Below are 72,089 nucleotides of genomic sequence, written 5' to 3'. Positions count from 1 at the left end.
ACGCATATATGGTCACCTTATATTTGATAAAGGAGGCAGGAATGTACAGTGGAGAAAGAACAGCCTCTTCAATAAGTGGTGCTGGGAAAACTGGATAGGTACATGTAAAAGTATGAGATTAGAATACTCCCTAACACCATACACAAAAATAAGCTCAAAATGGATTAAAGACCTAAATGTAAGGCCAGAAACTATCAGACCCTTAGAGGAAAACATAGGCAGAACACTCTATGACATAAATCTCAGCAAGATCCTTTTTGACCCACCTCCTAGAGAAATGGAAATAAAAACAAAAATAAACAAATGGGACCTAATGAAACTTAAAAGCTTTTGCACAGCAAAGGAAACCATAAACAAGACAAAAAGACAACCCTCAGAATGGGAGAAAATATTTGCAAATGAAGCAACTGACAAAGGATTAATCTCCAAAATTTACAAGCAGGTCATGCAGCTCAATAACAAAAAAACAAACAACCCAATCCAAAATGGGCACAAGACCTAAATAGACATTTCTCCAAAGAAGATATACAGACTGCCAACAAACACATGAAAGAATGCTCAACATCATTAATCATTAGAGAAATACAAATCAAAACTACAATGAGATATCATCTCACACCAGTCAGAATGGCCATCATCAAAAAATCTAGAAACAATAAATGCTGGAGAGGGTGTGGAGAAAAGGGAACACTCTTGCACTGCTGGTGGGAATGTGAATTGGTACAGCCACTATAGAGAACAGTATGGAGGTTCCTCAAAAAACTACAAATAGAACTACCATATGACCCAGTAATCGCACTACTGGGCATATACCCTGAGAAAACCGTAATTCAAAAAGAGTCATGTACCACAATGTTCATTGCAGCTCTATTTACAATAGCCCGGAGATGGAAGCAACCTAAGTGTCCATCATCGATGAATGGATAAAGAAGATGTGGCACATATATACAATGGAATATTACTCAGCCATAAAAAGAAACGAAATTGAGTTATTTGTAGTGAGGTGGATGAACCTAGAGTCTGTCATACAGAGTGAAGTAAGTCAGAAAGAGAAAGACAAATACCATATGCTAACACATATATATGGAATCTAAGAAAAAAAATGTCATGAAGAACTTAGGGGTAAGACGGGAATAAAGACACAGACTTACTAGAGAATGGACTTGAGGATATGGGGAGGGGGAAGTGTAAGCTGTGACAAAGTAAGAGAGTGGCATGGACATATATACACTACCAAATGTAAAATAGATTGCTAGTGGGAAGCAGCCGCATAGCACAGGGAGATCAGCTCGGTGCTTTGTGATCACCTGGATGGGTGGGATAGGGAGGGTGGGAGGGAGATGCAAGAGGGAGGAGATATGGGAACATATGTATATGTATAACTGATTCACTTTGTTATAAAGCAGAAACTAACACACCATTGTAAAGCAATTATACTCCAATAAAGATGTTAAAAAGAGTTGCTGATTTTGGAGAAGATCAAAAGAATTTACATAAAGATGGCATTTAAACAAAGATAGAAATTGAAAAAAAAATTTGATTGTGTATTCAGTAAAAACTGTAATAAACAAGAGGAAATGACAAACATTTCCAACAGACAGGTCAAGAAAACAAAACAAAACAAAAAAACAAAACGCCCAGAGTTATCAATATACTCCATAGTGGAATAGCGAAAGCCTTTCCTTTGCAATCAATCAAGTCAAGAATGTACACTTAGGGCTTCCCTGGTGGCGCAGTGGTTGAGAGTCCGCCTGCCGATGCAGGGGACATGGGTTCATGCCCCGGTCCGGGAAGATCCCACATGCCACGGAGCGGCTGGGCGCGTGAGCCATGGCCGCTGAGCCTGCGCGTCCGGAGCCTGTGCTCCGCAACAGGAGAGGCCACAGCAGTGAGAGGCCCGCGTACTGCAAAAAAAAAGAATGTACACTTTCATGACTTTAATTCAACATAGTACTGTATTGCCTAGATAAAACTATCAGACCAGTAAAAAAAAAAAGGGGGGCTTCCAATTCAGAAAGGAGGAAGTAAACTGATCTCTGTTCACAGATGATAAAATCTTACAATGAAAACCCTAAAGAATCCTCATGAATAAACAAATACAGAACTCATAAACAAATTTAGTAGAATTCAAAATATAAAATCAAACATAAAAATTAGTTGTTTCTAGAAACAGAAAAAAATCAAGAAAGATATTAAGAATATACGTACAGGGCCTCCCTGGTGGCGCAGTGGTTGAGAGTCCGCCTGCCGATGCAGGGGATACGGGTTCGTGCCCCGGTCTGGGAGGATCCCATATGCCGCGGAGCAGCTGGGCCCGTGAGCCATGGCCGCTGGGCCTGTGCATCTGGGGCCTGTGCTCCGCAACGGGAGAGGCCACAACAGTGAGAGGCCCGCATACCGCAAAAAGAAAAAAAAAAAAAAAAAAAAAAAGAATATACGTACAGTGAGAGAGTAGCATGGATTTATATATACTACCAAATGTAAAATAGATAGCTAGTGGGAAACAGCCACATGGCACAGGGAGATCAGCTCAGTGCTTTGTGACCACCTAGAGGGGTGGGCTAGGGAGGGTGGGAGGGAGACGCAAGAGGGAGGAGATATGGGGATATATGTATATGTATAGCTGATTAATTTTGTTATAAAGCAGAAACTAACACACATTGTAATAAAATTATACTCCAATAAAGATGTTAAAAAGAAAGAATATATGTACATTTATATTCTGTAGCATCAAAGAGAATAAAATACTTAGGAGTTAACTTAATGAAGGAGGTGAAAGACTTGTATGATAAAAATTATAAAAGATTGCTGGAGGCAAATAGAGAATATATAAATAAACAAAAACACATTCCATGTTCCTGAACTGGAATACTTAATATCATTAAGCTGTCAGTAGTACCCAAGGTGATCTATAGTTGCAAAGCAATCTCTATCAAAATCCCAATCAAAACTTCGACAGAAATAGAAAAGTTCATTCTAAAATGTATGTGGAATATCACAAAACACTAAACGTCCAAAACATTCTAGTAGAGAAAGTGTGAAGTTGGAGGCATGACACTTCCTGATTTTTAAAACATAAAACTATAGCATCTTACAATGCTATAGTTATCAAAAAGGGTAGTACAAACATGTAGACAGAAAAAGAATAATGGAACAATAAAGAGAGCACAAATATAAGGTCTCAAGGTCATGGTCAAATAATCCTCAACAAGAGTGCCTATACCACCCAATGGGAAAAGGATAATCTCTTAAACAAATGGCACTGGGAAAATTGGATGTTTGAATGAAGAAGAATGAAATTGAAATCTTACCTAACACCACTTACAAATACTATCTCAAAAGGGACTGAAGATTTAAACATAAACCTGTATCTATGTATCTCTTAGAAGAAAACAGGAGGGAAATCTCCTAAGACATTTGCTTTGGCAAAGATTTCTTGTATATGAAACCAAAAACTCAGGCAACAAAAGCAAATACAGTCAGGGAATTCCCTGGTGGTCCAGTGGTTACAAATCTGTCTTCCAATGCAGGGAACACGGTTTCAATCCCTGGTTGGGGAACTAAGGTCCCACACGCCGCAGGGTGACTAAGCCTGCACACTGCAACTACTGAGCATGTAGGCCACAACTAGATAGCACGTATGCTGCAACTACACAGCTCACTTGCCACAACTACAGAGCCCATGTGCTCTGGAGCCTGTGCACCACAACTAGAGAGAAGCCCATGAGCTGCAGGGGAGGATCTTGCATGCCCCAACAAAGATCCCATGTGCCGCAACTAAGACCCGACAAAGCCAAAAATTAAATAAATAAATAAATAAATAAATAAATTTAAAGAAAAGCAAATGGCATTACATTACATGTAAAAACTCATGCACATTAGAGGAAACAGTCAATGGGGTGAAAAGGCATCATGTGGAATAAAGGAAAAAATTTGCAAAGCATGTAACTCATATGGAATTACAATCCAGAATACATAAAAAACTCCTACAACATAAAACATTATGTTTATGTTGCAACTCCTAGCAACATTAAAAAACAAATAACACAATGTATGGGCAAAGGATTAAATAGACATTAATCCAAATAAGATACACTTATGGACAACAGAAATGTGAAAGATACTAAAAATCAGTAATCATTTGAGAAATAAAAAAGAAAACCAATGAGGTGTCACCTTACACCCAACTTGCACATATATATATATATATACAGATATCTGTATATATATATGTATAGATATCTGTATATATATGTGTATATATATATGCAAGGATGTGGAGAAAGTGGAATCCTTGTGCACTGTTAAAGGAAATATAAAATGTCACAATCACTATAAAACACAATATGGAGGTTTCTCAAAAAATTAAATAGAATTTCCCTCACACAACAATAATATAAATTCATCAATAAATAGATGTGAAATTAAGACTACTTCTATAACTACTCACCAAGACAGAATAAAACAAACATTGATCATTAACTAAGAGAAATAAAGTAGGTAAGCCATAAACACAGTAGGGGTAATAATTAAAACACAAAGACATGCATAATTTTATTGGCAGTAGACATATGGGACATTCAAATTTGAACGCAACACCACACTGTCTTAAGTGTACTGAGTTGAAAATTGCCATGTACATTCATGAAATATAGGTAAAGACAAAAATACAGTTAACTAATTTGGGAGAACCTATCATTAAAAAAAAAGCAAGTAGTTATGGAATTGCTAAACAAGAATAAGAGAAAATTTTACTCTCTCCCAATTTCTGAAAAAACGTGTATATACTATTAAAATATAATCCTTCTAAATACTATAATTTTGAAATGGTTTATGCACGCATAAAGCAACCATTTTGAGTCACTGGCATGTGTTGCAAGGCAGGAGAATTTCACAGAAAATGCATTACAATGAATCATTTAAAAATCTCTAATGGAAAATTTGAATGATTTAAATAACAGTAGAGAATTTTGTCATGTTATTAATATATTACTGCTATATATACACAAATTATCAAGGCTGTAACCCATACTTTAGAAGAAAAGTAAAACCTTATTTATAAATAAAAAAACATGAAAGTTGTAAAATCTGCAGAGAATCATTGATACATAAAATAATAGTTGTGATTACATTATACCATGATTCAGATACACACTGAGGAAAGTAAATGAATAAAATGACTACTTTTTGGTTGAAGAAATGAACCAAACATTTTCACAAATACAGGGTGCCTTCTAATTATCTAAGGCACTTCTTACCAAAGATGTTTTCATCTGTGCATGTTATACTAGATCTTCTGAATCTAAAATCATGTATGATTTTGACACAGAACTAATGAGAAAGTGAAAAAAAATACAGGACACAGCAACCATAAGCGCCATATTAAATAAGGCAAACTTATAAAATTACAGTTATTAGGAAATTAAACAACAATTGGGACTTTAAAATATGGTAGTCAATGTTCCAAGCGCTGCTATGGAATGAACATATTCAAGACTTCTATGAGATAAATAAACATATTAAGTTATTCTACCACTGATGGATTGGGCAAGTACACTTAAAATGCCTCACATTAGTTCATAGAAAGTAAAAATGTCTCATGTTTGTTCATTGGAAGTAAAATGGAGGATTCCATTTTATAATTCTGGGGAGATGCTTGATGCTCTGATGAAATTACTGAGTCTGAACTTTGTAGGGTCATGTGTGAAGTTTCCATTGGATTGGGTATTCCAAGAATTTTGTCACCTAATCCCAATATCTCCATGACTCTCCTCACACATTTCTGACTTGAGGCAGAAACAGAACTTTAAAAAGGGCTTAACATAGAGTTACTCAGAAATGTAGACAGTTTTCCCTAGAACCTCCAAAGCAACAGAAGAGCAGTCAGATCATGAGGGTCATCACAGGCCAAGAAGAGGATTTTGGATCTCACTGTGAATGTGAGGGATAATCACTGGGGCTGAAGAAGAATACATGGAGGATTTAAGAGCCTAAGATTGGGGCAGGAGATGTTCCTCTATGACAGCAACAGAAATAAATCTAGGCTTCGCAAAAATCCTTTCAATTGAAGCATGTCTTCCCAAGCCATATTATAAGATATGACTTCCTCTGTGATCTTTGGACCTCTCACCTGTGTCATCTGCTTCATCCATTCGCACGTACCTGGTTATACAGCTACTGTCTCCATTTCCTTCACATCTCAGCGATTCTTCTTTTACTCCAAAAAGGGGACCTGTTAATTAGAAAAATGAATGTAAGTTTTCCTGGAGATCCTACAGTTTCCAATCCAGTATTGAGCTTAGATGAGAAGGTATTGTAGAAAGTTAAAATATTCTAGAAATTGACTTCCCCAGTTACCGGTCTTTTGAATGCTCCTTTATTGTAGTAGACAACAGTTAAAAAATCAGATCCTGAGATTCTGACCAAAAGCTATTAAGTAAAAAATAAAGGGTAAAAGTCTGATTTTAAGATGCGGGCAGCACTATCTTATAGCACTGAACTTATAGAATTACCACTAATCTAGTGAAGGATGCAGATTACCTCAAGAAAGAGGAAGGTTAGAATCACGATGAATCACCCTGCAGCCTTTCTGTCTATACCCACAAACTCCCATTTTTTCCTTGAAAGCAGGGATCTGAAACTCTATTGTAGGACACAGAAGATTCCAGGAGACTTTCTACAAATGAAGCAACCAAAACTCTGTGGATGGATAAGGAATTCTGGAAGGAAGTTATCCACACCCAAGGAGACCAGGTTCCTATAGTTCTCTAACATCACATTCCTGTGAACAAGATCAGGCATTCCCACTCATCCTGAGAAAATTCTATGGCCATATTTGTGAATGTCAGCAGTCCCTGAGATTAAAAAGTACACTTGCCAAGTGGCAATGGGAAGAGTTCATTATTTGACCCAAGATGAAAACAGCAAGTTAAGAGAACTGGTTTGATTTAGGAGAGTGTCTTGAATTATGCAGTAATAATTTTTTGTGTGTGTGTGGTACGCGGGCCTCTCACTGTTGTGGGCTCTCCCGTTGTGGAGCACAGGCTCCGGACACGCAGGCTCAGCGGCCACGGCTCACGGGCCTAGCCGCTCCGCGGCATGTGGGATCTTCCCGGACCAGGGCATGAACCTGCGTCCCCTGCATCGACAGGCGGACTCTCAACCACTGCGCCACCAGGGAAGCCCAATAATAATTTTTTTTACACAGAAATATTCTGTATCATATTTCTAACTCCAAGAAAGGATGACATATGATTCATGACACCACTGTAGAGACTATTATTATCTTGAAGAGAAATTACAAAATGATGGCATCAACACAGGCATATGCATTTTTGAATGTGGTACTTTCATTACACAGGATAAATTGTATATATTTCTCAAGTGGAAAAGTCATAATGAGTTAGAAGTAAAACTGTCCTATTTTAATATGTAAGAAAGCAAACTGGGGATAATGTAAAAATGCAGATTTTTGACTCAAGAGCTCTGGAGTGGAGCCTGAGTTCCACATTTTTAACAAACTCACTTTTAACTAGTAATGCCCATGTCTCTGGTCCATGTACCACATATTTTGATACCGTAACAGTAGAACAGCATGGTAACAATCTATGGTTAACTTTGAACTTAAAGTGTTTAATGGATTTTGCAGGTCTAATAGAATAGTAAGCATACCAGCAACAATTCTTTTTCAATATTTATGATATATAATATAGCTTTCTACCTTTTTAAACATTTTATTGAATGCACCACATAAATAATTGAAGAAACATAATGTTACTCTTCCTTTTTTTGAGAATATTTTGTCAAACATTCCTAAAATGGTAGAGCTTGGGTTTCACTCCAGTTTACTTGAACTAGAATTCATCTAGAAAGAACACAGACAAATACACAGACAACCCTACTCAAAGTTTATAGTAGTTTCCATAACTGGGAAGAGCAACAGAAACAATAAAAAAGGATCAGGTAATGTTAACATATCGTGCACACAGTTATACATAAAAAGAGCAACTCTGTACATATTTAAAGTGATAGAGGATGTGGAGTCCAAACTACAACACAAATGAATATGTCTACACAACAGAAACAGACTCACAGACACAGAGAACAGACTTGTGGTTGCCAAGGGGGAAGGGATTTGGGGGAGGGAGTTTGGGATTAGCAGATGCAAACTAGTATATATAGGATGGATAAACAACAAGGTCCTACTGTATAGCACAGGGAACTGTATTCAATATCCTGTGATAAATCATAATGGAAAAGAATATGAACAAGAATATATATATTTATAACTGAGTCACTTTGCTATACTGCAGAAATTAACACAATATTGTAAATCAACTATACTTCAATAAAATTAAAAAAAATAAAAGTCATAGAGAAGCAAATATACATGTCAACGAAATCAAAATTTTTACTTAGATAAATCTTATAAATCTGTGGAGGATAATCTTTGTATTTTTAAAATACACTAGGGTGCAAACATACACAGTGATATAAAATAAATTAGAGCTACTGGTTTAAATCTTTTCGTTCCTTTAAGATCTTTATAGTTTGTGCTGAGCTATATATTAGAAATTTGACACCATTAATGTAATATGATTCTTGGAAACTTTCTGGAGAATGCAAAGGAGTGATTAAAAAAAAGAGTATGTCGGCGACATGAGTGTGGAGTATAATGGAAACTGTCAAAACCTTCACTGATGAAAAGCCTTGACGAAAACCTTCATGTACAAAACCCAGTATCTCTAATAAGCAAAGTTTAATTTTTATATTTCAAAGCCAACTGCAAACAAAGAGAAACTAAAAAGAAATGGAGTTTCTACATTAACTGGAATGGTTTATACATTTCCCTCATTAAATCTTTCCAAGACCGTTATTAAGGATAAAAAAGTTTCGAACTTCATAGTGCAGGAAACTGGCAGAAAGTACCTGAATCAGTGAACCTCAGGTGTAATGGGATAAATTGGTATCAGGTGACTGAAGCACGCAGCAGGACACACTATCACTGCTTAGGTATTTTTGGCAAAAATAAGGAAATCGGAATCTACCAGGGAAAAATATGAGTTTTATGCAAATTCCAATCCATATATACCTCCCTTGATCTGTATCCCTAACAGTGCATTGAAATAGTAAGTTTTTCTTACAAATAGGATAGCCTCTAATGTTTTCTTCAGAACGTTCTGAGGAATTCTGGACCATTAAAGTCAACCTGTCAATACGTGCATTTTCTTAATCCTGTTCTGAAGAGCTGATGTTGCATCCATATATCAACTAAACACTTCACTCTTCCCTTCTTCACTGAGATCCCCAGACCCAGCCCCACCCCAGTGGGAATCTTGGCTATCAATGCCTGCCCGTGTTGATCTCTCACAAAGAGTTCTCAGCAGTTGAAAGTCATTAATTCTTGATGAGAATTCTTCATGCTCTGCAGGGAGCCTTGATGCAGAAACCTGAGAAAAGGCTCTGGGACATGAGGGAGAACTATTCTAAAGCACTGATTTTGACTATAATAAAAGGAAAAAAAAATTACGTAGTTGAAAATAACCACACTAGGAAACATCAGAAGTACAGAATTAAAGGTTTGTAAGTTCTTTTTTTTTTTTCTTTCTTTCTTTTCTTTTTTTTTTTTTTTTGCGGTACGCGGGCCCCTCACTGTTGTGGCCTCTCCCGTTGCGGAGCACAGGCTCTGGACACGCAGGCTCAGCGGCCATGGCTCACGGGCCCAGCCGCTCCGCGGCATGTGGGATCTTCCCGGACCGGGGCACGAACCCGTGTGCCCTGCAGCGGCACGCGGACTCTCAACCACTGCGCCACCAGGGAACCCTGGTTTCTAAGTTCCTACCCCATGATAATTCAGGACGAAAAGCAGACACAGCCTCTAATATAGGACTGGATATTTACCTGAGAAACGGCCGTTTCCTCCTCTTTCTCCTCCTGTGCTGGGTCCTTTTCTCATCAATATTATGTTGAGGAATCACATCAGCATCTTGAGAATATGCCTTCAACGGTGTCAGCACAGCTCCTTCACCTGCTCCCAGCACAGCCACAGGCAGAAGGACCTTGAAATGCTGAAAAAGCCAACCTCTCCTGTCCTTCGTCTCAGGAGAGACTGGGGAAAAATCAGCTCCTACAAGGAAAGCAAACTGAGGTTTTTCTTTGTTGTCTACACCTGTTCTCTCCTCATACAGAAAACCAAAACTTCTTCTAACACAGAATACGTGGGCTGCACTGACATTCGCCTTCCAACGCCACGGACAGCCGACCCTGCTGCATCTCCTAGGACTGAAGCTTGGTCTGAACTCTCACAGATGTAGCCGGGAGCCCACCTATTTCACCCAGGCCTCTCCTTAGCATCACCTGGAGCACTTAATACAAACAACACTGACCCTCCCACAGCACCAATAGCCAGACTCCGTGGGGAGGGCACAGGTGATGTGATTTGTTAATATTGGTCATGTGATCCCACTGGGAAACCAGATGAGAATCACTTAGCTAAACGTTTTCTCTGAAGCTTTAAAGTGAATACAAATCCTTTTGGGCTCAGCTCCCCAATCGAAGAAGTTATGAATCAGCAGGTTTGAGGTGAACCCATGAAATGACATGTCTCACAAGTTCTCTGTTGGTACTGATGTTACTCCCCACAAGACCTGTTTTCCATAGCACTGAGCTAGAGACATCACACACAGCACACCTGAGACCTCTGAGTAGGGTGAGCAATTTGGGGCTGTAACTTCTAGAAGCACTGGCTCTGTCAGCCTGATAGCCTGGGGATGGGGCTCTTTGTGTTATGGGCATGGCCCTGTCATAGCCTAGTTCATATGCCCTTGGGGAAGGGGAGGGGAGTGACTGGCAGGAGTCACATGATGGCATTGGGACTGTGTGAGACTTTGCTCTCAGAATTCACTCAAAAGTTACCCTGAGTCCTTAGGTCCTTTCACCCGCTCCTCTCCCTGGGGCCACATGCATTCACAAAATGATTTGCAGCTGACCTCTTATCTGTAGGTGAGGGAGCCTCCATCTTCAGAGAGGAGGTGTATGAAGGTGTTTACATACAGCTTTCTTTGAAAATAAACCAAAGGCAGCAATGGAGGATGGATTAAAATGTATGTTGGAAAGGGACAAAAGCCTTTGGAAATGATGAAATAAATGTGTATTTGGTGATACACAAAGAAGTCATGATCAATATTAAGTAACAATGCACATTATAACTGAATTAACAGATGATTTTTTTGGTGTTGTTGCCCTATTGTATGTGTGTTTCTATGTTTTAAGAATTGTATGGCTATAGTTTGTTCTCTCCCCACTCCTTACGTAATACTTATATTTTATCGCATCTATAAAGTGCATTAATTGAGATAAAAATAAAACAAGGGAAACATGTCCGTTTTCTATATATTATTTGAGAGCATTAAATATTTTGAAATATCCTATTAAGTGTGCATGCACCCATACCAATTTTTTTGTTGTTTTTTAAGTTTAAAGAGGGTTTTTTTTTGGTTTTGTTTTTTTTTTTTTGCGGTATACAGGCCTCTCACTGTTGTGGCCTCTCCCGTTGCGGAGCACAGGCTCCGGACACACAGGCTCAGCGGCCATGGCTCACGGGCCCAGCCGCTCTGCGGCATGTGGGATCTTCCCGGACCGGGGCACGAACCCATGTCCCCTGCAGCGGCAGGCGGACTCTCAACCACTGGGCCACCAGGGAACCCTGGTTTGTAAGTTCTTAACCCATGATAATTCAGGAGGAAGAGCAGACACAGCCTCTGATATAGGACTGGATATTTACCTGAGAAACGGACGTTTCCTCCTCTTTCTCCTCCTGTGCTGGGTCCTTTTCTCATCAATATTATGTTGAGAAATCACATCAGCAACTTGAGAATATGCCTTCAACGGTGTCAGCACAGCTCCTTCACCTGCTCCCAGCACAGCCACAGGCAGAAGGACCTTGAAATGCTGAAAAAGCCAACCTCTCCTGTCCTTCGTCTCAAGAGAGACTGGGGAAAAATCAGCTCCTACAAGGAAAGCAAACTGAGGTTTTTCTTTGTTGTCTACACCTGTTCTCTCCTCATACAGAAAACCAAAACTTCTTCTAACACAGAATACGTGGGCTGCACTGACATTCGCCTTCCAACGCCACGGACAGCCGACCCTGCTGCATCTCCTAGGACTGAAGCTTGGTCTGAACTCTCACAGATGTAGCCGGGAGCCCACCTATTTCACCCAGGCCTCTCCTTAGCATCACCTGGAGCACTTAATACAAACAACACTGACCCTCCCACAGCACCAATAGCCAGACTCCGTGGGGAGGGCACAGGTGATGTGATTTGTTAATATTGCTCATGTGATCCCGCTGGGAATCCAGATGAGAATCACTTAGCTAAACGTTTTCTCTGAAGCTTTAAAGTGAATACAAATCCTTTTGGGCTCAGCTCCCCAATCGAAGAAGTTATGAATCAGCAGGTTTGAGGTGAACCCATGAAATGACATGTCTCACAAGTTCTCTGTTGGTACTGATGTTACTCCCCACAAGACCTGTTTTCCATAGCACTGAGCTAGAGACATCACACACAGCACACCTGAGACCTCTGAGTAGGGTGAGCAATTTGGGGCTGTAACTTCTAGAAGCACTGGCTCTGTCAGCCTGATAGCCTGGGGATGGGGCTCTTTGTGTTATGGGCATGGCCCTGTCATAGCCTAGTTCATATGCCCTTGGGGAAGGGGAGGGGAGTGACTGGCAGGAGTCACATGATGGCATTGGGACTGTGTGAGACTGCTCTCAGAATTCACTCAAAAGTTACCCTGAGTCCTTAGGTCCTTTCATCCCCTCCTCTCCCTGGGGCCACATGCATTCACAAAATGATTTGCAGCTGACCTCCTATCTGTAGGTGAGGGAGCCTCCATCTTCAGAGAGGAGGTGCGTGAAGGTGTTTACATCACAGCTTTCTTTGAAAATAAACCAAAGGCAGCAATGGAGGATGGATTAAAATGTATGTTGGAAAGGGACAAAAGCCTTTGGAAATGATGTCATAAATGTGTATTTGGTGATACACAAAGGAAGTCATGATCAATATTAAGTAATAATGCACATTATAACTGAATTAACAGATGATTTTTTTTGGTGTTTTTGCCCTATTGTATGTGTTTCTATGTTTTAAGGATTGTATGGCTATAGTTTGTTCTCTCCCCACTCCTTATATAATACTTATATTTTATCACATCTATAAAGTGCATTAATTGAGATAAAAATAAAACAAGGGAAACATGTCCATTTTCTAAATATTGAGAGCATTAAATATTTTGAAATATCCTATTAAGTGTGCATGCACCCATACCAATTTTTTTGTTGTTTTTTAAGTTTAAAGAGGGGTTTTTTTTGGTTTTTTTTTTTTTTTTTTTTTTTTTTGCGGTATACAGGCCTCTCACTGTTGTGGCCTCTCCCGTTGCGGAGCACAGGCTCCGGACACACAGGCTCAGCGGCCATGGTTCACGGGCCCAGCCGCTCCGCGGCATGTGGGATCTTCCCGGACCGGGGCACGAACCCGTGTGCCCTGCAGCGGCACGCGGACTCTCAACCACTGCGCCACCAGGGAACCCTGGTTTCTAAGTTCCTACCCCATGATAATTCAGGACGAAAAGCAGACACAGCCTCTAATATAGGACTGGATATTTACCTGAGAAACGGCCGTTTCCTCCTCTTTCTCCTCCTGTGCTGGGTCCTTTTCTCATCAATATTATGTTGAGGAATCACATCAGCATCTTGAGAATATGCCTTCAACGGTGTCAGCACAGCTCCTTCACCTGCTCCCAGCACAGCCACAGGCAGAAGGACCTTGAAATGCTGAAAAAGCCAACCTCTCCTGTCCTTCGTCTCAGGAGAGACTGGGGAAAAATCAGCTCCTACAAGGAAAGCAAACTGAGGTTTTTCTTTGTTGTCTACACCTGTTCTCTCCTCATACAGAAAACCAAAACTTCTTCTAACACAGAATACGTGGGCTGCACTGACATTCGCCTTCCAACGCCACGGACAGCCGACCCTGCTGCATCTCCTAGGACTGAAGCTTGGTCTGAACTCTCACAGATGTAGCCGGGAGCCCACCTATTTCACCCAGGCCTCTCCTTAGCATCACCTGGAGCACTTAATACAAACAACACTGACCCTCCCACAGCACCAATAGCCAGACTCCGTGGGGAGGGCACAGGTGATGTGATTTGTTAATATTGGTCATGTGATCCCACTGGGAAACCAGATGAGAATCACTTAGCTAAACGTTTTCTCTGAAGCTTTAAAGTGAATACAAATCCTTTTGGGCTCAGCTCCCCAATCGAAGAAGTTATGAATCAGCAGGTTTGAGGTGAACCCATGAAATGACATGTCTCACAAGTTCTCTGTTGGTACTGATGTTACTCCCCACAAGACCTGTTTTCCATAGCACTGAGCTAGAGACATCACACACAGCACACCTGAGACCTCTGAGTAGGGTGAGCAATTTGGGGCTGTAACTTCTAGAAGCACTGGCTCTGTCAGCCTGATAGCCTGGGGATGGGGCTCTTTGTGTTATGGGCATGGCCCTGTCATAGCCTAGTTCATATGCCCTTGGGGAAGGGGAGGGGAGTGACTGGCAGGAGTCACATGATGGCATTGGGACTGTGTGAGACTTTGCTCTCAGAATTCACTCAAAAGTTACCCTGAGTCCTTAGGTCCTTTCACCCGCTCCTCTCCCTGGGGCCACATGCATTCACAAAATGATTTGCAGCTGACCTCTTATCTGTAGGTGAGGGAGCCTCCATCTTCAGAGAGGAGGTGTATGAAGGTGTTTACATCACAGCTTTCTTTGAAAATAAACCAAAGGCAGCAATGGAGGATGGATTAAAATGTATGTTGGAAAGGGACAAAAGCCTTTGGAAATGATGAAATAAATGTGTATTTGGTGATACACAAAGAAGTCATGATCAATATTAAGTAACAATGCACATTATAACTGAATTAACAGATGATTTTTTTGGTGTTGTTGCCCTATTGTATGTGTGTTTCTATGTTTTAAGAATTGTATGGCTATAGTTTGTTCTCTCCCCACTCCTTACGTAATACTTATATTTTATCGCATCTATAAAGTGCATTAATTGAGATAAAAATAAAACAAGGGAAACATGTCCGTTTTCTATATATTATTTGAGAGCATTAAATATTTTGAAATATCCTATTAAGTGTGCATGCACCCATACCAATTTTTTCTTTTTTTTAAGTTTAAAGGGGGTTTTTTTTTTCTTTTTTTTCTTTTTTTTGCGGTACACAGGCCTCTCACTGTTGTGGCCTCTCCCGTTGCGGAGCACAGGCTCCGGACACACAGGCTCAGCGGCCATGGCTCACGGGCCCAGCCGCTCTGCGGCATGTGGGATCTTCCCGGACCGGGGCACGAACCCATGTCCCCTGCAGCGGCAGGCGGACTCTCAACCACTGGGCCACCAGGGAACCCTGGTTTGTAAGTTCTTAACCCATGATAATTCAGGAGGAAGAGCAGACACAGCCTCTGATATAGGACTGGATATTTACCTGAGAAACGGCCGTTTCCTCCTCTTTCTCCTCCTGTGCTGGGTCCTTTTCTCATCAATATTATGTTGAGAAATCACATCAGCAACTTGAGAATATGCCTTCAACGGTGTCAGTACAGCTCCTTCACCTGCTCCCAGCACAGCCACAGGCAGAAGGACCTTGAAATGCTGAAAAAGCCAACCTCTCCTGTCCTTCGTCTCAGGAGAGACTGGGGAAAAATCAGCTCCTACAAGGAAAGCAAACTGAGGTTTTTCTTTGTTGTCTACACCTGTTCTCTCCTCATACAGAAAACCAAAACTTCTAACACAGAATACGTGGGCTGCACTGACATTCGCCTTCCAACGCCACGGACAGCCGAGCCTGCTTCCTCTCCTAGGACTGTAGCGTTGTCTGAACTCTCACAGATGTAGCCGGGAGCCCACCTATTTCACCCAGGCCTCTCCTTAGCATCACCTGGAGCACTTAATACAAACAACACTGACCCTCCCACAGCACCAATAGCCAGACTCCGTGGGGAGGGCACAGGTGATGTGATTTGTTAATATTGGTCATGTGATCCCACTGGGAAACCAGATGAGAATCACTTAGCTAAACGTTTTCTCTGAAGCTTTAAAGTGAATACAAATCCTTTTGGGCTCAGCTCCCCAATCGAAGAAGTTATGAATCAGCAGGTTTGAGGTGAACCCATGAAATGACATGTCTCACAAGTTCTCTGTTGGTACTGATGTTACTCCCCACAAGACCTGTTTTCCATAGCACTGAGCTAGAGACATCACACACAGCACACCTGAGACCTCTGAGTAGGGTGAGCAATTTGGGGCTGTAACTTCTAGAAGCACTGGCTCTGTCAGCCTGATAGCCTGGGGATGGGGCTCTTTGTGTTATGGGCATGGCCCTGTCATAGCCTAGTTCATATGCCCTTGGGGAAGGAGAGGGGAGTGACTGGCAGGAGTCACATGATGGCATTGGGACTGTGTGAGACTTTGCTCTCAGAATTCGCTCAAAAGTCACCCTGAGTCCTTAGGTCCTTTCACCCGCTCCTCTCCCTGGGGCCACATGCATTCACAAAATGATTTGCAGCTGACCTCCTATCTGTAGGTGAGGGAGCCTCCATCTTCAGAGAGGAGGTGCGTGAAGGTGTTTACATCACAGCTTTCTTTGAAAATTAACCAAAGGCAGCAATGGAGAATGGATTAAAATGTATGTTGGAAAGGGACAAAAGCCTTTGGAAATGATGTCATAAATGTGTATTTGGTGATACACAAAGGAAGTCATGATCAATATTAAGTAATAATGCACATTATAACTGAATTAACAGATGATTTTTTTTGGTGTTTTTGCCCTATTGTATATGTGTTTCTATGTTTTAAGAATTGTATGGCTACAGTTCGTTCTCTCCCCACTCCTTACATAATACTTACATTTTATCACATGTATAAAGTGCATTAATTGAGATAAAAATAAAACAAGGGAAACATGTCCGTTTTCTATATATTATTTGAGAGCATTAAATATTTTGAAATATCCTATTAAGTGTGCATGCACCCATACCAGTTTTTTTTTTTTAAGTTTAAAGAGTTTTTGTTCGTTTGGTTTTTTTTTGCGGTACATGGGCCTCTCACTGTTGTGGCTTCTCCCGTTGCGGAGCACAGGCTCCGGACGCGCAGGCTCAGCGGCCATGGCTCACGGGCTCAGCTGCCCCATGGTATGCGGGATCCTCCCGGACTGGAGCACGAACCCGTGTCCCCTGCATCGGCAGGTGGACCCTCAAGCACCGCGCCACCAGGGAAGCCCTAAAGAGTTTTTTTAGAGAAGGTTTAGTTTCACAGCAAAATTGGGAGGAAGGTACAGAAACCTCCATATACTTCTTATTCCCACACATGCGTAACCTCCCTCATTACCATCATCCTCCACCAGAGTGGTACATTTGTTACCATTGATGAATCTATATTGACATCATAAGTAATTAAAGTCCATAGATTACCTTATAGTTCACTTCTAGGGTTGTGCAATTTGTGACATTGGAGAAATATATAATGACATGTATCCATCATTATAGTTTTCCACTTTTTTAAAGTTTTTTAAGGAACGTCCATACTGTTCATAGTGGCTATACAAATTTATATTCCCACCAACAGTGTAGGAGGATTCCCTTTTCTCCACACCCTCTTCAGCATTTATTGCTTGTAGATTTTTTGATGATGGGCATTCTCACTGGTGTGAGGTGATACGTCATTGTAGTTTTGATTTGCATTTCTCTAATAATTAGTGATGTTGAGCATCTTTTCATGTGCTTCTTGGCCGTCTGTATGTCTTCTTTGGAGAAACGTCTATTTAGGACTTCTGCCCATTTTTGGATTGGGTTGTTTGTTTCTTTTTGATATTGAGCTGCATGAGCTGCTTGTATATTTTGGAGATTAATCCTTTGTCAGTTGCTTTATTTGCAAACATTTTCTCCCATTCTGAGGGTTGTCTTTTCGTCTTGTTTGTGGTTTCCTTTGCTGTGCAAAAGCTTTTAAGTTTAATTAGGTCCCAGTTGTTTATTTTTGTTTTTACTTCCATTACTCTGGGAGGCGGGTCAAAAAAAATCTTGCTGCGATTTATGTCAAAGAGTGTTCTGCCTATGTTTTCCTCTAAGAGTTTTATAGTGTCTGGCCTTACATTCAGGTCTTTAATCCATTTTGTGTTTACAAACAGTGAAACTTTTAATGTCTTACACCTGTGTCTTTAGCAAATATCATATTGTTAAAATCATATATTATATAGTCTTTTCAGATTGGCTTCTCTCACTTAGTAATATGTGTTTAAGGATCTTCCATATATTTTCATGCCTTGATGCTTACTCATTTTAGCACTACATAGTATTACATTCCCAGTATATACCAGAGTATATCTATCAATTCACTCACTGAAGGACACCTTGGTTGCTTTCAAGTTTTGAATAAAGGTGCTATAAATATCCATGTACAGGTTTCTGTGGAAGTAAATATTCTATTCCTTTCAGTAAATACCAATGAGCAAGACTGCTGGACTGCATGGTACGGGGATGTTTATTATTGTAGAAACTGGCAATCTGTCTTCCAAAGTAGCTGTACAATTTTGCATTTCCACTCACAATGAATGAGATTTCCTATTGCTCCACATCCACCACAGCATTTGATATTGTCTCTGTTCAAATTTTGGTCATTCTAAGGGGTATTTAGTGTTATATCATTGAATTTTTAATTTGTATTTCACTGATGACATGTGATGTGGTCATCTTTCCATATGCTTATATGCCAAGTGTCTATCTTCTTTGGTGAGGTATCTGTTAAGCTTGTTGGCCCATTTTTAATCCAGTTGCTAGTTTTCTTATTTTTTTTCTTTCAATCTATCTTGTATCCAATCTGTATTCATTTTACTTCCTATTCTTGTCTAATTGCATTAACATGGACTTCTTATACAATATTGAAAAGAAATAGTGAAAGGAGACAATGTTGCTTCATACCTGAACTTAGTGAGAAAGCTTCTTGTTTCTTATCAAGTGTGATGTAAGCTGTAAGGTTTTCTGTAGATTTTCCTTATTAACATGAGGAAGCTTCTTTCTATCCCTAGTTTACACAGAGTTTTTAATCAAGAATGGTGTTGAAGTTTGTCAAAATTTTCTTCTGCATATTGATATTATCATACATATTTTCATCATTAGGGTGTTGATGACATGGATACAAGTACGTAATTTTGCAGTATTGAAGCAGCCTTGCTTGACTGGGATAAATCCCTTTTGGTCGATTGCACAATTCTTTTAAAACATTGTTGGATTCAACTTGCTAATACTTAATTGAGGATTTTTGCATCTTTGTTCCTGAGACATATTGGAATATTATTAATGTTTTTGTCTGGATTTGGATATTCTGGTTTAAGACATTCATTTGGGGAAATTTTCAGTCATTACCATTTCAAATACTTTGTATTCCTTTCTCTCTTTATTCTCCTTCTCATATACCCATTGTACATATGACACACTGTTTTAATTGTTGCACAATCTTTTCATATTCTGTTCTGTTTTTCTTTTCCAGCCCATTTTCTCTTTTGCTTCAGTTTTGGAGGTTTTTACTATGTCTTCAAGCACAGAGATATTTTTCCTCAGTTGTGTCCAGTCTGCTAATAAGCCTCTCAAACACATTCTTTATTTCTGTTAGTTTTTTTCCTAATGTATAGCATTTCTTTTTGATTTTTATTAATTTTTTAATCTTTCTGCTTATATTGCCATCTAATCATTCATGCTGTTTATTTTATCCATCACAGCTCTTAGCATATCAACTGTAGTTGTTTAAAATTCCTGGCTATTTTCCCAATTTTTAATTCTACTTCTCTTTTTTTTTTTTTGTTTTTTTGGTTTTTGCAGTACGTGGGCTTCTCACGGTTGTGGCCTCTTCCGTTGCAGAGCACAGGCTCCGGACGCACAGGCCCAGCAGCCATGGCTCACGGGCCCAGCCACTCCACGGCATGTGGGATCTTCCTGGACCAGGGCACGAACCCGTGTCCCCTGCATTGGCAGGCAGACTCTCAACCACTGTGCCACCAGGGAAGCCCTCTACTTCTGTTTTGATTAAGAATTCCATATTTACATTGTTTCCCTCTTCTCCCAGTTTACTATAAGCATTTAAGAGAAAGACGACTCCTTCAACATTTTGCTTAGACACTTCCTCAGTCAAAGTTCCAGTTTCATTACTCACAAAATCTACCTTCCAAAGAACTCTAGGAGAGGACTACAATTCAGCCAATCTATTGCCACATTAAAACAGCAATCACTTTCCTCTAGTTTCCAATAAAATGTCCACATTTCTGCCTCATCCAATTGTTCTTCAAAGTACAGATTTCTCCCCAAATTTTGTTTATGGACACTGAAGTGTTCCTTAAGAAGCTTGAGGTTCTCTGTGGCTCTCCTCTTTTCCTTCTAAGCTCCCATCAGAGCTGTCCTTAATAGTTCTTTCGTGGTGATGCAGGTTTTTTTTTCAGCAGGCACTTCCAAACTCTTCTGTACTCTACCAAATATGCAGTTCTAATGGCACTTTCACACTATTAAGTATTCTTTATCAGATGTACTCTTACTTCTCAGTACCAATTTTTGCCTTATTCTCTTTGGGTTGCTAACAAAGAAATACCAGAGCCTGGGTAGTTTATAAACAACTGATGATTTTTTCCTCAGTGTGGCAAAGACTGGGAAGTCCAAGATCAAGGCACCAGCAAATTCACCGTCTACTAAAGGCACCATTTCTCATTCATGGAGATGGTCCTCTAGCTATGTAGTCAAATGTGACTCGGGGCAAATGAGCTTTTCTGCGGTACTATTATGAGGGCACAAATCCCATTTATGAGGTCACTTCCCTCATGACCTTATCATTTCCAATATCACCACCTCCTAATACCATCACCATTGGAATTGGGTTTCAAATACAAAAATTAGATGGACAAAAATGTGCACACCATCAGAGGAACCAATGAGAAAATTGATTATTTCTTTACTGCTGGAAGGTATGAACGTTGTAAATTTGCTTACTTATTCCCAATAAACCTTAAATTGGTAATAGGAATCTCACCTTTGTTATGTTTTATGAGCTACTCTTACTGGCAGCCTTGGGATTTGCATCCTGAATTCCTTTACTTGCAAAAATGCCCAATTAGCTTCTGTATATTATAGGAAAAAATGCTTTTTTACAGATCTCAAATTACATGCAATTTTACCCCCGAAATCATGTATTTTAAAATTTTCAACACTCACCTGATGTCTTTTAAAAATTAGCAAAAACATGTTTTGTGCTCTCTTTCAGCCATTCTAGATCTTACTGGCCACTTCCAAATGAAAATGTTTAAATGTGCTAATGTGCATTCATAACATCACATTTCAAATGAGTGCAATCTCTTCAAAGATGAAATATAAGAAGTTCATATTTAGGCCCCCCCAAATCTTTACTCTCTGAATCTGAAATACCCTTCAGCTTAACACCACACTGTCCACTATTTTCTGGGATTTTTTTTCTTGAATGACCATCTTGGATGCTGTTTATGTCGTGTAGCTTTTCCTACAGTTCCATGCATACTTTATTTCTGAGAAAATTATTATTCCAGATTGATAGTCACACACAGAAACACTTCTCCATAAGTCTCAACTCCTGCTTAATACTGCCTAGACTCTGAAGCTCTCTTACAAGCATTAATAAAATTTCATTTACATAAGTATTTATATGATAATTGCACAATAATGTATTTAAAATTGTATTTTGATGTATTGCTTCTTCAGGAGCACAAACTTAACTGTTTTGTTTACCACCCTTGTAAGTGACTGTTTAATAATTGTGCTTAGAACTCAAAGAGGGATGAATAAACAGCTGAACAAAGTGCATATACAAGCAATTTACATATGTCTCATAAGACTAGGTGATTATTTAATCTTTATACAAGAAAAGAAGAGCCTGGATACTCTGAGGTCATGACTTGTGAGAATATAGGGGCTTACGGTTGGGAAACATGCAGTAATCAGTGCAGCAGAGTTCACCAGCCACCTGCTGGGATTGTTAAAAAGAGCCAAACAAATGTGAAAGATTGAAGAGAGAGTGTACAAAGACACAAACGTGCTCACCAGGACAAGGGTGCTTTGGGTGGCTCTAGATTCAGGGGAGGATCTTGGAGAGATATTGGTTGTATGAATGTATAGCACCCTTTGCTTGTGCCTAGGCAAGATGAAAACCATGGAGCCACTAGACCAGATCATGAGCACCAAACATGAAACATCAAGAAATAACAATAATCCTACATTCAGTAAGACTGTGATTCTGTTATGAATTAAAGCATAACAGAATCCCAATCTTTCTTCTTTGTGATGTTTTTGTTACTCCAATTATCTGTCACATACCTAGTAAATATATTATTTATCAACATGTGCAGAATCCAGCAGAGGAAAATAGAGGATTCAATGTATTGGGGAAATTTCATTTTAAGCTGTGCCCACCTGGAGTTCCTGGGACTGATGTTGATGATCTGGCAGACACTCAAGAGGCAGATGTTGCCAATGGACACACCCCTGGCCTCTCTGTGAATATAGTAAACAATTTTGCATTCAATATCATTGAGAAAATGTTTCCACCCAAACACTTCCATTGTCCTTGGGATTCCTGTAGAGAGCATGACCAAGGAGTTGGTTATAAGCAGACGCTCAACAATCAGATCTGTGAATCTTGGGCTGTATACAGTGAAGTGAGAGAAGAGATAATGGTAAAGAAGAGAGAAATTTCCCAGGATTCCAAATATATTCTGGGATAGGAAGATCATTTTATTGCAAAATCTCTGGTAGCCATCCTGTCAGTTCTCTGTGAATGATATTTCCCTTCTGAGCTAGAGTTTCCTGAACAGAAAGATGAGGCATGTGTTACATGTGTCATATCAACTGAAATCCAATCTTCTCAACTTATTATTAGTTTCCACTGAGATAGATTACCTTAATGTTTTTCTTTTAATAAGAGGTTTCCAAGATTTTTTTTTTTTCCCGGTATGCGGGCCTCTCACTGTTGTGGCCTCTCCCGTTGCGGAGCACAGGCTCCAGACGTGCAGGCTCAGCGGCTATGGCTCACGGGCCCAGCCGCTCTGCGGCATGTGGGATCTTCCCGGACCGGGGCACAAACCCACGTCCCCTGCATCGGCAGACGGACTCCCAACCACTGCGCCACCAGGGAAGCCCCAAGATTTTAATATATAAATTTTAAAGAGCTTTTATATGTCATATGATATCACTTATATGTGAAATCTAAAAAAAAAAAAAGTTACAAATGAACCTATTTACAAAACTGAAATTGAGTCACAGATGTAGAAAACAAACTTATGGTTACCAAGGGGGAAAGGGGGGAAGGATAAATTGGGTGATTGGGATTGACATATACATATTACTATATATAAAATAGATAACTAATAAAACTTACTGTATAGCTCAGGGAACTATACTCAATACTCTGTAATGACCTATATGGGCAAAGAATCTTAAAAAGTGTGGATATATGTATATGTATAACTGATTCACTTTGCTGTACAGCAGGAACTAACACAACATTGTAAATCAACTATACTCAAATAAAAAATATTAATTTAAAATGAAAATAAAATAAAAGCAGAGAAAAATCTGAAAAAAAGAGCTCTAATAATGAATGAATCACTGCTATGAAGGTCATACATGTACTTGGTAACTTCTTTATTTTTCCCAAACCTGTGAGAAGGAACTACTATTACTTTTATTCTCAAGAAGAGGAGAACTTAGATACAGAGAGATTAAGTGATCGGACTAAATTTACACCATAGTTATAGGCAGGAAAGGACTTAAACTTGACTTGTCTGGTAAAAAACCTAGCACGTTTAATCACAATGACATACTGACAAATCCAGGTAGCTGTGTTCTCCTAATAGTTTAAATATATATTTAGCTGCTTTGATAATGTGTCATAATATTTTAAGTCAGTGGTCATTTATTTTATAATTTTAGTTGTAACAAGTTTCCATTATGTGTAAAAATTTATTTCATAGACAAATAACAATTGTTCATAAAGCTTTAGAGATCTTAACCAAACGTAAATTCTGGGATTTTTAAATACTACAGAAAGCTGCCACATGGTCAAATTGGATTTAATAAATAAAAGAGCGGCTCAGTGTCAGGCCCACAATAGAAAGTGTCACTCGCTTTTGTGCCTGAACGAAACGTAATACCACCAAACACAGGAATTATCGAATATCATACTGTGCCATAAAGTAGTGAATATGAATCTCTAATGTGTAATATAATTGTTAGTGTAGAACAATTTTTAATAATTTCTGATCATGCATTCATGAATATATTAATTCATGAGTAAGAGTATTAACAAGAAAGGTAGATTGTCTTATATTTTAACATTTAAGAAAGTATGCAAAATGGAATCTCTAATGTGTAAAACTGTGCTTTTTATTAAATTGGAATTAGACATTTTTAATCAATAGTAGAACATTTTTAAATAAGCGAAAGTATCACGATATATTTGTGTCTGACTGTGGCTATCTGAGACTCATCATAAATTTACATTTTTCTTATGTATTGATTCCTTTTCTTCAATAGGGAAAACAGACTCATCAAATTAAACAGACCAAAGACATTTTCAGGAGGTAACAATTACGGTCTCCATTAAGTACTTCATATACCCAGAGTTAGAGCAAACAGTTTTATACCAGGAACTGCCATTTTGATTCACCATTTCTGCACAGGCCTAAATGACTTGTAGATTCATCTTACTCTTTATGATGAGCAGAAGGTGTTATAGGCACACACATCTGCAGTAATCCTGAAATTTTAATATATGGTTTCAGTAAACGAGGCTGAGTTTCAGACTGCGTTCAAAACTATGGTTCTTAAGAAAATTAAAAGTCAAGCTGCATTATCACTTGGAATCAATGCTGGGAATCAAGGTCATTGTAGATTACACTAAATCATACTCTATAAGTTAGGAGCCATTATGGATTGATGTTGGATCTATAATCCTGATCTCTCTTTACTAGTCCAGCTCAAGTCTCAGAATCATTCCATCTTTCTGTGTGGCTTTGGCGCTGGACTAGGTTTGAACCCTGAAGAATTCCTCTTTCTGAGATAATCACTTACCCCTGTTCCTGATACTGGCGGACTCTTCCTCTCAGACTGAAATAGAAAATTGTTACATGACTTCTTTCAGTTCCCAGGATGCTGTGCAATGCAGTGTGATGGTTTGAAAACCAGCACCTGTGTTACATGGGGGGCAGTCAGACCCCTAGATATGGGTTTACGTTTCTGTGACCTCCCCTCCCCTCAGAACTGCATTTATCTTTTCACTTTTAGCTGCAGTGCGAAAGCAGGCTCAAGAGGATATGTGTGGAAAATTTAATTAACTTTTTAAAAGCTGTTAATTACCATTAAAACTACAATCAATTTGTCATTCCCAAGGAGACCATTGTAGTGCTTTGAGAAGCTTTTTCTTTTATATGATCTGGGGAGGCAGACAGGTTCTCATATTGAATGAGCAGGAAATACTGGGTTGACAGGTGAGAGTCTGGCAATGAAGCCCTTGTATCTTGCTGACTTCTCTGCTCCCCTGAGAAATTTTTCTACCCAACAGTGAGTTCCTTCCTAATCTTCAGACCCGCAAGCATCAGCATCAGTTAAGTATGAGCAGAGAAAAAGAACCAAAGTGCCTGAGAATTTCCAAGCCCTATAAGTAAAAGGAAGACCATGATGACAGCAATTTATATTATAAATTATTGGATATATTTGTCCCACTCAATGCCAATTAATTTAGAAGTCTAAGTGGTGATAAAGATGCTTTCTAGTAAAATGTATTTTACCAATATGAACCCATTCCCAAGTAGTCTAAATAGAAAAATATACATAGAAATATATAAATCTATAAGCCTCTCCCCCCAAAAAGCACCTCAATAGTAAGTTTTAACAGATGCTACTATTTATTTAACTGTCACATAAGTCATTGCTACTTACTCAGTTCAAGAATGTTGAATGGTTACTACCATCCTCTACATTTTTTCCCTGCATTTTCAGCAAAATTGATTGCTTTTGTAAATAAATAAATATAAAATGTGAGTTCAATTAATCCTTTTTTCTGCATACAAATCTATATATTTTTTCTGGGTTTACTGTTTAAACCCTCCCAATTTCCAAGCCAGAAATAAGAGCAATATGCTAAAAAAAAAAAAAAAAAAAAAGAGCAATATGCTAGACTTCCCCAGTAACTACTACATCTATACACACACACACACACACACACACACACACACACACACACACAGAATTTATGTTCATTTGCTATTGCTATAAAATCAGAGTGACTAAGATTGTTGTGGTCTGATAAACGAAGAGGAATAAGCATGAGATGGAGGCTTGGAAGGTTAGTAGGTTTATTAGTAGTAAACCTACTAGTAGGTTAGTAGGTTTCTGAGGATATTGGCAGAGGGATGCTGACCCTGTAATATGCAGGAATAGTTCAGCAGCTTTGAGTATCAGATACTTTGGGGACACACAGATTATTGTATTTTTTACAGCCTAGAGTAGTGACATTGAAGATGGAGAAAATGTGATGAATAAGACAACTTGAGAACACAGTTTTTAAAAACATTGGTGATAGACTAGCTGTAGAAGATGAAGAAATTTTGAGGAAGATGTTTAGACAGGATGGACGAGCCATGTGCTGTGGGTATAAACAACCCCAATATCCCAGAAGCCAAAAAACAAAACAAAACACCCTTCGAGGCAGCTGACATGCACATGGCATTGACCTCGCTCAGTTTTTACTCTTAGCCCATTGACAAAACTGGTCACGTGTTTGGCTTATTTCAAAGGGGGTGGAAAATGTGGAGGTACCTTAGTAAGTCAGGAGTAGTTTGCATTTCTGCCTCAAACCCAGTCCCACCAGTACAAATAATAGAAATCACACATTTGTAAAGACCCATGCAGTCCTTATATGCGGCATATCAGGAGTGGAAAAAGGGAATATATCAGTTGTGGGAATAAGTGTCATGAAGTTTTGTAGCAAGTTAGCTCACACATTCAACACAAGTACAATCAAAATTATACTCAGTTCTAGTAAAGTTCAGTCCATATGTGTTACTTTGTGTTTAAGTATGAAGTGACACAACTGACTTACAAAAAAGAAAGTGTTTTGGTTTTTTGTGTGTTTAGTTAGTCATGCTGAGTAAGACACAGCCTAGGATGGCTAATGTGACTCATTGATTCTCTCAGGAGAAAATACAACTTCTTCTTCCTTATTTTTTTCTCCACAGCCTGTAGCAAGTAAAGGTCCAGTGAAAGATCAATCTACATGGCAAAAAAAAAAAAAAAAAAAAAAAAAAAGGAAAGGAAAGAAAGAAAACTACACGTGTTGATAAGATCATTTCTGACAGGTTTTTACCACCTATTTCAGTGTTTCTGGGGGGGGAGACAACCCAGATTTCCCTACTCTGACATGTTCACTGATGTCATTCCCCTGATCCTCAATTTGAAAGTGGATAAAAATGTTTTCTCTGCTTTTTCTTTAAGAAATTAAAAATAAAGGCTGTGTACACATGATCCTCTAATGATTTTCAGTCAGTGGTCATCAACAGAGGAAAGGCATAGAATCTCATATCCACAGAAGCATGACGTTCCTTACAGGAAACTTCTCCCTGAAACCAGAGAGTCATCTTTCCCATGTGATCAGAGGCTTTCATGGGTTTTGCATTGCTTTGCAGTCAGCCCTACCACATGGACTTAGCTCTGAGAATCTCACATCAGATGACTGATGTACATGTCACAGGACACTGATCTCTTACCAGATCCTGCCTCTCTCTCTCTCCCTCTCTCTCTTTTTTTTTTTTTTTTTTTTGGCTGCACCACACAGCATGTGGAACCTCCCCGACCAGGGATCGAACTACGAACCCCGCAGTGGAAGTGCGGAGTCCTAACCACTGGACCACCAGGGAAGTCCAGATCCTGCCTCTCTTAATATCTCCTGCAGGGCCACTGCAACACTCGAGGATTTTTCCTGGAGCCATCTGCCCCATGCAAGTACACTTCCAGGTTTGGACAGAAGCTTTGATTTTCACTGAGATGCCTGTTCTGCTCAATCAACCTTTCTAGAATTATGATGTTCTTCTCTTCTGAGAGCCCCCATTTCAAGATCTCTCTCTCTCTGCTAATATAATTCATTTAGTAAAATTGAACGAGAAACAGGTAAGAAGCAAACTATGCAGGGAACAATACGGAGGGTTCCTGTACCTAATTTATGTCTCTGATATAACCAAAAATTGATAAACGCAGATTCATTTCTTGATCCGAGTTCAAACAGGATGTAGAAAATGGAATTAACATTGCATGAAATCCAGCTGAAGCTCAGCTATGAGGTACCAGCCCTCCTCATAAAGAAGCAATAGTTCTCCATCATTTGAAGCACACTGTGGACTCAGACAACTGGACCCTGAGAGTGCAGGCTCCTCACTAGAATCCCATGCCTGCATCACATGAAATATTCCCAAAGAATTCTTAAGGATGAAGTAGGGGACCAAAAAAATAAGATAAATCCATAGTCTGCACTATCGTCTTTTCTATCTGATATTACCAGCATCTTGGCCCAATATGATCTTGTCACTTTCCGCTGGGCCTCCCTACTTTCCACTTCCATCCTCTGATTATACCTTACCTACACTTCGGAGCAACTTTAGTTTTCCATTTATCTTTATACACAAGTAACCCAAATATCAACTGTGTGTATCATAACCCCTTAGGAATCCCAGGTCTGAGTAACTAAATCCATGACCTTAAAAGTCTAAAGTTTTCCTAATTCCCCCTCCTTTTATTTTTTTTTGCGGTACGCGGGCCTCTCACTGCTGTGGCCTCTCCCGTTGTGGAGCACAGGCTCTGGACGCGCAGGCTCAGCAGCCATGGCTCACGGGCCCAGCCGCTCCACAGCATGTGGGATCTTCCCAGACCGGGGCACGAACCCATGTCCCCTGCATCGGCAGGCGGACTCTCAACCACTGCGCCACCAGGGAAGCCCTCCCTTTTCTAAAAAAAAATAAATTTATTTATTTTTGGCTGCCTTGGGTCTTCGTTGCTGCACGCGGGCTTTTCTCTGGTTGCGGCGAGAGGGGGCTACTCTTCATTGTGGTGTGCAGGCTTCTCATTGTGGTGGCTTCTCTTGTTCAGAGCATGGGCTCTAGGCGCGCGGGCTTCAGTAGTTGTGACACACAGGCTCAGTAGTTGTGGCACACGGGCTTAGTTGCTCTGCGGCATGTGGGATCTTCCCAGAGCAGGGCTCGAACCCATGTTCCCTGCATTGGCAGGCGGACTCTTAACAACTGAGCCACCAGGGAAGCCCCCAATTCCCTTTTTATGGATTATTTTTTGTAATTTCCATGTACTTACACTCTCAGGGTCTCCACTGTTCTCAAGTTAGTCTTCCCTGCAAAATCTGTCAACGTAGACATAGAATTAAGTCCCCTCTCTAATTATCTCAATAGAGAATCTAGTTTTTTAAATAAAGCCTAGTTTTTAAATAAAGTCCATATGGACTTTATTAAAGACTCTATAGGGAGTTCCCTGGTGGTCCAGTGGTTAGGACTCCATGATTTCACTGCCAAGGGCCCAGGTTCAATCCCTGGTTGGGGAACTAAGATCCTGCAAGCCATGTGGTACAGCCAAAACAAAACAAAAAACAAAAATGAGCTCAAAAAAAAAAAACACCCCCTCTATAAGACAACTTACTGGGAGGCAGCAGTGTACCCCATAAATACCTGTTTAGTAAACTTGCACAGCTATCAGTTTTTCTTATAAAGTCCCTTCTGGGCTGCTCCACCAATGAAGGCTCTCAGCTCTTCCTCTTCAACCTATGCAAGTGTCCCACCCTGCTGATTACTCTTTGTTCTATCCCAGATCCACTCCCTGTCCTAATTTTACATTCTTTACCCATTTTTTTAAAAATTCTTTTTCTTTTTAATTTTTAAACCCCACATTTGTTTATTTATTTATTTTTTTGGCTGTGTTGGGTCCTTGTCTCTGTGTGAGGGCTTTCTCTAGTTGTGGCAAGCGGGGGCCACTCTTCATCACGGTGCATGGGCCTCTCACTGTCGCGGCCTCTCTTGTTGCGGAGCACAGGCTCCAGATGCACAGGCTCAGTAGTTGTGGCTCATGGGCCCAGTTGCTCCGCGGCATGTGGGATCTTCCCAGACCAGGGCTCGAACCTGCGTCCCCTGCATTAGCAGGCAGATTCTCAACCACTGCGCCACCATGGAAGCCCTACCCATTTTTTTTATGATGGTAACATAAACATAACATAAAATTTACTATATTCATCATTTTGAAGTTCACTGTTCTGTGGTATTACATACATTCCACTATTTTGCAACCACCACCAGCATCCATCTTCATAACTCCTTTGTCTTCTAAAACTGTAAATCTATACACTTTAAACAATAACTCTCCATTTTCTCTCCCAAGCACCCGGAAAGCATCATTATCCTCTCCATATGTATGAATTGGACTACTCTAAGTACCTCATATAACTGGAATAAGTATTTGTATTTTTATGACTGGCTAAAGGTTATAAAATGGCATTTTTTCATAGCTAAGTATCCTAAAGATTCATCCATGTTATAGCATATTGCGGAATATCTTTCCTTTTTAAGGCTAATATTCTATTACATGTATATCCCACATTTTTTCCACCAGTGAATGGATAAGCAATACATATACATACAGATAAGTATGTACTTATTACCATTATAATCCTTGTTTTCCAGTTGTTTTTGTAGTTCTCCTATGTTCATTTCTTCTTTTTTTCTTTTTTTGCGGTACGCAGGCCTCTCACTGTTGTGGCCTCGCCCGTTGCGGAGCACAGGCTCTGGACACGCAGGCTCAGCGGCCATGGCTCACGGGCCCAGCCGCTCGGCGGCACGTGGGATCCTCCCGGACCGGGGCACGAACCCGTGTCCCCTGCATCGGCAGGTGGACTCTCAACCACTGCGCCACCAGGGAAGCCCTATAGAGATCTCTCTTGCACCTTTGATTGTATAGGAGATCTTCTGCCAGTTTCCAGTTAGCTTTCTATGAGAACTGTTCCACATGTAGATGTATTTTGATGTGTCTGCGGGGGGAGGTGGGCTCCATGTCCTCCTACTCTGCCATCTTGATCCTCATCTTGACATTTTCTAATCTGTTTAGTGAGGTAAGGACCCAGGGTGGACAGAGCCTCAGAAAGGGTGGATCTGAGTATTTGGGAGCAGATATTAGCCCCTAGGAGTACTACTGCCTTGACTCTGGGATACCTCCAGGTTTGTAAGCCTGCTCATAGGAAGTTAACTCACAGGGTTTTTATGATCCTATTCTATTCTATTAAAACAAATTACTGTCTATAACTTAAAATAACAAAAAAATTAACATACATAGGTTTTCTGGATCAAATACACTAGAAACTGTTTTATTTTTTAAAAGTTCAAAAAAAGTACAAATTATCATCACCATCATAACTTCTCCTGTGTGTTGATGGCTCTGAAAGGGGTGACCCCAGAACTCACATACACATGTGAAAGGTAATTGGCCCAAATGAAGCCAAAGTCCCATAAAACCACCCTTTTTTTGCACCAGCCATACAATCCTGAATTCAACCATAATTCATTTGTTGTATGCTCTGTATCAGATTCTGTGAAAGAGGTCAGGTAACAACTGCCATTCCCAAAGAGCTTCTCATGTGTCTCCCTGGAGTACAAAATATATTACCTAGAGTGGCCATATGGTAGAATAATGACCAAGGAGATAGAGAAGTGTAGGGAAAGATGATGTTCCCCAAATGAAAAATGAGTGGCTTCAAATCAAAACCCCTATGTTCCATCAGATTAATACTCCCTCCCTCTTGCTTCATGAAACATAATGTGATACCTCATGGTGGGTCCACCATATTGGGGTTATGAGAGTATAAAAACGACCACAATGCCTGCATGTAGACAATGTCAAAGAGAAGTCACAAAACAGGGTACCTCATAAGGTTTCTCAGCCATTTCATCAACCATAGGCACCTACATTTTCACTATGTACATAACAGAAAATATATTTCTTCTTTTCTATACATATGCATCACTCTGTTCTTAGTATAGCAGAAGAAAAACTCCCAGCTAGAGAAAAAGACATTATTATTTTACAATGATACCAATATTAAATATGAGCATAACCTACTACCTATCACCATTTTACCAATTACCACAACTTAACAAAAACAAAAAAAACCAACATAAAACTTCTTTCCACTCCAGTCAAGATGGGTAAAAAAACAGCATGGGCTGTAAAAAACTAAAAACAAACAAAACCCCCACCAACCCCCCCAAAAAACCTGGTCACTTTTAAGCTAAACAACAAATAAACTGTTTGAAAAAGAAATGTGCACTGCCTCTGACTAGTGAACTTTACCGCCAACTAACCTACACCTGTTACAGAACCCAGAGCACATAAAAAGACCCAACACTCTTGAGAAAAGGTGAAAAACATCTCTGCCACCTGTGGGTCAGTTTCCTCAAAGGTCTTTCACATATTGTAGATCTAATTTGTAACTGGAATTATAAACCTGGGACCTGGGTTTGTGTGAAACCACAGAATATTTCTTGCTGACCTGTCAATTACTGTGTCCAGCAGTCTTCTTCATCTCCATAATCTAGTTTGCCAAATGATATTTTAAAGCTTTATTCACAGATTTTGTTTCACTGAAATCCCCCTCTTCATCAAACTGCCACTGATCTAAGTCTGGGAAAGTATAATAATCTCTGTCAAAGAACAGCATCTAGTCCTCAGTGTTGCCCAGAAACTCTTTTCAATCAGGGAGACAAAATTTGATTTCCCAGATTCTCAGAAAACCACCATATTTGCCACGTCCCCATCTCTGTTATTTGTACATCAGAATACACCACCACTAGGGGCCTAAAACCTCGGAGTGATAGAAGGGCACTTCCTTGCAGCTTCCTCCCTACATTTCCAAAGAGCTCTCCATATGTGCTCTCAACAGGTTGTATGTTCCTCACTAAGAAAAACAGCATCTGTTTGCACATCTTGGTCAGTTATAACTGCCTGAATTAAACCTTTGCAACTTGATGCTGTTCCCCTTTTAGCTCAATTATGTGATCAGCATGTTGCATTTGAACCTGATAAGTGCCCTCAATTTCTTGTTAAAATTAATTTTTCATTGCATGAGAAAAATTCAAAAGCACTCATAAAATCCTACCAGGTCCTGCATGGATGACACAGGGTGAGAAGAACACTGAGAACACTGTCGTTGTAACATAGACAAGGAAGGATCATGACTGTGACTCATATGTAGCAAAAATAACAAGGTAAATACAAAAACTGGAGATAATTCGGCAATAAAACCAGATTTTTCTCCTAAATCTAGAGTGTCAGTTGTACAACAATAGAAGAGGTATCCTCTCTCTACATGAAGAATTCTTCATCCTGAATATTTTCTGTCTCTTACTTCAGATTACAGCATCACTCTATTGAACTATTTTTCTTTTAATTATAGATAATCTATTACACACCAGTCAGCTTAACTGTTTGTTCAATTCATATAATTGCCTAAACAACACCATGACTTATGAAGTTTCCAGGTTTTCTTCTGATCAATTGTCAGAGTAAACTGTTTAAAACTGATGAAGTCAATTATAAGAAATGTAAAAAACAGTAAAAGATTGTCTTAATGTCCCTCTCAAATTAAAGAAGAAATTAAATGTATTAAACAAAATCAAATTAATATGCTCACTGGGGAATTATTCTCATCTTGAAATTAATTTCTAACCTCCATTAAATTTAATAAAAACTATTCTGAAAATCCCTGAGCAGATTATATAAGTAATAGTTCATGAATTTGGAACTAAAAAAACTAAAATAGATTTTTCATAATTAACAAGTCAGTACACAAGACAAGATCTGCATGGGGAGAATCTCAAAACAAGATTCATGAAATATGGGAGAAATGAATTCAATGAAAAGTAAACAAATTAGATTTACTTTAGCTTTTTTTTTTAAGCAAATCCTCCATTTTATTTCACATAATATGCATTGGGATTTGGTTTTTTTTAAAAATAAAGTTAGCTGTATTTTTTTAAACATCTTTATTAGAGTATAATTGCTTTACCTGATACCAAAACCAGACAAAGATAGTACAAAAAAAGAAAATTACAGACCAATATCACTGAAGAATACAGATGCAAAACTCCTCAACAAAATACTAGCAAACAGAATCCAACAACACATTAAAAGGATCATACACCATGATCAAGTGGGATTTATCCCAGGGTTGCAAGGATTCTTCAATATACGCAAATCAATCAACGCGATACACCATATTAACAAATTGAAGAATAAAAGCCATATGATCATCTCAATTGATGCAGAAAAAGCTTTTGATAAAATTCAACACCCAGTTATGATAAAAACTCTCCAGAAAGTGGGCATAGAGGGAACCTACCTCAATATAATAAACGCCATATATGACAAACCCACAGCAAACATCATTCTCAATGGTGAAAAACTGAAACCATTTCCTCTAAGATCAGGAACAAGACAAGGATGTCCATTCTCACCACTATTATTCAACATAGTTTTGAAGTCCTAGCCATGGCAATCAGAGAAGAAAAAGAAATAAAAGGAATACAAATTGGAAAAGAAGAAGTAAAACTGTCACTGTTTGCAGATCACGATACTATACATAGAGAATCCTAAAAATGCCATTAGAAAACTACTAGAGCTAATCAATGCATTTGGCAAAGTTGCAGGATACAAAATTAATGCACAGAAATCTCTTGCATTCCTATACACTAATGATGAAAAATCTGAAAGAGAAATTATGGAAACACTCCCATTTACCACTGCAACAAAATGAATAAAATACCTAGGAATAAACCTACCTAGGGAAACAAAGGACCTGTATGCAGAAAACTATAAGACACTGATGAAAGAAATTAAAGATGATACAAACAGATGGAGAGATATACCATGTTCTTGGATTGGAAGAATCAATATTGTGAAAATGACTACACTACCCAAAGCAATCTGCAGATTCAATGCAATCCCTATCAAATTACCAATGGCATTTTTTACAGAACTAGAACAGAAAATCTTAAAATTTGTGTGGAAACACAAAAGACCCCCAATAGCCAAAGCAGTCTTGAGGAAAAAAAACGGAGCTGGAGGAATCAGACTCCCTGACTTCAGACTATACTACAAAGCTACAGTAATCAAGACAATATGGTACTGGCACAAAAACAGAAACATAGATCAATGGAACAAGTTAGAAATCCCAGAGATAAAGCCACGCACCTATGGTCAACTAATGTATGACAAAGGAGGCAAGACTATACAATGGAGATAAGACAGTCTCTTCAATAGTGTTGCTGGGAGAACTGGACAGCTACATGTAAAAGAATGAAATTAGAACACTCCCTAACACCATACACAAAAATAAACCCAAAATGGATTCGAGACCTAAATGTAAGACCGGACACTATAAAAACTCTTAGAGGAAAACATAGGAAGAACACTCTTTGACATAAATCACAGCAAGATCTTTTTTGATCCACCTTCTAGAGTAATGGAAATAAAAACAAAAATAGGGCTTCCCTGGTGGTGCAGTGGTTCAGAGTCCGCCTGCTGATGCAGGGACACAGGTTCGTGCCCCGGTCCGGGAACATCCCACATGCCGCGGAGCGTCTGGGCCCGTGAGCCATGGCCGCTGAGCCTGTGTGTCCGGAGCCTGTGCTCTGCAACGGGAGAGGCCACAACAGTGAGAGGCCCACATACAGCAAAAAAAAAAAAAAAAAAGAAATGGGATCTAATGAAAGTTAAAAGCTTTTTCACAGCAAAGGAAGCCATAAACAAGACGAAAAGACAACCCTCAGAATGGGAGAAAATATTTGCAAACGAATCAATGGACAAAGGATTAATCTCCAAAATATATAAACAGCTCATGTGGCTCAATATTAAAGAAACAAACAACCCAATCCAAAAATGGACAGAATACCTAAATAGACATTTCTCCGAAGAAGACATACAGATGACCAAGAAGCACATGAAAAGCTTCTCAACATCACTAATTATTAGAGAAATGCAAATCAAAACTACTATGAGGTATCACCTCACAGCAGTTAGAATGGGCATCATTAGAAAGTCTACAAACAGCAAATGATGGAAAGGGTGTGGAGAAAAAGGGAACCCTCTTGCACTGTTGGTGGTTATGTAAATTGATACAACCACTAGAACAGTATGGAAGTTCCTTAAAAAACTAAAAATAGAATTACCATGTGATCCAGCAATCCCACTCCTGGACATATATCCAGAGAAAACCATAATTCAAAAAGACACATGCACCCCAATGTTCATTGTGGCACTATTTACAATAGCCAGGTCATGGAAGCAACCTAAATGCTCATTGAGAGAAGAATGGATAAAGAAGTTGTGGTACATATATACAATGGAATATTACTCAGCCATAAAAAAGAATGAAATTGAGTCATTTGTTGAGACGTGGTTGGATCTAGAGACTGTCATACAGAGTGAATTAAGTCAGAAAGAAAAAAACAAATATCGTATATTAACGCATGTATGTGGGACCTAGAAAAATGGCACCGATGAACCGATTTGCAGGGCAGAAGTTGAGACACAGATGTAGAGAAAAAACGTATGGACACCAAGGGGGGAAAACCGCGGTGGGGTGGGGATGGTGGTGTGCTGAATTGGGCGATTGGGATTGACATGTATACACTGATGTGTATAAAATTGATGACTAATAAGAACATGCAGTATAAAAAAAAAAGAAAGCAACTAATACTGGGGCTTCCCTGGTGGTGCAGTGGTTGGGAATCCACCTGCTTATGCAGGGGACATGGGTTCGAGCCCTGGTCCAGGAAGATCCCACGTGCCGCAGAGCAACTAAGCTCATGCGCCAGAACTACTGAGCCCGTGCTCTAGAGCCCACGAGCCACAACTACCAAAGCCTGCACACCTAGAGCCCGTGCTCCACAACAAGAGAAGCCGCCGCAATGAGAAGCCTGTGCACCGCAAGGAAGAGTAGCCCCCCACCTTGCCACAACTAGAGGAAGCCTGCATGCAGCAATGAAGACCCAATGCAGCCAAAAATAAAATAAAATAAAATAATTAATTTAAAAATATATATTTGATGAGATTATGGCTGAAAAATTCCTGACCCTGAAGAAAGAAACAGATATCCAGGTACAAGAGCCACAGTGAGTCCCAAGCAAGATGAACCTAAAGAGACTCACATCGAGGCTGAGAGAATGGCTTTGGAGCTGGTATGCTCTTACAAGGGCATAAATTGCTCTTAAATTGAGAATCCCATGAATTAGAATACAGTTACATGCCCTATAATGGGAAGGCTCACACAAGCATAGTGCCTTCTATTTACCAAATGACTGCACAGGAAGGTCCCCGTGAGCCTCACAGTACTCAACTGAGATTTGCAGGGCTGGTACCACCTCAAAGGAGCAATCTGAGACTCACAAAGGTTAAACAACTTGTCAGGACCCAGAAGTTCTGCCACAAATCTCAACTAGTAATCCTCATACTACACCAGAACTATCTTTATACTCCTATTCTTGTCTCATGCTGTATAAAATTAAAAGAATCTCCCCAACTGTCACTACTGTGTGTGTGTTTAATTTCAGGAACTATGACATTCACCAGTATGCCCAAAAAATTCTCTTAAAAGCACTAGGAATGCCTGGACCCCACTCAGAGTTTTTGTGCAGAGACATATGGTACTAGAGAACCGTATTAGAAGACACATTCCATTCAAAAGGTAAGACCTGTGCTTGCACATCTTTCTCCACGGTCAGGCTCTTGAGAAGCCCTGCCTTGAACAACCAAGCTTCTGATCCCTGTTTTTAAGGACAAGATTGAAGCTCTGTTCATTCAGAAATGAAAAGAATCACAGTGGTGCTTCTAGACTTCGGTCTTCCTCTGTCTTCAGAAGGTCTGCTCACTTCATTCAGGATTGGTGGTGGTTCCAAAACGAAGTATCCACCAATCCATAATACAGCAAACACTTTTAACACCGAATTCTCTAGTTCTACCCTTGTGCTCCTGATTCAGGAGTTCTTGGAAGTAGAGTAGACCTGTATTATGTGGGATGTAGGCACATCCACATTTACGATACTCATGAAACAGGAAGAGGTGATGAGTAGACAGTTGTAAGAATTATTGTTAGACTCATTTATCATATCCTTTATTCTCATATCAACAAACAGCTGGATTTGGATTTTGTAAAAGCCACAGCAAAACACATTCCCTTTAACATTTTATTTTGAAATAACCACAGATGTATAGGAAGGTACAAAGATAGTAGAGGCATTCAGAACCTTCACCTAGTTTCCTCCGATAGTTACATCTTACACAAATATAGTACAGTATCACTCTGTGAACACAGTAAACAAATTTGCAACCAAAATCGCTGAGAAAATGTTTCTGCCCAAAAGCCATCACTGTCCTGGAGGTTCCTGTAAAGATGAAGACGAAGGAGTTGGCTACAGGCAACCTGACCATCAAATCTGTGGACCCTAACCTTCACCTGGAGAAGGAAAGCAAGATATAATGGTAAAGAAGAGAGAAATTCTCCAGGATTCTAATCATAGTCTGTGATAAGAAGACCATTTCTATTGCCAAAAAAACCTGGAGGATCTGTTAGCTCCCAATGACTGACATTTTTCTTCTGGGGGATGCTGCAGGAGAACCTGAAGTAACTTATCATTTCAACTGAAATTCAATATTCTCCACTTACCATTAGTTCTCACTGAGAAATATTTACTTAAGTTTTACTTTCATTAAGAGCCTGCTAAGAGTTGAATATGTAACTCTGAAAAACCTTCACAATGTAAGAATCACTGCTAGGAAGCTCAGTAACATCATTCCTCACAAATCTTGGAGATGGAAATTACTACTATTTTTATTCTAAAGAGGAAGAAAACTTAAGCCAGGGAGTTCAGTGATTTCATTAAATTCACACATTGGTGAGCAGCAGATATGGGGACTTCAACTTAGTGGAGACGGTAACAAAGTATAGTATTTAACCATCATGACATACTGAAAAAGAAGTTCAGCTACGTTCTTCCAATAATCTAGACCTATAGTTAGTTGTTTTCGTAACTTGTCAGCATGTTTTAGATTAGTGTTATGTTATTTTGTAGTTCTGGCCATGACAAGTTTCCATTTATGAGTAAAGATTTTTCTATATGCCAATACCAATTATGCATCAAGCTTCTGAGATCTTAATAAAATGCAGATGATCTGACTGCAACACAGAATAACAGGAACCTGGCCCATGACCAATTCGGATTTAGTGACTGTAAGACTGCGTCAACATTAGTATGCTAACAGAGAGGCTCTTTATGCCATGAACAAAACGGGGTGGCACCTATCACTGGAATTGAACAATTGCATGATACCCTAAAGTGTGGTACATAAAACACTACAATACAATACACACCCTACAATACAATAATACCCTAAAGTGTGGTACAATAAAACACTACAGTAGGGCTGCAGGATACAAGGTTAATGTATATATACCACCAATGAACAAGTGCAATTGAAAATTAAAAACAAAAACCAAAAATAAAGGAAAGAAAATTTAAAACAAATCACCTTTTACATTAGGACCGAAATTTTTAAAAAGTTCCTTTACAGGTGTTTTTCATCATGGCGGCACATGAGAGGTCTGTGATGAAGATATAACATCATTAACAGATTCTGAACCTCAGATTGAAAGTCACTAAAAATAGAGCCTTATCAAGATATCTAAGAATAAAAACATTTCATAACTTGATAAGTAGGCCTTTTCACATATCCTTGATCCTCTGACCCCCCCTGCCACCATCTCATGAATTTTAAATGATTTTAACTTTTAATCACTCTGCGGAGTATAACATGATTTGACTAATCTTCAAGAAGGACTAGACTTAGTTCCCCCTACTAATAATTCCGTGATGCACGGTACATTCTGAAACCTGCTTAAACAATTTACCTCACTCATTATATTTGTAAGGGTTTTCTCCATTATGAAATCTTTGGTGATCCTGAGGCCAGGTCATTTCCTGAAGGCCTTCATATTTTCTCCTGTAAGGTTTCTTTCCAGTATAAATTCTCTCATCACTCCAAACATATGAACATTTAATACAAACCTTACCACACACTGTACCTCTGTATCTGCACTCCATGTATATTCTGGTGTCTGTTGAGACTTGAGTACTGCTTAAAGGCTTTGCCACACTCATGACACTTGTAAGGTTTCTCCCCAGTATGAATTCTCTGATGAACTGTAAGGCTTGAATTCTGACTGAAGGCCTTGCCACATACATGACATTTATATGGTTTCTCTCCAGTGTGAACTTTCTTATGTTGAGTAAGGTTTGAACTCCCAGTGAAAGCTTTGCCACACTCATGACATTTGTATGGTTTCTCTCCAGTATGGATTCTCTCATGGCCCCAAAGGTGTGAACGTGTGGTGAAATCCTTACCACACTCATTACATTTATAAGGTTTCTCTCCACTATGGATTCTCTTATGTTGAGCAAGATTTGAATGCTCAGAAAACGCTTTGCCACACTCATTACATTTGTAAGGTTTCTCTCCAGTATGAATTCGCTCATGACCCCAAAGGTGTGAACGTATCATAAAGTCCTTACCACACACATTACATTTATATGGTTTCTCCCCAGTATGAATTCTCTGATGCCTTGTGAGGTTTGAGAATCTGTTAAAGGTTTTGCCACACTCACTACATTTGTAAGGTCTCTGTTCAGAATGAATTCTTTGATGATTAGCTAAGACTGAGCAATGGCTAAAAGCCTTCCCACAGTCATCACATTTGTAGGGCTTTTCTCTAATATGTGTTTTCTGGTGTTGTGTAAGCAATGAAGGATGCGTTAAAACCTTCCCATTTTTATTACAAATGTTCGTTTTGACACTAGAAGGAATTATTTGAAGTGGTGAAACTGAGGAACAGTTTTTGATAGACTTCTCAACTTGATTACATTTGTAAATTTTCTCCTCAGTTTGAAAAATCTGCAGTTCAGCCAAATGTGAATGAAGGCTTAATCCAAGCCTATTTTCCAAACATTTCAAAAACTTGTTTCCTGAATAGCCTATGTTACTTTTTAGTTCCTTATTCCTCATGTATGACTTGTAATATTTGTAATATTGAGACATACTTCTTACAGAAACATTCTGCTTTAAAGGAAAATTATTCCAGGATTTATGATGTTGTTGATCTCCACTACCAGTGAGATTTTTGCAAGGGGTTGTAGTCACTCCTTTGTAACTTTTTTCTTCATATTCCCACTGATTCGCAAACGTGTGCATATTTTGCTGGACTTCACTGAAATCAAAATCATCAAAATCATGACTTACAAGTCTTTCAAGACCGAATGTCTGAAATAAGTCTCCATTATTAATGTCCTCTTTTGGTGATAATTCTTTGATCACACATCTGGTAGACATATCTGTAAGATATAAGGCTTCCTTTTAACCAGATTGGAAGATAGATATTTTATGCTGAAAAATATAATATTACACCAAAGGTAAAACTCATGATTAACAGACTTATCAAGCTTTACAACCATGGTCTGCAAATGTTTAGGAACACAAATGAATAAGATTCCTCTAAATTCAAATTATTTTCAGGGAAGCCTATTTTCAAATGCTCTGTTATCAAAAGTTACAATAACCTTGAAAGAAAAGGAATTTCCCCACAGGCACCCCAAAGCACACACCAACTCATGGGAGGCATACAACTGTCTAACATTTGAAAAATAAAAGATATTAAAAATAATCACTGGGGTCCAGTGGTTAAGACTCCATGCTCCCAATGCAGGGGGCAAAGGTTCAATCCCTAGTAGGGGAGCTAAGATCCCGCATGCTGCATGCTGGGAGGAAGGGAGGGAGGGAGGGAGGGAGGGAGGAAGGGAGGGAGGAAAAGTTTCTTAAGAAAATTAATATTAAAAAAAAACACTACTGAATACTTGTATGCAACACTAAAACAACACTATAAGAATAGCAAAACATTATTTTGAATACTTGTTATACAACTATACCCGTGAAAAATAGGCATACTGCAAGATTAACAATTAGTTCACTGTGCTTATATTACATAACATATGCTAAATATTATCTGTTAACCAAAATAAACAGTAATAAACATTTTAGTAATGTGAGACAAATCCAGCCATAAATCATAAATAATAAGCATTTACTTTTGTTAAATACACAAACACACACACACACAGTGCCTGTGGAATTCTAAAGAATTCACCTATAAGACTAAAAGGAAGGACATATTTCAGAAGGAGCACACAATATGAGAACTGGGAAATATGTTAAAAATCACTGATTTTGAAATAAAAGGTCCAGGTAAATATTTAATATTACAGAAATTAATGGGGAAATGTGACAACAAAACTGACAAAGCAGGGAATGCCAAATGTACTTCTCTGTACAAAACAAGAAATGAACTCACAAAAACTGTCAGAATCAACTTTATAAGAACTCTGGAAATTAATCAAAGGATTCCAGCTACCAGGAACACTCTTAACCAAGAAAAAGGCAGCTGTTTTTTCTTACCTTGACCCATCCCTGTTCCTCAGCTAGGCAGTGGCCTTTAAGATGAGAGCCCACAGGCTGGTACAGGTTTCCAGAACCAGAGGTGACAGAACAGGCCTTATAAAGAATTTCAACTGGTTGGGTTTTTGTTTTTTGGTTTTGTTTTTCTTGTTTTGATCTGCCTGATGGATACCTAAAGGACTGGCTCAAAGTACTTGCAAAACTATACCTAGGTGGAACTGCTAACTTGAGGGCTTGGTCAAAAACAGTTAAAGGTAAATATACTAGCCACTGCCACCTAGGGCAAGGGGTAACAACTTGGGCAAACGATGGACAAATCGAAAACCCTGAGAAAAAAGTGGGGAGTGAGTTGTACTGGGAATTAAGGACTTTGAAAATCTCCCACATATTCCAGGGAATCTAGATAGATTTGGGCATGCCTAGGACTGGGAATATAAGAAAAGATCTGAGAAGCTCCTAAGCTCCCATGTCCAGCTGAACATCAGATTTTCTGCAAGAGGTGAATGCTAAGGCAGAGTTGTAAACTCCTGGCCTGAGTGTTTAAGGAATTCTCCAACACAAAGAGCTCATCTACAAAGAGTATAAGGTGGTTTTGTTTTGGTTTTGGTTCCAGGTGTTTAAGGAAATCTGTCAAATCACTAATTGACCAATAAGTCAACAAAGACTTCAGTGGCCACACACAGCAATGAAAACACATCACACAAAATTAGTTGAGAGAAATAAAGACACAACAGCAGTCACAAGAAACAACAACAAAATCCAGGGGGGTGAGCGTGGGGGGAGGAGTGGATTATGATTTCCAAGGTTTCAACATACTCAAAATATCCCATTTGTTAAACAAAAGGTTACAAAGCAGGCAAAGTAACAATAAAGTATCAATATAACACATACAGAAAAATGAATAAATAAATAGCATAAATTGTCCATAATGGAGCCCAAACTTTGGACTTAATCAACAAACACTTTAAATCAACTAATTAAGCTAAAGGGAATGATGGACACAGAATTAATGAAAGTAAGGAAAACAATGTTTAAACAAACAGAGAATATCAATAAAATGATAGACATTATAAAAAGAAACTAAACAGAAATTCTGGGGCTGAAAGATAAATTATCAAAATGAAAAATTTCCTAGAGAGGTTCAGCACCAGATTTGATTAGGCAAAAGGGAGTATCAGCAAACTTATAGGTAGATCAGTCAGAATTACCTAGTCTAAGGAGCAGAAAGAAAAAAAGACTGAATATAAATGAACAGAGCCTAGGAGACCTGTAGATACCATCAGTGGATGAACATATGAATAATGGGAGTCCCAAAGAGAAGGAGAAAGAAGGCAGAAAGAATATCAGAATATGGTCAAAAATTTCTTAAATGTGAGTAAAGACATGAACCTACAAATCTAAAAACTGAATGAACCACATGTAGGAAAACTCAAAGAGAATCACACAATAACAAATTATAATCAAACTGTTAAAAGACAAAGGGAAAGAGAATCTTAAAAGCAGCAAGGGGCTTCCCTGGTGGCACAGTGGTTGAGAGTCCGCCTGCCGATGCAGGGGACACGGGTTCGTGCCCCGGTCCGGGAAGATCCCACATGCCGCGGAGCGGCTGGGCCCGTGAGCCATGGCTGCTGAGCCTGCATGTCCGGAGCCTGTGCTCCGCAACGGGAGAGCCCACAACAGTGAGAGGCCCGCGTACAGAAAAAAAAAAAAAAAGCAGCAAGGGAGAAGGTAGGTATTTATCACATACAAAAGATCCTCAGTAAGATTAAAAGCTGATTTCTTGCCAAAATCATGGAGTCCGGAAACAATGGATGACATATTTGAAGTGTTGACAGAGGAAAAAAAACTGTCAGCCAATTCTATCTCTAGAAAAACTGTCTTTTAAAAATGAGGGAGAAATTATGACTTCCAAGATAAACAAAAGGTGATGGATTTTCTTACGACTAGACCTGCCCTATAATAAATAAAAGAGAGAACACTTCTTTTTTTTCCTTTTCCATTATGGTTTATTACAGGATATTGAATATAGTGCCCTGTGCTATACAGTAGGACCTTGTTGTTTATCCATTCTATATATAATAGTTTGCATCTGCTAATCCCAAACTCCCAATCCATCCTTCCCCCAGCTCTCCTCCCCCACCTCTCCTCCCCCTTGGCAGCCACAAGTCTGAAAAGAGAGAACATTTCTTAATTCATTCAATGAGGCCAGCATTATTCTGATACCAAAGCCAGACAAAAACAGCTCAAGAAAAGATACTACAGACCAAAATATTATATGAATATAGATGAAAAATCCTCAACAAAATACTAGCCAATTGAATACATAGCATATTAAGATTATACATCATAAAAAAGGTAGCCTTGGGCTTCCCTGGTGGCGCAGTGGTTGAGAGTCCGCCTGCTGATGCAGGGGACACGGGTTCGTGCCCTAGTCTGGGAAGATCCCACATGCCACGGAGCGGCTTGGCCCGTGAGCCATGGCCGATGAGCCTGCGCGTCCGGAGCCTGTGCTCCGCAACGGGAGAGGCCACAACAGTGAGAGGCCCGCATACCGCAAAAAACAAAAACAAAAACAAAAAAAAAAGGCAGCCTTGTTCCAAGAATTCAAGGGTAGTTGGTTCAACATATGGAAATCTATCAATATAATAGCCCACATCAATAGTAGGAAGGGCGGGGGGAACCTACATAATCATCTCATTGTATGCAGAATAGATATTTGAAAAAAATCCAGAAACTCTTCATGATGAAAACAGTCAGCATACAGAAAGTGAACTTCCTCAACCTGATAAAGATCATTTATGAAAAACTCACAGCTAATATCATACACAGTCAATGATAAAATAATAAAAGCTTTCCACCTAAAATAAGAAATAAGACGTGATGCCCACTTTCACCACTGCTATCCAGCTATTCGGTGTTGTACTGGAAGGTCTACCCAGAGCAACTAGGCAAGAAAAAGAAATTAAAGTATATAAATTGGAGAATAAAAAGGAAAATTATCTCCATGAGCAGATGACACAATCCTGTATAACGAAAATTCCATAAAATACACACACACACACACACACACACACACACAAAAACAAGTCCTACTAGTCTTATAAACGATGTCAGCCAAGTTGCAGGATACAGTATCTACATATGAAAATCAGCTGTGTTTCTATACATCAACAATGAACAATTTGAAAAAAAAAATTTTAATAATTCCACTTACAATAATATCCAAAGAATAAAATACCTAGGAATGAATTTAAGCAAGGAGATGAAAGACATATAGACTGAAAACTACAAAACATTGCTGATATAGATAACTATTAAGGACCTACCGTATAGCAAAGGGAACTCTACTCAATACTCTGTAATGGCCTATACGGGAAAAGAATCTAAAAAAGAGTGGATATCTGTATATGTGTAACAGATTCACTCTGCTGTACATCTGAAACTAACACAACACTGTAAATCAACTATACTCCAATAAAAATAAAAAAAAAAACATTGTTGATAGAAATTAAGGAAGACCTAAATAAATGGGAAGACACTCCATATTTATGATAATATTTACCAACATGGTCTATAGATTCTATGTAAACACTATCAAAATTCCAAGAACATTTTCTGGAAAAATGGAAAAGATGATGAAATTCATACGGAACCGCAAAGGGCCCTGAACAGTCAAGACAATATTGCAAAAGATCTGATATACACAGAATAGATAAATCCACAGAGACAGAATGCAGACTGGTAGTTGCCAGGGACTGGGGACAGAGGAAAATGTTGAGAAACTGCCTAGCAGGGAATGAATGCTAATCACACTTTTCTGAACAATAAACAATGGCATACACATGTAATGAACACTGTTGCAAGAACAACAGTTTGGCCAACGGTCTCACTGATATGTGGTTATGGACTTGCAATTTTCTCCCTGGAATAAATCCCTGTACTTGAGACACCCCCAAATCAAACAGGATGATCATTAGTATACTTAATCAACATTGCCACACTGCCCTTGAGAGACACTTTCGTGATGATCCACAAAACCCAGAAGGACAACAGGAACCATTTGTGTCAGGCTCTCATGAAACTTTCTAGCTCAGCATCCTGGAACATACTGACCTTTCTACTCAGTTACTTCAGAGGGCACTTCCCCATGAAGCAGGATGATACTGTAACATCTAAATCAAAGCATTCTGCACTCAGAATTTTACCCAGTGAAACTCCTCATGGGAGAGTTCACTAGAGCTTGTCCAGCACCTAAAGGGTGGGTTATCACAGCAGAAAACAGAGAATAACATTTCAGACACCAAGTAGGTGTATTCCAGAAGCAAGTTTCAGAGGCAAAATCACACACACTCAAAAAAAATATGAAATCAGGTAGAGCCCAAGTTTTTCCACATTTGCATACTAAGTAGGCACTGCAAGAGAGAGAAAAATAAAAGATACGAGAGTAAAGCAAAGGATTCAGATTTTGTGGGATGTTGAAATGGGCCCTGGGTCTGCCTACAAACCCAAAAATGTGCCTGAGATATGCTCCCCCTGAAGGACTGGGGATCAAAGAAAGGTTCTCTCTGTCCACTGTCTTTACAATACTGCTAAGGAACAATCTCCAAAGATTCATGCTAGTCCCATGATACATGCTCCTTAAGGCAAAAACAGAAACGAAGAAACGTCTTGAGGCACCTGAAGGGGCACAGAGGGCTTGAGACAGGCCCCTGTACTCGCCTGGGGTCCCAGATGCAGTGGATGAGCAGCCAGTGTCCCCCATCCCCAAAAGAAGGTCTCTCACGTATGTGAAATGGGGATGGAAGCTAGAGAAGGAAAGGAGCCAGGACAAGGGAGACCTCAGCTCGATGTGTGTGGACTGAGAACTGAGTCTAGAATGAGAGGCTGGTCCCCCAAAGTCCAAATACAAAAACAGTCACAGACAGCAGGTAACAGAAAGTTGTGAGTCAGGATAAAGACTTTGCCTTTGTCTTTGCAACGAGATGGAATACCACTGGGATGGGAGGAAACTTATTTTAAGACACATGAATAAGAGGAGGGGAAGTTCAATTTCCTTCGAGAGCTCACAGCAATAAACTTCTGTCTTCCCAAAGACCTCTCACATTTAGGAAGAATTTCCTAAAAAACATTTGATGAAGTAGCCACCTCTTTGCCATCTGAGTTCTTCCGTATGTTCGTATCGTTGATAATTTCCCACCCACCTCTTTTTTTTTTTTTTCTCTCTATTTTCACCTCACTCTTCAGAGGCCAGGGCTCTCTCCCCTGCTCCAAGATGAAAATAATATTCACCTCAGAAAGACAGATTCCTGCTTACATGTAAAAAGGTGAATGATGTGCTGTGGCTTTTCCATAATACAATTCCAGCCCTTTGCCCAGCTGAAAAGGACACTACAGATGGGATAGAATAATATTTCACAAATTTGTTCAATGATGGTCTTCTTCCAAATGCTTAAAGAATATTTTAAATATACAGATATGTAGCTTTCTTCCAAGAACTACTAAACCAATAGTGCAGAAGTAAAAGCAGGCAGATAGCTTAAAATTTCGCCATAAGATTTTGTGCTTACTCAACTTCCAGAACCACCACCACCTAGCATGTCGTGGACAGATCAACTGAAGAAAGAGGAGGTTTAAATTCCAGACACTCCATTATAAAGCCTCTCATTTCTGAATCAACATGGTTTCAACCTTAGGTGAACAAAGCAGAGGTTCCCAAGAGACTCAAGATAAATGCAAAGACACCCGAGGGCAGATCCCAATTTCTGGAGGGAAACTATCCTCACCCAGGGAGACCAGGTTCCTGTAGTTCTCCACCATCACGTCCCTGTACAAGGCCCTCTGAGCAGGGTCCAGGCATTCCCACTCCTCCTGAGAGAACTCTATGGCCACATCCCTGAATGTCAACAGTGCCTGAAATGAAAACACATTTCACCAAGAGGCCATCAGGAGAGTACTTATCTTCACACAAAATGAGAAGAGGAGAGAGGTGCCAGCGTCAATTAGATAGAAGTGAGTGTTCTGATAGAGCCACAAAGAGAATCTTGAACAATATATCCCTAATTTTGCTTTATTACACTTTTCTATCAGAGGATGTCCAATCTACTAAATTACTGAGGAATTTAAAATTGCATGCAAAAAAAATATATATATATATATACACAAATGAAAAAAATTCAACAAAGGGTTGTCTATACACAGGTTCCAGACATTATACACCAAATGATAACTAACTTCCAGATGAGGTACAGTAATGTCTTTAGGGGGATGACAAAGTCCACAGTAGCTTTAAAGAAAGGTGAGAACTGAAAAAATGAGATAATGATAATTACAGTAACAACCAAAAGTTACCATACAGTAAGCATTACTCCAAATGTTTTATAAGTATCACCTCATATAACAACATGGCATCTAATTCATTCCCACCTTACAGAGGACCCAACTCTTATTCAACAGCTAATAAATGGCAGCCATCACCCGAACCAGGTGGTCCAGCTTTACAACAGAACCTCCAGCACCATACATGTAAGTATCAGGTATGACATTAAAAGTACGATGACACAGCTGTTTCCTAACTGAGAAAACCTGAAACAAGTTCAAGGTCGAAAACACAGAACTGGCTGAAAGGTCAATACATATACACGTACACACACATGCACACATACAATGAGCACTATCCTTACTGCTCTTAACTCATTAACATGGCACGGTAGGAGAAAACTTAAGGACGTGGAAGGCAGGTAAGACACACTTTCAAAGTTAAGATAAATGTAAGACTTATTTATGAAATGATGGTGTTGTTTATACACACCATGGGCTCCTGCTCACATACATAAGTGGGTGCCCTATAAACATACACCCCAAAATTAACTGAAATAAAAGCGGTAGTGTCTAAAATGACATTTTTTAAATACACCTTCATTTTCTATTATTTTTTACTTGTGTATTTCAGCATTTCTGGTACAATGAACATGTATAAATTGTACTAAATTTAATTAAGATTGTCAACATTATTCTATAGTAGCCTGGTTATTAAAAAACACTGCAAAAATTGAGAAAAAATACATTAGAAAACTTAACTTTGATCTCCGTAACTACACAGAGTGTGTAAAAATACAGAATAGAATCTGTGGGGCAATGAGAGAAGATTGAAGGAAGGCCGTGGGGCGAGTCCGAGCAAACCTGTCAGGCAGGATACTTGAGAGTGAGAGATTATCAAGTCCAAATGGCATTTCAGGACAGAGAGGACTGAACAGTACACTAAGAGTATGACTTTACCTGAGAAAGAGTCATTCCTGACTCCTTGTCCTTTCCTCTTCTTCCTCTCCAGGGCTTCTTTCTCAGGCAAGGTGAGTCCTGAGATGCCAATCCTGAGTGTCAAAAGATGCTGTTTAATGCCTGGAATCGACACACCCCCTTCCTGTACCACAACCACACACAGGGAGGACCTCAGCATGTGGAACAGACAGTCCTCTGCCATAAGGTTTTAGACCCCTTTCTTCGGAACTCACTCCCCTCCTGGTTAAGCCACACACAAGCTGCAGCAGTGGGGACCTAGGAAGGACTGACCCTCCCCGTCAGGTCAGAGACCCAGTCCTGACTGAAGGCCATGCAGAGGACAGCACCCCCTCCGCCCCTCTAGTTTAAGGGCTGGTCTCAGTCCTCAGAAACAGATGAGCCAGAGCCCTAGTGCTCAGGGCTGGATACAGATTCGATCACCTGAGGCTACTTAGTCAGCCATGACCTAGAAGAAAACTCTACGGGAACTGGGCACAAAAGAGGTATCTGAAAATGGCTCAGCAATCTAATGTAAAGTCAGGGTTCAGCATCATTCAGAGGGGTCAACCCCAGCATACCTCCCACTCTGTGGCCCTGCTCTCTCCTCGGGCCCTGCCCCCTGTATCTGGATAGTGGAAGGGGAAAGAGCAGAGAGAAACACACAGAGCAGGCATTACGGGCTAGGGCGGGGAGAGGGGTGTGGCTGCAAAGTTAAACGAGAGACTCAGAAAAGGCACCACGGAGAATGGGGGCAGGTGTGTTATCAGAACAAAGATCTGGGGGAGGAGGTTCGCCATGTGCATCTGAGGGGTCAAAGAGTTCTAGGGATCTCTGAGGCAGCGGTGACCCTGACCCCGGGAAAAGCAGAGACATCTGTGTGGCTCAATCTCAGTGAGGAAGGAGGAAGCAAGCAGGAGATGATGTCACACAAGTACTGCAGGAAGCAGGTCAGCAAGGCCCGTGGTCCTCAGACATTCTTCCACCCCAGCCCAAGTGAATTTTGGAAACCATGTATTGTCTCATCCATCTTAACATCTAATTCTTTTGTACCTCAAGTTAAAACACATATGAATAATGTAACATCCTGTATATTTGAAAAGCAGCCAAGATGGTCACACTGGCCCCAGGATGCAGGCCACAGCTCTTAACGGAAATGTGGAGGGCTGCAGGGTCCAGGAGGTAATGTCTGGACAGTGTGGCAAGAAGACGCCCGTGAGATGCGCCAGCAGGGATGTGAAGGGTACAGCTGGACAACAGGAGTCTGGAGTTCAGGGCTGAGGTCTGAGAAGGAGATGTGGAATTGGGAGATGTCAGGGTGTCTAAAGCCATAAGATAGGATGATATGGAAAGTCACTGAGTGCGGCCAGAGAAAAGGTCCCAGATGGAGCTTGGGGCCCTGCCCCCATCAGCGACCAGGGGTAGAGGCAAAACCAGGAGAAGAAAATGAAAAGTGAACAAGGAGAAAAGAAAATTGAAACAGATGGCCAGACTTAAAATGATAGTTTATGTTTATTTTTAAATACTGGGATGTCCTGCAAGCCATGAGAAAAAAAAGAAAAAAAAGTGTTTAATGGAAGAGGGAGTGATCAACAGTTGCTGATAGGACAAGACAAAGACTGTGAATTAACCAGTGGGTTTAGAAATAGGGAGGACATGGGCTTCCCTGGTGGCGCAGTGGTTGAGAGTCTGCCTGCCGATGCAGGGGACACAGATTCGTGCCCTGGTCTGGGAAGATCCCACATGCCGTGGAGCGGCTGGACCCGTGAGCCATGGCCGCTGAGCCTGCGCGTCCGGAGCCTGTGCTCCGCAACGGGAGAGGCCACAACAGTGAGAGGCCCGCATACTGCAAAGAAAAAAAGAAAGAAAGAAATAGGGAGGACATTACAGCCTCTGACAAGGAAAGTGGGATGGTAGATGGGAAAGCTTGATTGGATGGGGTTCCAGCAACAGCTGGAAGCAAAAGTTGATGAACTATGTTTGACAAATGGTGCCATCATGTCCTCTTACTTGAGGACTAATCACTATTTATCTTGAGAACACGTACATAATGGGTTGTGTCTCCTTGGCTATAAAAAAGGGTGAGGTTTCTTTCTGCCATTGTAATCTTTTTGGTGGAGTTGCTATGATGCGGGTATATGTCCAGAAGTGCAATTGCTGGATCACATGGTAATTCTATGTTTAATTTTTTGAGGAAATTACCACTGTTTTCCACAGCTTCTACATCATTTTATCCTTGTAGACAATGAACAAAGGTTTCAGTTCTCCACATTCTCTCCAATACTTGTTTTCAGTTTCTTTTGATAACAGCCATCCCAATGGGTGTGAAGTAATATCTCACTGTGGTTTTGATTTGCATTTCCCTTACGATTGGTGATATTGAGCATCTTTTCATGAGCTTATTGGCCATCTGTATATATTCTTTGGAGAAATGTCTATTCAAGTGTTTTGCCTATTTTTCAACTTTGTTTTTCAGTGGTAGGAGTTCTTTATATATTCTAGATAATAATTCTTTATCAGATATATGATTTGCAAAATGTTCCTCTTATTCTGTGGGTTGCCTTTTCACTCTGTTGATAGTGTTCTTTGATGCACCAACTTTTTTTATTTTATTTTATTTTTTTTTGCGGTACGCGGGCCTCTCACCATTGTGGGCTCTCCCGTTGCGGAGCACAGGCTCCAGACGCGCAGGCTCAGAGGCCATGGCTCACGGGCCCAGCCGCTCCGCAGTACGTGGGATCTTCCCAGACAGGGGCATGAACCCTTGTCCCCTGCATCGGCAAGCGGACTCTCAACCACTGCGCCACCAGGGAAGCCCAAGTTTTTTTATTTTTGATGAAGCCCATTTAACTATTTTTTCTTTTGTTGCCTGTGCTCTCTGGTGTCACATCCAGGAGCCTGGATTTTGTCCCAAAGGCAATAGGAAGCCAGTAGAGGGGTTAATGCCAGGTACTGCAATGGTCTAACTACGGATTTACTTCCGATGCAGAGACAGAACTCTGAGACAGACTCTGTCTCTGAGCCCTGCATCTTTCCTAGTAGTTTTCATCATCGTTGTTGGCCTGGCACTCTTTTAAGCTTATAATTACAATGGTCACCCTCTTGCAGAAAAATGCCCCATAGATATCCATACAATATTGTCAATCATTTTAGGGATCGCTGTCATTCAGCAATCCTGATCTTGTTCATCACCTGTGTTGTAGGTAGGTTCACAGAGACCCAGAAGGGAAGTTACCTTGAGAACATCTGAGCTGAGTGAGAACTGCATGTCAAAGGGTGGCCTAGAAGAGACAGTGAGCAGTTTGTCCTTATCACCTCATTCCCCTTTGAAAAATTCCAGGATCATCTTTAATACACCTGAGCAAAAGACACCTCTTTTGTGGTTTTAATCACATTGATCCCAAGCATTTACTCCCTCTTTTGCAGAAATCACAGTGAAACACTGAAGAAATATGATGAACACAGATTTTGGTGCTGAAACGTTTAAAGAGGGTTTGCTATGGGAATAGGATCAGTGCAAATTTCTTTACCATGAACAGATGGGCTCTGTTAGAACAAAGTTTCAAGTCAATCCAGCCCATCCCTCAATATTTTCACAGAATGAACAAAAGGGACTTGAGGGGAACATCTACTTTGTAGCTCACAGCTCACTAATTCAACAAATCACACAAAGGGGACAAAAGAGGCTGCCAAATATTAGACTAACTCACTAAACTAAGTTCTAACCATTAAGATGCTAGACACCCTTACCAAGTAATATTGAAACAGTCTAAAATTATTTACTAAGTACTACAGAATGTTCCAACACATGACAAAGGGTAGAAAGAATGCAGGGCTTATAATCTGAACTAGACACAATATATTCAAAAGGTAAAACTATTGGGGACTCTTTTTTTTTTTTTAAATCTAATGACTTCTGGGGTCAAATTTTTTTTTTAATTGAGACTACCTCATATTTAGAATAGAATGATGACAGCTGCTTATCACATGTCACCGAAGCTTATTTCAGAAGCTGATGATTATTTACAGAGAAGGGGGAATTCAGTATACTAAAATTTACCTCAATATGCTTTTTTAAAAAATGAATTAAATGTACGAGGGGTGCAAAAATGCATGTCCACTTAAAAGAAGAAAAAGCAACGGTTTTAATATTCCCTTAAAAAGCACCACGTAATGACGGACTCAGTAATTTCTTGTCCCGGCTCACCTCCCTCACACCATTCCAAGCAAAGATGGCAACCCACAACTCACAGACAAGTCTCCCCTCGTTGTCAGAGTAAAGGGCTGCAAATGGAAGCTACACTGTGAGGCGAATAATTATAAAAGGCAAAAGCCTTATAAACAGGAGTTTTGCAACTCTCATTCTCATCTGTAAAATTAAAACAATTAAGCAAATCTTAAACTAAATATATTACAAAGCCACAAGTCAATATATCACACCTTAGCCATATCCCATCAAGTCACCACTCACGTAAAATCAGGTTCCCCTTCTTTCACTCTACTCTGTATTTCTGTTAATCCGTTTATGTCTCCCATTCCTTGTTTCTCTCCATCGTTCTCCTTTTCTGTGTTTCCTCTCTCCCGCTGCTCTTTCTCCCCTTCTCTCTATTCCTTTCCTTACACTTGTTTTGCACAAGGCTTGAAACCTATTTCAACTTCAGTTTCTCCTTCTCCCCAGTCAGTTCCCAATCTCTCTATATGTCTGCCTTTTTCTCCCCGCATTTCTGTGTTCCCCCTGCTCTCCATTACATTGTCTTTCCTATTACACGCCCTCTGCCCCGCCTCACTGCATCCCTAGCCGGCTAGGTTCTCTCCGCGCTGTTTCTCACTCTGCCAATCCTAAGCCCTCGTCCTGTTCCTGCACTCAGCTCCCGCAACTGTTTTTCTCCTAACCACTCCGTCTGAAGTGCCTTGACCTTCGTGGCTGGAGCGCCTCCCTTCCCTCTGTGTTTCTATTTTCTTTTCTCCTCTTGCTACTTTGCCGAGTTATTCCCTTTCACTTTGTCTCTCTTCAAGTCCTTCCCAGATCCTGTATTTTTGCCTTTTCTTTATGCGCCGCCTCACTGATCTTTTTCTCCCTCACACTTTTCTATTTCTCTTCATTCTCCCTCTGTCTCTCTTTCTCCTGATCCCCCTCACTCCCTTGTCCGGCCGCTTTCCTGGTTTCCCCTTTGCAACCATCACTTCCACAAAGCCCCAGATCCCCGCGCGGGGGAGGTGACTTGCTCTTGGGGCACCCCGAGGTCTTCAGTCTTAAATCCCATCCTTCTGAAAAGTGTGCTCTTCCGAGACACTGGGCCCCTTATTAAGGGGGGGGACGGGGGAGGTTCCCAGGAAGGCGGTGGGGTCTGCTGAATCCCAGGGCCAGGGAGAGAAGCCAGGCCGCTATGGGCCAAGAGGGACGAGGACGAGGGGAGACGCGCAAAGTGTTTGAATCTATCTCAAAAGCCCATCTGCCATGACGCTGAACAGCGCGGGACGGGAGGAGTGGTCAGTGAAGGGTTTTACAGGACAACAACGCGGCAGGCGGGTCTAATGGCCCAAAGGTCCAAAATCCATGGGCGGGGAAGGCCTCGGAAAGATTTTAACCGAAAATGAACGCGGACCCCCGACGCAGCAGCGAAGCTGTCAGGCTTCGGGAACTCTCACCGGGACGCCAGAACTTACCAAAGGTAAGAGGCACGGGTGCAGAAATGTTAACGTCCGTAGCAACCCCAAGATTCCAGGCGTATAGGACTGTGGACTGAGACGCTCAGGTTTAAACTCAAAAAGAAGAAAACTCACAGACGCCGACGTAACCTTATCCACACGCTAGTCTCTTCCGGTCTGCGAGATACTGCGCGTGCGCACTCCTTCCAAGGAATGCTGGAGGAGGGGCATAGGCGGAGCTCCTTCGGAAAGGGGCGCGAATGGTGGCCAGGCGTAGGCGGGGACCGCGGGGGGGCGGGGCGGAACCGAGCCGGGGCGGGGCCGGGGCGGAGCCGGGGCGGACAGGGCGCCCCTCGGCAGCTCCCCAAGGGCATGTTTTCTTTCCGAGTTTGGATCACTTTGAATTTCTTTCCTGTGCCGCGGAGCCAGGCTGCTCCTTGCCTGTTTTAAGTTGGTTTCAAACAACTTAAGGGGAAAACTTAAGAGTTGAGAGGCCACTTGTTGAAAGCTAAGATGTTTACGTTTTAAGTAGTTGAAAACGAGTTCAGTCAAAAATCGTTTTTGCAAAGGGGTGCCGGGTCCTGAGAGAGAGGCGAGGCGGACTCTGCGGTCTGGGAACCCGGACCTGGATTCGGAGTCGATGTGGGGAGATAGCTGGATCCAAGAACGCCTCCTGCAATTAGAATTTAGTTTAAGCGATATAATTAAGCAAAGAGTGCAGTTGTCTGTGCAAGAAATGCAAACTTGAATGTGAAATGCAAAATTCTACGGGTGGGAAATGGGCCACTTCGTACGGACGTCCATCAGAACATCATATCCATTTACATTCCCCATTCACCCTGTGCTCACCCCTGTGCTCAGTTCCAGAGGCTTTCATAGGTACAAGACCTGGGCAGGGGGAGGTAGAGGCATGAGGCATGTGATGATTTAGGTCACCAACCACTGCTTTGAAAAAATTAAAAATCAAATATTAATATAAACTGCATTGTTCTTTATAGTACTTATTCTATTCCACACCTGAGGCGAATGATAAGTACCTCTGAGATAAATTTTTGTGACGTCATAATTCATTGGTCAGTAATTTCCAAATATAACAATTTCTAATTCACTTTACATTTATCCAAGAGTAACCAGGAAGAATATTTTTAATAAAAATATTGCTTTACATTTTAGCTCTTTTGTTTATTTTCTATTTCTCAGTGTTCTGCCAGGTGTGAATAACAAACCCTATATGTACTCTTTAGAAGACTACTGAAGTTGTTTTCACCTTAAAAATACTATTGCACTATTTCCAGGGGCGTTTGATAGGGATGCCTATATTATTTTATATGAACCCTAAAGGAAGCAAGCTAGATTTATCGAATTTCCAATGGTCTGTTTTATAATCTTTAAGGCAATTTCCATGAGTTAATATCCACCATGAAATATGTTTCTTTCAAATCCCTAAACGTAGAAGATTTCTCTCCAGTAAGAATTTTTTAATGCGATAAAAGCATTTTAAATAAAAAGTCTTTTAACGTATATTTAATCTGTAAAGTTTCACTGCAGTATATATTATATGATCTTTCACAAGTTTTAAGCATTGATTATAGCTTTTCGATGTTCATTACATTTGAATTAACTGATATTTAAGAAGGCTTCAGCATCATTACTCATAAATTGAAAAGATTTCCCTCCCAAAATAATATTCTGACAATCCCTACAGATTGAATTTTGGACGAGAACTTCACCACATACATTGTATTTTAAAAAATTACTCTTGTGTATTTATTTCCTGATGTTTAGTAATGTTTGGCTTTTGGTTAAATACGTTGCCCCATTCATTATAATTTTAAGATATCCCCCCGTATGCATTTCTGATGACCAATGATGATTCATGCTGCCTAAAGACCTTCCAAATTCGCTGCATTCGTTAAGTTTTCTAAATTGTATAACTCTGATATTTTGTTATCAATGAAGAATGGATCAAAACTTTCCCACCTTTATTGCAAACATTGGTTTTGACACACGGAAGGATTCTTCCAAGTAGTGAAACTAAGGAACCATTTTGATAGATTTCTTATCTTGATTACATTTATTCTATGCATGCTCAATTTTAAATCTCTGCAGTTCACTAAGATTTAACTGAATGCTCAACCCAACCCTATTATCAAGTTATTCCATGCATTTGTTTCCTACACTAGACAATTTTTTTTTTTTTTTCGGTACGCGGGCCTCTCACTGTTGTGGCCTCTCTCGTTGTGGAGCACAGGCTCCGGACACGCAGGCCCAGTGGCCATGGCTCACGGGCCCAGCCGCTCCGCGGCAAGTGGGATCTTCCCAGACCAGGGCACGAACCCGTGTCCCCTGCATCGGCAGGCAGACTCTCAACCACTGCGCCACCAGGGAAGCCCTAGACACATTTTTTATTGAAAAAAATATATACATATATATATACAGTGTCAGGGCTAGACTTTCAGATCTTTAGAAGGTAGATTGTGTAAATTATGCTGTATTATGTATTACTGCCAACTAGCCATGTTGGCACAAAAGAGATTTCAGCATGGACTCCCATGTTCTCATGCAAATAAATAAATGGATGGTGAAACTTTTCATCAAACAGAACATCTGGAGAGAAGCCGATCATAGGTGAAATTCATGAATCCACATTGCTTCAGGGAAGTTTTGTTGCTTGTAAAATTTACAAGGGAGCAAAACAAACTAATTCACAAGAAAAAAAAAGGATATTTCCTTAATCACAGGAAGATTTTGACATGTGTCCCAGTAGTATTATAAAAACAGATGCAAATTATTAAAGATTATTAATGACTTCAAAATAAAGGCTTCAAAAATTTGAGAAACACAGGAAGTAGTTTGACCTACTGCATTAAACTCTGTGTCAGAAAAATAGAGACACTACATTTTTAAAGCACACTGTAATATACAATATTTACGACTGCCAAAATTTTAAAAAATATCTCGACTTAGGTAAGGAGAGACTTTACACAAAAGATGATTGCAAATAGACAGAATGCTCTGACCACAAGATCTGCACATCTATAATGGGTCTTTTTAAAAGGAACATTAAAAACTTAGGCTAAAGTGGAGTTTATCTCAGGAATGCAAGGATTCTTCAATATATGCAAATGAATCATTGTGATACACCATATTAACAAACTGAAGAAAAAAAACCATATGATTATCTCAATAGATGCAGAAAAAGCTTTTGACAAAATTCAACACCCATTTATGATAAAAACCCTTCAGAAAGTAGGCATAGAGGGAACTTTCCTCAACATAATAAAGGCCATATATGACAAACCCACAGCCAACATCATCCTCAATGGTGAAAGCTGAAACCATTTCCACTAAGATCAGGAACAAGACAAGGTTACCCATTCTCACCACTATTTTTCAACATTGTTTTGGAAGTTTTAGCGACAGCAATCAGAGAAGAAAAAGAAATAAAAGGAATCCAAATCAGAAAACAAGAAGTAAAGCTGTCACTGTTTGCAGATGACATGATACTATACATAGAGAATCCTAAAGATGCTACCAGAAAACTACTAGAACTAATCAATGAATTTGGTAAACTAGCAGGATACAAAATTCATGCACAGAAATCTCTTACATTCCTATACACTACTGATGAAAAATCTGAAAGAGAAATTAAAGAAACACTTCCATTTACCATTGCAACAAAAAGAATAAAATATCTAGGAATAAACCTACCTAAGGAGACAAAAGACCTGTATGCAGAAAGCTATAAGACACTGATGAAAGAAATTAAAGATGATACCAACAGATGGAGAGATATACCATGTTCTTGGATTGGAAGAATCAACATTGTGAAAATGATTATGCTACCTAAAGCAATCTACAGATTCAATGCAATCCCTATCAAACTACCACTGGCATTTTTTAAAGAACTAGAACAAAAAATTTCAAAATTTGTTTGGAAACACAGAAGACCCCGAATAGCCAAAGCAATCTTGAGAACGAAAAATGGAGCTGGAGGAATCAGGCTCCCTGACTTCAGACTATACTACAAAGCTACAGTAATCAAGACAGTATGGTACTGGCACAAAAACAGAAATATAGATCAATGGAACAGGATAGAAAGCCCAGAGATAAACCCACGTACATATGGTCACCTTATTTTTGATAAAGGAGGCAAGAATATATAATGGAGAAAAGACAGCCTCTTCAGTAAGTGGTACTCGGAAAACTGGACAGCCACATGTAAAAGAATGAAATTAGAACACTCCCTAATACCATACACAAAAATAAACTCAAAATGGATTAATGACCTAAATGTAAGGCCAGAGACTATAAAACTCTTAGAGGAAAACATAGGCAGAATGAACACTCTTTGACATAAATCACAGAAAGATCCTTTTTAACCCACCTCCTAGAGAAATGGAAATAAAAACAAAGATAAACAAATGGGACCTAATGAAACTTCAAAGTTTTTGCACAGCAAAGGAAACCATAAACAAGACCAAAAGACAACCCTCAGAATGGGAGAAAATATTTGCAAATGAAGCAACTGACAAAGGATTAATCTCCAAAAATTTACAAGCAGCTCAATATCAAAAAAACAAATAACCCAATCCAAAAATGGGCAGAAGACCTAAGTAGACATTTCTCCAAAGAAGATATGCAGACTGCCAACAAACACATGAAAGAATGCTCAACATCATTAATCATTAGAGAAATGCGAATCAAAACTACAATGAGATATCATCTCACACCAGTCAGAATGGCTATCATCAAAAAATCTACAAACAGTAAATGCTGGAGAGGGTGTGGAGAAAAGGGAACCCTCTTGCACTGTTGGTGGGAATGTAAATTGATACAGCCACTATGGAGAACAGTATGGAGGTTCCTTAAAAAACTAAAAATAGAACTACCTACCATACGACCCAGCAATCCCATATACTCTGAGAAAACCGTAATTCAAAAAGTCATGTACCACAGTGTTCATTGCAGCTCTATTTACAATAGCCAAGACATGGAAGCAACCTAAGTGTCCACTGACAGATGAATGGATAAAGAAGATGTGGCACATATATACAATGGAATATTACACAGCCATAAAAAGAAATGAAATTGAGTTATTTGTAGTGAGGTGGATGGACCTAGAGTCTGTCATACAGAGTGAAGTAAGTCAAAGAGAAAAACAAATACCGTACGCTAACACATATATATGGAATCCAAAAAAAATGATCATGAAGAACCTAGAGGCAAGACGGGAATAAAGATGCAGACCTACTAGAGAATGGACTTGAGGACACGGGGAGGGGGAAGGGTAAGCTGGGATGGAGTGAGTGAGTGGCATGGACATATATACACTACCAAATGTAAAACCGATAGCTAGTGGGAAGCAGCCACAGATCAGCTCGGGTGCTTTGTGACCACCTAGAGGGGAGGAATAGGGAGGGTGGGAGGGAGGGAGACGGAAGAAGGAAGAGATATGGGGACATATGTATATGTATAGCTGATTCACTTTGTTATAAAGCAGAAACTAACACACCATTTTAAAGCAATTATACTCCAATAAAGATGTTAAAAAAAAAAACAAAAAACAAAAAACTTAGGCTTATACTAACAGTGAACTTGTTCAAGAACTTTGAGATATATGTCTTTGAATGGCATTGAACAGCCTTGCATCTACATTAAGGCTATTGTATCTGTCCCTGTCACATACAGGAGACATTAAGTACTGTATTGAAAGACATTGCTCTAAATTACCAAAGTCAGAGGTCTATGTAACTGTTATATAAACAAGGGGAACCCAGCTGTTATAATAGGAAAAATGTTTTTTCCTTTGCCATGTATCTGATGCTCATGGAAAAAAAATCTGCAAACACCGTCAACAATTTTTAGGGTCATGATTAGACAATAAAAGCAGTAATTAAAATGTCAGATGCAGGTAACATTCAAAACTTTAATATGGGGGCTTCCCTGGTGGTGCAGTGATGGAGAGTCCGCCTGCCGATGCAGGGGACACGGGTTTGTGCCCCGGTCCGGGAAGATCCCACATGCCGCAGAGCAGCTGGGCCCGTGAGCCATGGCTGCTGAGCCTGCGCGTCCGGAGCCTGTGCTCCGCAACGGGAGAGGCCACAACAGTGAGAGGCCCGCGTACCGCAAAAAAAAAAAACCTTTAATATGTCCTAGCATCCTCTCTCCTATCAGCTGAGCCCTGTTAGAGACAAGTAGGAGAGGAAATACTCTCACTTCCCCTCAGATTCCCTTCCTCTTTCCCATTCCAAGGTTTCTATTGGCTAATTTGGTTCACTAGCTTCACTACTCGCTGGTCTTGGCTGGTGTATAAAGCTGCAACACAGTAGTAGTTTTAAAGATATTTTAATTTTTATCCCTAGAGAATTTGGCAGGACGATTTACCATAAAACATATAAATGATCACCAGTCCCGGAAATGCTCTGGAGGTGGGGTGTAGTGAAGTCCATGTCCCTCCCTTTTCTCAGATCCCACCCCCGTACTGGTCTCCAAGCCCACCCCAGCAAGCTACCTTGGGATACCTGGCCACAGTCTAGGTGCTGCACTTGATGGCCATGGCCACGCCCAGAGCCCGCCCCGTGCGCTGACAGGGAATGGCAGCGCATGCACAGTTTCCAGAAGACCTGGAAGAAGATGGAGAGGATGGGGGTGGTGTTCATACCTTATGCAAGTGTTTCCGTCTTTCTGGTTCAGACTTGACATTTGTGGCCCTCTCATTCACAAACTGTCCACATGGATAACGGGGGATGCCTCCAGACGTTAAAATTCCCACAGTAGTTTGTCCCGCAAGAGCCCCAGCTTCACCATGAGATGTTCTCAGCTGCAGGTCCTGGAGGTCTGCATCCACCTCATGTTAAAATCGCTCTGAGGTTGATCCCCTTTAGTGGCCTTTCTGCCTTGAGGCTGTGTGGACACTGCCTACTGTTAGGGAAATATAATTTAAAATGAAATATTTTTCCAGATCAGAAAACCTCTTCGCAAAAGCAGTAGAGAAATGGAAGGGTTTTTTTTTAATTGAATAAACATTAAACCAGAATGTGATGCAAATCACAGGCAATCTGCTGACACTAAAGAGTTTGCAAAATCAGAAACAAATCACAAAAATACAAAAACAAATCACAATTTTAATTGTAATAATAATGGCAAGAAGGGAAATAATTTGAGATAATTTTAAGGTAAAATAAACATATTTTTAACCAAAATTCCAGTATGACTTCTAGGACAGCAATAGGTCTCCTGCCTCCAAATTACAAGATTTCAATTCATCATCCTGTATCATTCCAGTTCTTTCACTGCACTAAAGACATAAAAGCCCCTCTTTCTTCACGTTCATAGATCACCTACTTTGTACCTAACGTTGTTACATGAGCACTATCTTATGTTGTGAAAGTTTCAAAATAACTACTTTGTCGGACTTCCCTGGTGGCGCAGTGGTTAAGAATCTGCCTGCCAATGCAGGGGACGTGGGTTAGATCCCTGGTCCGGGAAGATCCCACATGCTGCAGAGCAACTAAGCCCATGCGCCGCAACTACTGAGCCTGCATTCTAGAGCCCGCGAGCCACAACTACTTAAGCCTGTGCGCCTAGAACCTGTGCTCCACAAGAGAAGCCACCACAACAAGAAGCCCGCGCACAGCAACAAAGAGTAGCCCCCCACTTGCTGCAACTAGAGAAAGCCTGCATGCAGCAAAGAAGACCCAACACAGCCAAAAATAAAAGTAATAAAGTAATTAATTAATTAAAAAAAAACACTTTGTCTATGTATCCTCCAAATGTTTTACTGACTATAGAGGTGAAATGTAAACTAGATATATAAATTAATTTAAAAGGTGTGAGGAAAAAAGTGGTAAGGAAAAATTTTATAAGAACATAAAAGTAAATTTTTAACACAATTGAAAAAGAACTATGAACCATAAGCCTTATTACCATAATCTCAAATTGAGATTTTTATAGCTTTTGAAAACTTGTTCTCCTAATAAAATTATTAAATCATATTTATTGTCTGATAAACATTTCTACACATTACTTTCACGAAACTACCATAAAAATACCACAGGCAGTTTACCTAAACAGTATTTCACAAACACTTTCAACAATTATATTGTATAAAGGATCCTATAGGTGCAACAGAAAAGAATGTGTACACAGTTATTAACATGAGGAAAACTGTGGTCTTTCCCAACCAAGGAGTAAGAAACTTCAAGAGTAAACATTGTGTTGAATTAGTCCTGAATTCATTTTTTATTATTTGACTACTAACAGCTTTTAAGTCTCCCACCCCTCTTCCCATTCTACCCAACTTAGGCAAGATGATTAGAAAGCCCGGGTCTCCTTTGGCACTGGTGGAAAGTTTAAACCACATTCAGATACCTTCTCTTCAGCCCCACCCATATCACCATAAAAACCCCGTACCAACAAAACTGAAGAAGAGAGCCCATAATACATTAATCACGACGACTTAGATCATAGTTTTACATCTATTATATGCCACTCAAGCCCTCATTCAAATTTATACTGTATTGTCTCATAAATTCAGTGTTCTTGCTCTTTCAGGAAACTTTGAACATGAACCTCACCCAAGGAAGGATGTTCTTTCATCTGATTAAATCCTTCATGGTGACATACGAAACAACAGTAACGAAGGCATAAAATAAAGATTTCAAAACTCAGGTTGCAAGCCATCAGAAAGTAAAGTAGCCTTTTCAAGAAATCTCAAATAAACACTTATTAAGATCACAGAACTTTTCCACAGGTATCCTTGTAACTCTGACAGCCATTAGAGGCTTTATGATTTTGATTTTTCATTACTAAGCAGAATTTAACTTGAATAACCTCTGATAAGAACTTAGTTTCCTCTAGTATGAATCTGATGTGCAGCCTGTTGTGAGAAAATGGTGAAACAGTTTATCATATTCATTACTTCTAAGATTTTTCTGCAATATAAATTCTGTGGTGAATCCTGAGGTCAGACTGTATGTTTTCTCTCTGATGTGAATCGTCTCATGACCCCAAAAGTGTGAACATTTGATAAAAGCTTAACACATTCATTACATTTATAAAGTTTCTCTCCAGGAGGAATTCTAACATTACATAAGGCTTGATCTTTGGATAAAAGCCCTGCCATACCCATTATATTTATGTGCTTTCTTTCAAAGATGTATATTCTGTTGTCTAGTTAAGTGTGAGCCCTACTTAGAGGCTTTGCCAAATCCGTGACTTTTATATGGTTTCTATTCAATGTGGACTCTTTGATGTCGAGTAAGGCTTGAATATGCATAAAAGGTTTTGCCACACACATTACATTTGTGAGGTTTCTCTCCACTATGAATTATCTGATGATCTCCAATGCATGATCTTTGGATAAAAGCATTTCCACATATATTAGGTTTACAAAGTTTCTTTTCAGCACGCATTTTCTGATGTCTAGTAAGGTTTGCAAATTGGCTAAATGCCTTGCCGCACTCATTACATCTGTAAGGCTTCTCCCCTGTATGGATTCTTTGATGTCGGGTAAGGCTTGAACACACATTAAAGGCTTTGCCACACTCATTACATTTGTAAGGCTTCTCTCCAGTATGAATTATCTGATGTATGACAAGGTTAGAGGACTGGTTAAAGGCTTTGCCACATTCCTTACATTTGTAAGGCTTTTCTCCACTATGGATTCTCTTATGTTGGGTAAGGCTTGAACGCTCCATAAAGGCTTTGCCACACTCATTACATTTGTAAGGTTTCTCTCCCGTATGAACTCTCTGGTGAATTACAAGATTTGAATGTTGACTACAGACCTTGCCACATACACTACATCTATATGGTTTCTCTCCCGTATGGATTCTCTGGTGTCTAGTGAGACGTGAGACTCGGTTAAAGGATTTGTCACATTCATTACATTTGTAAGGTCTCTGCCCCGAATGAATTCTCTGATGATTAGTGAGACTCGAGCTTCCTCTAAAAGCCTTCCCACATTCATTACATTTATAAGGTTTCTCTCCAGTATGGATTCTCTTATGTCGAGTTAGGCTTGAATGCCCAGAAAAAGCTTTGCCACACTCACTACATTTGTAAGGTTTCTCTCCAGTATGAATTTTCTGATGACTTGCAAGAGTTGAATTCTGACTATACCTCTTGCCACATATATTACATTTATAGGGTTTCTCTCTGATATGGATTCTCCGATGTCTAGCAAGGTTTGCAAATTGGATAAAGGCTTTATCACACTCATTACATTTGTAAGGTCTCTGCCCAGAATGAATTCTCTGATGACCAGTGAGGTTTGAGACATCTCTGAAAGCTTTCCCACAGTCATTACATTTGTGAGGCTTTTCAGTAATATGTGCTCTCTGAGGTTGTGTAACTAATGAAGGATGTACAAAAATTTCCCCAGATTTATTACAAATGTTGATGCTGACACTAGGAAGAATTCTTTGAAATGGTGGAGCAGAACAACTATTGTTGATCAACTTCTCAACTTGGTTGCATTTATAAATTTTCTCTTTGGTTTGAAACTTCTGAAGTTCAGCCAGATGAGACTGAAACCTTAATCCAACTTCATTCTCAAAACATGTTATATGTGTGTTTTCTGCATAGGTTATGTTAGTTTTTAGTTTTAACAAATATCTCATATATGACTTCTCATGTTTATAACATTGATAAGTACTTTTTCTTACAGATACACTCTGCTTTAGAGGGAAATCATTCCAGGATTTGTTCTGTTGTTGATCTCTTCTACTAGTGAGATTTTTGTTATAGGTTGTAATAACTCCTTTGCAATTTGTTTCATCACATCCACAATGACTTTCAAACTCATGCATATTTTGCTGGACTTCCCTGAAATCAAAATCCTTGATATCATTTCTTTTGTGTTTTCCCAACATCAATGTTCGGAATAATTCTCCTTTGTTAATATCCTCTTTTGGTGACAATTCCTTGATCACACATCGAGTAGAGATATCTGAAAGATATAAACAACCATAGGTTTCCTATTAACTAGAGTTGTAAAATAAATATTTTATACTGAAAATATTGTATTAGACCAAAAGTAATACTTATAGTTGTAAAACTCCTCAACCATAGTATGCAAATATTAGGAATACAAAGAGAATAGGATTCCTCAATAAAGAAAGGGTGATTACAGGGACTTCCCTGGTGGTCCAGCAATTAAGACTCCATGCTTCCAATGCAGGGCCCAGATTCGATCTCGGGTCAGGGAACTAGATCCCGCATGCTGCAACTAAAAAAAGATCCCAACTACCACAACTAAAGATCCCACATGCCACACTAAAGATTCCACATGCCACAACTAAAGATCTCACAGGCCACAACTAAAGATTCTGCACATCACAACTAACACCCAGCACAGCCACATAAATAAATATTTTTTTAAAAAAGGGTGATTACAGGGCCTCCCTGGTGGCGCAGTGGTTGAGAGTCCGCCTGCCGATGCAGGGGATACGGGTTCGTGCCCCGGTCTGGGAAGATCCCATATGCCGCGGAGCGGCTGGGCCCGTGAGCCACAGCCGCTGGGCCGGCGCGTCCGGAGCCTGTGCTCCGCAACGGGAGAGGCCACAACAGTGAGAGGCCCGCATACCGCAAAAAGAAAAAAAAAAAAAAAAAAAAAAGGGTGATTACAGGTAGACAAAATCATTTGTAGGAAAGCCTAGTTACAACACCCTGGGATCAAACCACTCACAGTATGAAAATTTACATAGGCCCTGAAACAGGTGGTATCCTTCTTTTACCACCTCAAAGTACACACCAATTGTCAGTAGACACATGGGTGTCTCATATTTGAAGAAAAGCAATATTATATTAACATCTACTGTATAATAATTTTACCCAAATAAATGTTAAAGCAGAACATTATATACTGTAATGGTAAATAATCTCTAACAAGCCTATTTAAGTTTGTTAAATAAGTGGCTATTCACAAGTGCAAAATAAAAATAGCACTGGGAAAATAAGAAAGAACTTGATAGAAAATCATTGTAAGAACAACATAATATTGTTCTGAATTCCTATAATAAAACTATCTATACTCATGCAGAATAGGCATTTTGAAAAATGAACCACTCGTGTATGACAGTCATAATACATAAAAGATACAGAAAACCCATTATCTATAAATCATAATTTAAAAAAATCAAACATTTTAGAAACCCATGATAAATCCAGAAGATAAATAAGTAAAAAAAATTATAAAACAATGTTATCTGTGGTATTCTAAATACTTCTTCCTTCAGTACAAAGAAGGGACTTCTGTTCTAGAGGAGTACATAATATGAGAACTGGAAAATATGTTAAGAACCACTGACTTTTGAAATATCCAGTTCAGCTAAATACATAGTATTTTAAAGGCTAAGAATTGGGGAAGTAATCAGAAATAAGAATTATGATTTCATGCCTGCAGTTAAATAACAGTCAATAAAAAAGAGCAATTTCCTAACTATGGAGAAACCTTTAAGTATGCAATTCTGCAGTCACACAATACATGTACTACAGAGTACGTGCTTTGAAAGTGTATTAACTAAGGTCAGAGACAACACTGATAAGGAATAAATTACAAAGTGAATACAGACAAAATATAATGCAAGCAAAGGTAAATCTCATAGTTTTAAACATAAGAGAAAGTTTAAAAATCTTAGGAAATAAAGCTACATTTTCATTTCTTGCTATATACCATGCAATGTTCTAAGGCCTCTAAAGTCATTAACTTATTTAAATATTCTTGAGGTAAATTATCATAATTTTTCAGATTAAAAAAACAATGGCCCGTGGGGTTTATATAGCCAATCACAATTTACACAGAAAGTAAACTTGAAAACCAAGGTTTGAACCTGGGCTGCAGGCTCACATCACACGCTCTTAGGCACTAAACACCACTGCCCACTCAGGAAGTGAGCACAAAGGTCACAGCAAATCCCAGCAGCATAGAGAAAGGCCTGAAGAAAATCACAGGAAAGCAGCTGTGTTACTGAGAGTGCTACTGAACCCTCTCTCCTGGGTAACGGCATCTGAGCCATCACTTGCTGAACATGTTGGTTTAGACAGCTAGTAGACCATGGTGTTGTCCTGACCAAGCTGTCCTCTGGACGAGTAGAGATCTTTATACAGGGTGGAGGAAGAGGTAAGGGGAGGGAGTTCTGAAGCAACTTGGACATTCAGCGGCTAAAATCAATATGCTAAGGAGGTAACAGTACGCTCCATCCAGATCAATAAACAATCTGAGGAAAGGTGGAAGAACAGAGCTTGTGCCTACAACTGTGCTGGGACAGTGCAAAAAAGAATACACTGACCCATTCTGTGGGAAATATACTATGGGTGTGGGGGAATAGTGGAAGAGGTTAAAGAGGGAGTGAGTGTGATACACTGGGACACTTACCACTACTCTGCTATTTGCCCTGAAATGTACCAAAATGAATATCCTTGGATTCCTATTTATAGGCGTATATTCAAGAGTCTTGAATATTCCATGAGATATGGACAAAAATGTTAATAGGTATTAAAAGCAAAATTCTAGAAATGGCCATCAAAAGGAGAATGAATAAATCCACTTTGTACATACACGTGAAGATGCAATGAAACTGTCAAGAATCCAGCAGCTGGGCTTCCTGGGTGGCACAGTGGTTAAGAATCTGCCTGCCAGTGCAGGGGACACAGGTTCAAGCCCTGGTCTGGGAAGATCCCACATGCCGTGGAGCAGCTAAGCCCGTGTGCCACAACTACTGAGCCTGCATGCCACAACTACTGAAGCCCGTGCACCTAGAGTCCATGCTCCACAACAAAAGAAGCCACCGCAACGAGAAGCCCACGTACCACAACAAAGAGTAGCCCCTGCTCGCCACAACTAGAGAAAGCCATGCAGCAACAAAGACCCAATGCAGCCAAAAATAAAAAAATAAATAAAATAAATAAAGAATCCATCAATGGTGGGTAACCATGAGTGCAAGGTGAGGACAAAGAGTTGAAGGGAAACAAAGTTAGCAGCAGGCTTTTGTCAAGGTTTGAACTTTAGGGAAGAAGTGATTATTTTAGCTAAAAAGAAATAACATACAAACCAAACTATTAATTACATGATATATTTTCTAAATAGAAATTCACCAATGTTGGCATGTTAACCTTTTTGAGGCTGTGTCCTTAGATTTGTTATATAAAGATAATAGTGTTTATTTTGCTAGCCTCCTCTAATTATCTGAAATCATATATTTGGATCTCTTAATACAATCAGAAACATAGAGACATGAGATGAGGAATGCTCTTAGTATACACAGCAGTGGATATATAGTTATTATGAATCAATGGAAATTAACATGTACTTATCCAAAATTAATAAATTTGGACTTCATAGTGATCATCAGAACATAAGCAACCTCAAGGGAAAAACAACTCAATGACTCATAGTGGGGAATGGATTCTACTGATTCTACTGAAGGGCAATTGTTAGTAGCAGGAGATTGTAGAAACAACTTTTGGTAGTGCCATGGAAGAGGTCGACGTGGGAAGAGGTGGTCAGTAACATAAGCAGTTGACTGTAGCCAGAGAACAAGAGAGCACTGGGATGTGGGTGAACAAGGATCAGGTGAACTTTTTATGGAATCCAGTTTAAAACATGAGGATCAAAAGAGCCATCAAGTGTTAACTGAAGAATGTAATTTCCAAAACATTAGAAATTTTGTGGAAAACACAAGTGTTACAAGAAATAGGGGCGAGGACGTACATGGAGTGGAAGAGATTGGCTAGGTTCCCAACAAAATACAATGAGATATCTAAATATTAGTTTAACATACCAAGATGTACAAAATGAATCTAGACAGGGAGATTCATTATTAGAATAAAGCATTTGAACCAAAATATAAAAACTCAGTAAGATTCAAATAAAATCCAAGAAGTTGTATTTAGAAGACTTAAGGTATGCTACAGAAAAAGAAGAGAAAAGCTTAATATACCCTATACAAATTATGGAAAATCAATTTAATGGTATTTCTGGGATAAACACAGTAACTTAAAAAAAAAGTATTTTCTCAAAATATGCAATAGGCCCAGTTTTAAAAACCCAATCAATTTGAGAAAAAAGGTACTTTAATAGTAGCTAGTACATCAGGTGAAAGAAAAATAAAGGGCTAAGACAATTTTTTCACAAAATTCAGTAGTGAATAAATTTGGGGGAAACTGCTGCTGAGCCATAACTTTCAACGCTCAAAAAGGAAATGTTGTGAAATATATTAAAAATATTTATTACTCCATCCAACAGCCCCATGAATTGCAGATATAAAACAGAACTCTGAGTGTAGTCAAAAATATGTAATTAATGATTAAATAAAATTTTAAATTTTCATTCATAATACATGGAAATGTGCATAATGAAAATGGCAGTGGCTTAAACATAACAAATTAGGGTAGACTTAAAAAATGGGGGTATCATTTACCTTCCTAAGTTCCGTCAATATGATGCATCACAATCATATTTGTTTGAAGGAGACTGAACAATGGTGCATGCATGGGATGAACAATTTGGCATGAAGAATAGTTTGACCAACGCCTCACAGATACACAGCTGTGACAACGTTCTCCCTGGGATAAATGTGTATGCCTGTGATTGCTGGTTCAAAGGTAATGGTCACTAGATATGTGATCAACAATGCCACGTTCTCCTTCAAAGACAGTGTAACACTCCACAAAGAGCAGAAAGACAACGACAACAACTTACTGGTCAGACTCTCCTGATACTTTCTATCTCAGCATCCTAGGACTTGGGATCACTCAGTGGCTTAAATGGGCACTTCTGTAAGTAGCGGGATGGCACTGTAGTATATTAATCAGAGTGTTCTTCAAAAATTTTCTGTTACAAAGTAAATTCCCTCCATAGGTAACTTCACCAGTTGTCCATCATCCAAAGTGAGTTATCACAGCAAAAAAAGAGGATGATATTCCAATTTCAGAAAAGCAAAATTACACAAACTTAGGAGAATGTGAGATGTGGAAGAGCCAAGGTTTGTCCACATTCCCAGACTAGGTAGAGCATTAGAAGGAGGAAGAGACAAGATATGGAAGTAAAGCAAGGAGGTCCGATTTTGCAGGGTCCTTTAAAAGGAGCTGTGTGCTCTGCCCACAGACCCCAGGCTGAGTGCCTGAAAGACAGATATGCTTCCCATGTGGGACTGGGTTTCAAAGAGACAATCTCTGTGTCCACTGTCTTTACAGTACGGCTGAGTAACAATCTCAGAAGATCCGCCCCACCTGTTATACTCCTGACATGTGGCAAAAGCACGCCTAAGGAAATGGCTGTGCAGCCTGATGAAGCAGAGAGGCCCTGAGACCGTCCCATGCAGTTGCTCGGGGACCCAAATACAATGGAAGGGAAGCCAGTGTTTCTCCATCTCCTAAGAAGGTCTCCCAAATACGAGAAATGAGGATGGAAACCTGGTCAGGACCTGGAGCCAGGACTACAGAGGA

At 39.7% G+C, this 72,089-nt stretch overlaps 2 protein-coding genes across 5 annotated transcripts; both read right to left on the bottom strand.

The window, feature by feature from the left end:
• Positions 1-21,968: 21,968 nt before the first annotated feature.
• On the bottom strand, positions 21,969-22,881 carry LOC309794822 (vomeronasal type-1 receptor 4-like; the record flags this gene model as incomplete). Its single annotated transcript, XM_082606703.1, is given in 3 exon segments — positions 21,969-22,390; positions 22,393-22,857; positions 22,860-22,881. Coding segments are annotated over 3 exon segments (909 nt in total).
• Positions 22,882-38,568: 15,687 nt separating this feature from the next.
• LOC309794922 (uncharacterized protein) lies at positions 38,569-55,877 on the bottom strand. 4 transcript variants are annotated; one of them, XR_014292199.1, is made up of 6 exons: positions 55,656-55,877; positions 49,992-50,083; positions 48,500-48,626; positions 40,285-41,599; positions 39,744-39,816; positions 38,569-38,670 (listed from the first exon to the last, which is right to left on the bottom strand). XR_014292199.1 is itself a non-coding variant. In XM_082606869.1 (5 exons), exons 2-4 carry the CDS (start codon positions 50,004-50,006, stop codon positions 40,281-40,283), a joined length of 1,461 nt encoding a protein of 486 aa, XP_082462995.1. In that variant the 5' UTR covers positions 50,007-50,083; positions 55,656-55,877; the 3' UTR covers positions 38,624-38,670; position 40,280. The 4 variants fall into 4 exon arrangements, 1 of the variants encoding a protein (XP_082462995.1); XR_014292198.1 differs by having other exon boundaries at positions 39,744-41,599; XM_082606869.1 differs by lacking the exon at positions 39,744-39,816 and having other exon boundaries at positions 38,624-38,670; positions 40,280-41,599.
• Between the last annotated feature and the right edge of the window lie 16,212 nt (positions 55,878-72,089).

Source organism: Mesoplodon mirus (assembly GCF_964341445.2).
Source record: "Mesoplodon mirus genome assembly, chromosome: 19".
Lineage (NCBI taxonomy): Eukaryota > Metazoa > Chordata > Mammalia > Artiodactyla > Ziphiidae > Mesoplodon > Mesoplodon mirus.
The sequence above is the reverse complement of the archived record's forward strand: the minus strand, read 5'-3'. Positions and strand labels throughout refer to the sequence as shown.

Coding starts and splice junctions, on each gene's coding strand:
- LOC309794922 (XM_082606869.1), bottom strand. Junction 41,600..48,499: donor CAGGAACCTGGTCTCCCTGG/GTGAGGATAGTT, acceptor TATATCTTACAG/ATATGTCTACCAGATGTGTG.